We start from the raw sequence: 72,089 nt of genomic DNA on the forward strand, positions 1-72,089 counted from the left end.
GAATCCTAAGGAGATTAGGGTTAGTTAAGAACCTCATTAGGTCAGAAGAGTGGTCCTAAGGAGACCCTAGAGAGAGAGGTAGGGTGGGAGCAAGACTAGTGTTACACCAAATTGGTATTAGAGTACAGTTAAGGATTTGGGAATCTAGTATATAACTATAGCTATTGATCAATTAGTAGGTGAGTCAACCATGGTGACAAATGTAGAGTTAGGAAAAGAGGTTGATGAGAAAAAGGGGAAGAATAGACTCCTTGGAGAAGCCTTAGAAGAGATGAAAATAAGGTTAGAGGTAGTTGTTGATGTAGCTAAGGGAAAGGAAGGTGAGATTAATGATAGGGGTAATGAGATAGCTAAGGAAGATGTTGTCCTTGAACGAGATCCTATCTTAAATGAAGAACCCTTCTTGAAGGCCACAAAAGCCATAGGAGGGAAAGCACTAAAAGGTATTCCATTGTTTAGTGGAAAAATGGATATTGATGCAGTAATCAATTGGATTGATTGAATGGAGAACCACTTTGAATGTGAAAGAGTGACAAAAGCACAAAAGCTCAAGGTAGCTAAATCAAGATTTAGAGGGATAGCATTAACATGGTGAAATTACATTCAAGATGAGAGGGTTAGGATGGGTAAGCAACCCATATCTAATTGGTATGCAATTGTGACTAAACTAAAGGAGAATTTCCTACTAGAAGATTACGAGATTCAACTCCATAGGATCCATAGGAGGAGACAAGGACTAAAGCAAAAAGACATGTATGTAGCCTCTTATATAAGGGAATTTAAAGATTATGTCTTAGGTCAAAGAAGCAAGAAGAGGAGTCAATAAAATAGGCTAGATACTTGGGTGGTCTAAAATGGAACATTCAAGAAGAGATAAGTTTGTGGACACCTACTATTATTCAAAGATGCCATCAATTAGTCCTAAAGGTGGAAGACAAGAATAGAAAGAAAGGGGACTCTAACTTCAAAGACAGAGGTAGAGAAAGAAATCAAAGGGGAGGATATCAAGGTAGAGGTAGTGAGCAGAGGAACCAAGGTGAGACAAAACTCACTAAACAAAATACTAAAAGCACTCCAATAGGGGGTTAAAATAGAGGAAGGGGTAATCAAGGAGCTCTAATAGAGGCAGAGGGTCAGAAAGAAGTATTTTTTTACTTTGCTAGCATGAAATGCTATAATTGAGCCCAAATAGACCATCCAGCATATAGGTTCTCTAATAAACCTACACCTTCAAACCATGACAAGAGGATTGCCTATGCACAAGAGGATAATTCTGTTGTTAAAGAACCTAAAGTGGATCACATAGAATCATAGATAGGAAACAATCTCATTTTTAGAAGGTTATGGATCAAACAACTAGCCCAAGACAAACCTAATCATAGGAGAGCTTTGTTTAGGATCATATGCAAGATTCTTGGAAAGGTCTACAAAGTGGTAGTGGACTTTGGTTCTATAGATAATATAATATCAAAGGAGGTAGTCAACAAGCTCAAATTAACCAAGATACCCCATGTGAATCTATACAAGGTAACCTGGCTCAATAAGGGTCAAAGTATTTTGGTGAATGAACAAACTTTTGTGGAGTTCTCCATAGTAGGATATAAAGATAGGTTATTGTGTGAAATCTTACCAATAGATGCTTTCCATTGACTATTAGGAAGTGTACACTCAAAAAGTGCACTTCTCTAAACCCTTCTATCAAAGATATTTCATAGATTGGAAAGATTGAATGGTGGTTTAGAGATCCCTAGTCATGGAGTGCAAGAGGCATACAAATAAGCATAAAGAAAGCTCTTAGCTAAGCCTTAGAAACATAGCTCTTGCTAGTAAACCATAAGATGGGAGATTTTTTGAGCAAGAGAAAGAATGCTAGTGTCAAAGAACTCTTGAGTATGCAATGCAAGAATGAAAGTAAGCTAGGATGAAATGCACAATGCAACTAAGTTAAACAAATGAAAGTGTTACATCCATGCTAATTAAACTATATGAGCTAAGCTATTTTAAAGGAACTACATTAACATGCAACTAGAATTGAATGCCATATGCTAAAAATTTCATAGATGAGAGAATGTAGAAAAGAAATAGAAGTTCTCCACAAAAAGCTCTCAAGAATTCAAATGGTAAACCTATAGCATAACAATACTCAAGAATGTGGATCCTTTTAGGGGTACAACTCTCTCCCTTTTAAATTCATACAGATGGTAGAGATCAAGATGAAGATGGTGCATGATCAATCGTGGAGTTTGAAAAGAGGAGTGATCCATGTGCACACACAAGTCAACCAATAGAATATTAAGTTGACTTGTCATATAAGACAAAAGTCACAAATCCCTTTTCTTTTAATTTGAAAATTATAAAAGGATATTATGTGTGAACTTTAAGTGGGTTAGATGAATGGAGTCTTTTATTTAATTAAAAGGGGACATGTTCTTTTAATCAAATAATGAATTTAAGATAGCATAGTCAAAACTATAGGTTATAATCAAATTATTGGTTATTAGCAATTTGGTCTAGGTAATTCATTAATTAAATTTAGCCAAAATGCTGAGAAGGGGGCTAATAGTCTAAATAACCATTTTCAAGTGATTACATTTGATCCTCTTTGACTAATGCATGATCAATTTGGAAACACATTATATCAAAGAAAATAGAAGCCAAGTAGGCAACAGTAAATGTAGATATATGAAATGTAGAAGGAGATAGCACATCCTAAATGTATAGCCTAATAGTGATAGTAATGAACATGAGGAAAATATGATTTTACAATTCAAAAAGAATACTAACACCTAGCAAAGTAGATAGATCGAGAGCAAGTGAAAAGATCAAACAAATGCTTCTGAGAAAATAGATAGCTATATCAAGTGATGATGGAGTATTTTTGCCCCCTCGGGATTGAAATTGAAATGAGGAAAGGGGGTACTAAAACAAGCTAGATATGAGTTAATCAAGATATAAAAATGTCCAAGATGAAAAATAGATGATTAGAACCAAAGATTGATTATTAAGAAGTGACAAAATGCCCCAATTTGACTAGAATTGACCATGAAGAATACATCATAAAAATTAGGTCAAATCAAGTAAAAAGGTGATTTGAGGCATGAAAGGGTGAATTTGAGTAGATATGGATCATGGAAATGATGAAGACGTAAAGAAATGAGGATGCCCCAGTGATGATTCAAAGATTAGACCTCAGGAAGTTAGCTAGCTGCTCAAAAGAAGGCAAAAATATAAAATGCAATTTTGACCATCAAGATAAAATTGAATTTTGATTTCAATCTTGAAAATGGATCCAAGACATCAAAATTAGCTTGGGGTGCAATTTTCACAAAATTCTGAGGAGTTTGAAAATTAGGTCAAAATGAGGTCGGAAGCTATAATGGGGCCCAAGTGTTATTTTCAAAATCATTGTCTTTGTGATTTTGTGAGAGCTTGTGAGTGGTTGAGAGAGCATCATGAATTTGGAAAACATTCTGACTCACTGACACCATTTTGAGCACAACTGGTTGCACAACTGGCCAGAGCACTATGGGGTGCCAATAAGTGACTACTCTTTTTGTCATTTTTCAATATTTTTTGGTCTTTTTCACATGTTTTAAGGTTTTAAATGAAAAATATCATGCAATATTTTAAAAGTATTGCACAACTACTTTATAAACTATCGTGTGATATTTTGCAGCAGAAAAAGTGTTGCACAAGTAGTTTTAGGTTTATCATATGAGCCATACCCATTTGTCACCTACATTGATGTGAAATACTATATAAAATAATTGTATCACACTACTTTCCAAAAAGTATCACATGATATCTTTCCAACATTTTGTATCACTTGTATGTAGGAAAAATATCACACAGATTATTTTGAGCTTTTTTCGTTGATCTTTGTGCATTGTGATCATGTTTTTGATTGGGTACTAATATTTACATGTTTTATGATTGCAAGAGGTATTTCTAGTGCTCCTTATCAGAGCCCCCAAAGTGATGGGGTTGTGAGTTGTGCAGCATTTAATAGATGTTGAGCATGCTATGATAGCAGCCATGGGTTTGATAGGCCTCGATTACAGATGTATATCAGATTCTTTGAGTGTTATGCTACGGTGATCCTATAAGTTGTATTCTTGATTTCTCTCGATATGTTTTGTGAGTTCTGATATAGTGTGAGGGATACTGATGCTAAGTCTGGTTGAATGTCACAGGTGTATTATGATCAAACCCCGACAGAGGAGTGAGTAATGATGTAGTAGTTGTTCCAGGATGTTATCATCCTAGACCATCATCTAAGCTAGGAGCAACTTATTCATGAGTATGGAGTGGATTATCCTCTTCCTAGCTTGCTATGTTCTCTAGTAGCCTAGGTCTTGGTAACAGATAAGGGCTAGAAGGGCTTCCCACAAGGATGGGATCAATCGGTGGTAGATTTGGTCACATGACCATGTAGGATGGCATGGGGGCCAACTATTCTAGATGAAATGTATCATGAGCTCCATAAGGTAGTACACCATAGTGGTCATTTCTAGGCATGCATTGAAATATTGGTAAAGATCTAGGCTTGGGAGCACATTATTGTGATTTGGCCATGGGTCTAGCCATGGGAGTGGAGCCAGCCATACATTTTTGGTTACAGAGGATTTATTCCATAGACTCGTAGTGGGGATTTTACATTTTACCAATTTATTTTTGATGAGCTAATTACTTTTACATGGTGACCCTACCAAGAGTGTTAGAGATGGTCTGATGCCTAGGAGTTAGATTACATGAGGTATTGTAGGCCACTAGTAGAAAGGCATTCAGAGATCATGGAGCAATTTGTGATCAGTTGGGTTTGGTGAATATTTGTAGAGCATTAGGTGATATCTATAGAGACTACCACCTATGCTCATTTTCAATCTGATGAGGCATAGGGCTGGTTCTCAATGTTAGATCATCAAACAACAATGTGACAAATAGTGGCTCTAGTGCAAGCTCCTTAGGATTATTTCTCAAATGTGGCAGATGTAGGGCTGGACATAGCATATTTGTATGGGATGCAAAGACACCCATTTCCTTAGTTTATAGAGCCCAATGCATTTCCAATAGCAGGGGGACATAGAGGGGGTGGAGGTGGGGGAGTAGATGGTGGCAGTGGAGGTAAGCAGATCAAGATTGGGGAGGGTTCTCGTTCTGGGAAGAGGAGGATGTGAGCATAGGCTACTAGGGAGGAGGAGGAGGAGGAGGAGGAGGTGCCATTGAGGCAGCAGTGAGTGGAGTGAGTAGAGCGAGCGAAGGCATAGGTAGAGTAGCCAACCTAAGGGGATGATGACCAAGACATGAGGATCTATACCTTAGAGGTAGAGCTATAGGTGGCTTGGGTCACTATTGTAGTACAAGATTAGTAGCTTATGGATAAGAGAGCTCAAGGAGATGAGCTCTATAGGGAGAGAGATGTGGTGAGGCAAGAGGCATCTCATTATGGTGCATGTGCTGCCTATTATTATGCTACCTATAGGCTTGTGGTGTCACTAGGATAGGGACTTCCTAATTACTTAGAGTGGACAAGAAAATCAGAGGGTGTGGTGCAATTGCCAGATAGGAGATAGGCTCCACCAGTAGGTCCACCACCAACTGGATAGGGTACGAGTTAGTCATAGGTTGATTATGATAGTTTTAATAGTTTTGATTGTACATCATGCATTTTTGAGATGGATATCTTGATTTTGGATCTTACATTTGTATATGTATTGTGACACATTGATGTGTGTCTGTGTGATACTAGATTTGATCAGCAATTTTTTTGTGTACTTGTCTCAAATGGATGTTTCAACATTTTCAGTTTTCATGTAATGTTTCAATTTTTGTTGCTTGTTCATGTATGTGTTGTTTGGATACTTATGTGTATATGCCCATGTATCTCTCTTATATATGATGTTGTGATGCAGGAGCATCCTTGGTTTCCTTGCAATCCTGCACTTTGATCTTTCTGTCAGTGTCTAACAAGTTCTTACTTGCTGTCGAGTTCCTTTGGTTGCCAAGTGAACTCCATGGATATCAAGTCATTCTTAGTTGTTGTAGAGTTCCTTTGGTTACTGAGTGAATTCTTTGGATGCCAAGTGAATCCTTTGGTTTCTAAGTGCCTTTGGTTGTTGAGTGATTTTCTTTGGTTGTTGGGTGTTAGAGGATGCCAAGTTCATAGTTGTTACTGAGTGATTCCTTTGGATGTCGAGCTAGTGTGGATGTTGAGTGCCAGTTTTCATTTGCCAAGTTGTTTGTGTCTAGTTCCCATTTGGGCCAACTCTACTTACATTTAATTTCTATTGGTTAGCTAATATTCATAAAGAGTTAACTTGTGGTCTGTTGGCACTAAAAATTGCAAGGTCAATTTTGAGTACCATTGAGATTTTGAGCCCTATGAATGCCTTTTGATGAGTGTGTACTTGGCTATTAGTCTGAGCCCTAAGAGGTGTTTAATGCTTCTAGCACCTTTCTTTCAATGTGTCTAAGTGTTCCATGAAGTTCAATTGTCATTTCGAGTCATTTGGCTAAGTCTTGTCTTGAACAAATTTCAAATTTGCAGTTTTATTTGAAGTGTCAAACAATGATAGGAAGCTATGTTTGCATCTGAATATCTTGCACCTGGAAATGTTTCAAGACTCATTACTTTGGGAATGTCTAGTGTCCATACCTAAGAACCTAGGTTTCAGATTTTGAGTCATTTTGAATTTTTTTGACTAGGTTTTGAATCCCTCAAAGTTGGTCATTTAAATTTGTCATGCTGATGCACATTGCACATAATTCTGGGAAACCCTATTTAATGTGCTATAACTTTGACCCAGTTGACCCAAATGCTAAAATCACTTTTGTGTTGTATTGAAGAGGTCAGATACTTGTTATGTTTCAAGTTTCAGCTTATGATGAATCCGTTTGCATAGTTTTCAAGTGTGATTCCAAATGGAATTTCTATCTTTTTACTGGTATCAATATTTGCAGATTGGTTAGAAGCCCTATTCAAGATGTTATAACTTGAGATTCATGATTGGTTAGGTCAAGTGGATAGTACCCCTATGTAGTACTCTAAAAATACTCCAAGTGTGTCAGTTTGCAAGTCATGATGAATCCGTATGCACACTTTTCCAGGTCAATTCCATTTGCAAAAATCATTATCTGACATTGTTTTCAATCTACAAAATCCAAGTAGCCTACTTTAAATGTCTGCCATTTTTTCCTGATTATTTGTCATGACCCCAAATCGCATATTCATACTGTCCTCATGACAAAGAATGAGTGTCCCAGTTTTCATCTCCCTAGGTGTCAGTTTGCCTAGTTTTTCAAGAAAAATCTAAACCCAATTTATGGTTTTCTGACGTGTTTGTTTGCAGGTGATTCTGAGAGGTCAACTTTGACAGTGAATATTTTTTGGCCCCGAATTCGTCATGAGACGAGATTTGGTGAGATGCAAGTATGTAGAACAAAGATTCAATGTGCCAGTTTTTGGAGCTCGATCAGGTATTTATGTTAGTTTTTAAAGCCAGGCAACAGGCCTCCTAACACAAAATTGAGAGTTTGCAAAAATTAACAAAATGAGTCTTAATTAGCAGTTCAGTGATTAAATTTGATTTCAATTAGTAAAGTGGGTTCAATAGATCAGTTTTATAGTTCAGTCGTTCAGAAATGAAATTTTTTTTTAGCCAAAACCTCTTTGGGGCCTGACTATTTTCACCAGATTGAAAAAGAAGTGGTTTCAAAAGATAAGTTACAATAATTTGAAATCATCAAATTTCATTTCTATGTATATCATGGGAGATCAAAAGTTTCTTGCAATGTAACACATCCAGATATGAAGATTAAAGAAGATGATGTTGCTTTTGATTCATCAGATATGGGTGTACAAAGTAATGTCACTCAAAATTCTTGTAGAATATATAGAAATGTGGGCTTGGGGATTGTTCAGCTTGAAAATTTAAGTTCTTGTGGGATGCTTATTAATGGAAATTTTCCAGGAAAGGATGAACAAATTTCCTTTGAAAATGGAAACAAAATCATTTTTGACTCTGATAGAAATGGCCATCCCATTTACCATTTTAATTTAAGTTTTGGAGATCAGCAGGGAAAAAGTGAAAAGGTATCATCACTTGTTGACAACATGAAGTGTGGTATTTGCTTAAATGTATGGTATGATGTTGTATCTATCACACCATGCATGCATAATTTCTGTAATACATGCCCTTCTGCATGGTATAAAAGGATCCCATGGATTCAAATGAGGGATAGCAGTAGGGGAGTATGGGAAGTAGGCATTTTTAAAGGCAAGAACCAAGTAAAACAATAGTCTCCCATGCAGTCAAGGCAATACCCGTGGCAATGAGAAATGAATCCACGCATTCAAAAGGTAAAGCTACCCATATAAAAGGATCACATTGAAGGATAAGCCAAAAAAAATTAATAAAGTCCCCACATTAGAGATGTTAGCATTCAGAAATGCAAGCCATTGGTCAAAGTAAAAATCAACAGCATGTCGAAAATGTCCATGTCTATAGCACACCAAACAAAGAAAAGCTCCCACAGCATAACAATATAAAATAGAGAAGCCTTCCATGCTGAGCTAAAACAAGAAGCTCATGGCTCAATAAAGAGGAGTATCCATGCCAAATGGAATATATGAAGACTCTGTGCATCAAGCAACCCGTACACAATAGAGAACATAGACCTTGTGCAAATTTTGAGGAGGCTCCACATTGAGCCAAAGGCACAGATAATGAGAAGGAGATTCACATTTTCAGATCATGCCAGCAAAGGAACCTCACACTGGGGAAGTAAAGGTAGGCAACGTGAACAGTCAATACCAAAGAAGAGAATCCAAACTGCCAACAAAGCAGAATGAATGACCAATGCCAAAAATGTTGAATAGAGATGGTGTTAAAGAGAAGATCTATGTTCTTTAAAAGAAAACTTTTAACTTTTAATCCCATATTCATGTCATTGTGATCTTTTTCAGATCTTTAAATACTTTTCAACTCAACAATTAGAATGACTGAAGAGACATCCCTCCTTGGGAAGGGCAGCGCTTGTGCGTTGTGGGCCCCTATAATCGACCTACTTGATAATGATAGCTAGAGGGTCATGTGGAAATAAATTTTAAATAAAAAGGTAAATGTGTTGATGTGGCAGGGAGTCCTAAGATCCCGATATGTGGCAAGATGGATGGATGGTGCAATTCTACAAGAAGAAGTTGCTCGCGAGTTAATCAATGCAAGAATGTGGATTGTCACCACATGGCAGTGGGTCCTAGATAGTAGTGAGGTGGTGTCAAAGGAATAGTTCAAAATAGATTCACCAAATGCCGCCAGGTGTCCAAATCTGATGAATGGTGCATTTTTGCAAAACAAATATGCGCACCGATTAAATAATGCGGGATTGCAGAATGGCGACACATGGCCTAGGTACCATAGATCATGACATGGCATCCGATGAGTAGTGGTTGGCCAATTAGAGGCTACCATGTGGTAGAAATGCTCAATCAAAGCCTATTGACTCGAATTTGAAGGTAGAGGGAAAATAAAATGTATTTTTTAAAATGCAAAATTTAATATTTTTTCTCAAAAATGAGTGCACGTTCAAATTTGATTTTAAATTCAAAGGGGTCATTTTTTATAAAGTTTGAACCTTATCTTTTTAAAAAAAATTTTAAATTTTAAAATTCAAAGATGTAGACTTGGTTTCTACCAAAGGAGTCATTTTCAAAATAAGATTCAGGGGGTTTCCTGAAGGCCAGATAGGTGATATTATATATCGCCAAAATCAAGAGAAAATGAACTTTTTGATTCTGGAGCCAATTTTTACATAGGACATAGTTTGTTCCTACTATGGGGGGTTTGCTATCAGAGGTTGGTTGGCATGTTTTATCAAGTGTTTTAAATCACCAGTTGCAGGATTCAGTGAAAAGATGCCTAAAATGCATTCTGTAACTTTTGTATCTGATTATTTTGTTTTCTCATGGTGTGTTGGCAAAAATTTGATCAATTAGCATGTGTTCGGATTTAGTTATCATATTTCATCATTTAACTAAGATATTTAGAAGTCAGTTACAGTGTAATGATGAAACAAAAATTAGATCAAATGGGTAGAGAGAGGAAAGAGGTTTTGCAACTAAACAAGATGAAATTCCAAGTGGACATGTGTCATTCTGAGATTCAATCTGGGAACTCATCTTCATCCTATATTATTCTTTCTTTCTTCCATTGTAAGAGTTTGAGTTTTGGAGAAAAAACCACTCACTACTATGATACCAGGTCTTGGTTCTAGTTTTTTATGTGTTCCCACGACTGTGACACCATATTTTTCAGCAGAATTCTCATGTATGAATAGCAGTAGGAAAGAATATACAGATAGTTTAGATCTGCTAGGTTTTTTCATGATTTTATTTCATGTATATGGTTGTATTGTTTCAAGGAAATTAATACAAAGAACAACAGAGTTTCACTAGTTTCATCTTGAATCTTGTCTCCTTTCCTTGTAAGCTTCAATGTTTTATGATCTTTGAACAAAGAGTCTAGGTTGTAGTTGCAGTCCCTTAAGGCTGTATGATGTTTTATTATTGCTTATAACTCAAGGGATTATGTAAATACTTCAGTAAATCAATAGGGTTGCAAGTTTATTAAGGGGGATATCAGGTAAGAATGAGGTTCAGATTAAGCACAGATGTCTATTTACAAGTTAAATAGATAGATTATATATCTGAACATATGTATAAGTATTAGATATCCATATGTATGCATTTGAATCATGGATTTTCCCAATGGATTAGGCACTGATCAGCTACAGGATCATTAAGTCTTACTATTGCATATTTGAGGGTTTTGTTGAAATTCAACATCTTTAATCAAACATTATTTCCATTTAATGTTGAAGGACTTAATTTTTTTTCCCTCACTCAACTTATGAATATTCTAGATTTGCATTTAGCTACTACAGATCTGTGTCATTTCATGAGTTATTAGGAGATATAAGGGTTTCTTATCTTCTTAATAGATTCAGGGATATGTTTTTGCACTGGTACGGTATCAATTGAATCTCAGGTCCACCCACCTAGGTTTAGTAGAGCCTAAAGTAGAAGAAGGGTCATGCCTTATAGTTGGCCCATTGTTTGAAATGGTATGTTGAGAATGGGAGTTAGCTGCCCCTAGATGTGTCACTTTCTCAGTGGGATAATTGAAGACCTTCTAGCATTTTCAAACACCAACATGGCCTTTCTATGTTCTAGAATCTTCTATAAACCATTTTGGCAAGTATTTAAGGAAGTCTAAGGTTAAGTTTTTGAGGCAAGTTTTGGAAGAGGATTGTAGAGCATAATTGGAAAGTATGAATCTATTGTTGGATCTTTGAATGTGAATGTATTTGTATTTGGCCATAACCCAAAAGGCCTTATAGCTAGGCATGTATAAAGATATTTAAATGAATCAATAAAAGTATTTCACTCTTCTTACTCCTTTGGTTGTTATTCTTTCTATTTGCTTCCATTGTGTTAACTCTTGCAAGGTGGTTTAGAGAGTTGGGTATTCTCTTGGCCCTAGTTTTTCCTGTACTTCCTTGTGTAAGGTGGTATTAGAGCTTGAGGCTCATCCTTATGGAGATTGGATCATGTAGAACCCTAATTTGGATTTTGTTGTAGGATGGAAAATCTATGAATTTGACCTATAACTTGCAGAGGGTTATGATCTTGTAGGAGCCTAATTTGTAAAAATGGTTCGTGCTAGAAGAAATTTTGATGATGCTATATTAGAATAGTTGAGACAAATTGCAGCCAAATTAGATGTTGTGGAGATAGCCTAGAGGAAAGGAGCACATCTTGATGATGTAAGTGATGATGAAGCAGTAGCACCAAACTATAATCTAGAACTTGAAGAAGATCAAGATGAGGAAAGATTGTTACGAGTGTTGTCTAGAAAAAATTTAAAGTCTGCTATAGAATTTTTTCCTTATGATAGAAAATTGGATGCCAATGCTATGTTAGATTAGATCTCATATATGGAGAAGTTCTTTGAGTATGAAAACACTCCTGATAATAGAAAGGTGAAGATTGTAGTCACTAGGTTGAAAGGTCATGCATCACTATGGTGGGAGCACTTGTAAACTGGTAGACAAAGGAGAGGAAAGGAGAAGATTAGAACCTGGTCAAAGATGGTGAACAAGGTAAAGAAAAAATTTCTTCCTATTGATTATCAAGTTAGCTTGTTAAGAAAGATGCAAAATTTGAAACAAAAGGACATGACTGTGAAAGAGTATATTGAGGAATTTTATAGATTGGACATCAGATCTAGACATGTGGATGATGATGTTGAGAAAATTGCAAGGTAATTTAATATATTAAGATCTAGAATACAAGATGAAATAAGTTTTGTAAAGTTGGAAAGTGTAGAAGAAGCATAACAATATGCCTTGAAAGTTGAGGAGATCTTAGCAAAGAAGCATGAACAAAGACAAAGAGGTAGAGGTGGTAGATTCCAAAGAGGTAGAGGTAGATCTTTTGGTGAAGGTGGTAGATCTAAAAAATTTGTACAAGATAAAGGAAAATCTAAATGGAAGAATGATGAAAAAGCCAAGACTGAATGGAAAAGTTGTAATTCTTACCGAGGTACTAATTCTTACTGAGGAAGAGGTAATTCTTATTCTAGAGGTTGTTTTTATGGTAATTATTTCAAATGTGGTAAAGAGGGACATAGATCTTTTCAATGTAGATCCTCTGAAAGTGGGCAAGGTAACAAAAAAAATTTGATTCAAGGAGATGATGAGGGTTCACCAAGTGGACCTAAGGCTAGAGAAAATTTGATGGTGAGAAGAACCTTATGTAACAAGGGAAGTGATGAGGAACCTGTCCTTAGAAGAAATCTTTTCAAGACCAGATGTAAGATGGCTGGAAAATGTTGCAAGGTGATCATTGACAGTGGAAGTTCTACAAATTTAGCATCAAAAGAGTTGGTTACAAAGTTGTAGTTGTAGAGGCTGAAACATCTTAAACCCTATCATGTTTCATGGATCAAAGATGAGCATAAGAAATTGGTAAGTGAAAAATGTGTTGTGAAGTTCAAGATTGGACATTACTTTGATGAAGTTTTGTGTGATATTATGCCTATGGATTGTTGTCATATTTAGTTTTTTAGACCTTGGCAATATGATAGATATATTGTGCATGATGGAAGATTGAATCAATATACTCTTTGGGTAAATCCGAAGAAACAAACATTGTTTCCTTTGATTGAAAGTCTAGATGAGGTCAATTGTACTACAATAAAAGTTTGCATGGTTAATGGAAAGAAATTTGAAAAGGAAGTAAGGAAGAATAAATTTTTCTTTGCTATAGTTCCTAGAGGACCAAGTATTGGTAGTAATGACCAAGTAGTAGAAGTTAGTAATGTTAGAATGTCATCAGAAATTATAGAATTGTTGAATGAGTATAAGGATATTATTTCTGATGATATTCTTGATGGCTTACCTCTAGTAAGAAGTATAAGTCATTGTATAAATCTAATTCTTTGAGCTAGTTTGCCAAACAAAGCACCATATAGATTGATACTTATGGAGAATGAAGAACTTAACAAGCAAGTGCATGAGTTGCTACAGAAGGGTTTAATCAGAGAAAGTTTGAGTCCATGTGTTGTACCTATTGTATTAGCACCTAAAAAGAATGGAGAATGGAGAATGTGTACTGATTCCAGAGCTATTAACAAAATCATAGTGAAATATAAGTTTCCTATTTCGAGGATGGATGACATAATGGATTTTTTGAGTGGAGCAAAGTATTTTACTAAGATTAATTTGAAGAGTGGCTATCATCATATTAGAATTAGAGAAGGTGATAAATGGAAGACTGGTTTCAAGGCAAAAGATGGTTTGTATGAATGGTTGGTTATGCCTTTTGGTTTGACTAATGCACCTAGTACTTTCATGAGGTTGATGAATGAAGTTCTAAAAAGATTCTTGGGTAAGTTTGTGATTTTTTATTTGGATGATATTCTAATATTTAGTAAGACTAAGGAAGAACATCTTGAGCATACTAGACAAGTATTGCAAAGGTTGAAAGAAGAAAAGTTGTTGATTAATCTAAAAAAGTGTTCTTTTATGCAAGAGGAGATTGTGTATTTGGGATTTTTGATTTTAGCTGATGGATTGAAGATGGATCTAGAGAAGGTTGAAGCAATTTTGCAATGGCCTAAACCTAAGAATGTGGGTGAGGTAAGATCATTTCATTGTTTGGCTAGTTTTTATAGAAAAATTATAAAGAATTTTAGTTCTATTTGTAATGCTATGACTAAGACAATGAGGGGAGATAAAAAGTAATTCAAGTGGACACATGGAGCCGATAAGATTTTTTAGACCTTGAAACAAAAGGTTACTGAATTACCTATATTGGCTTTGCCTAATTTCAACAAAGTATTTCGAGTTGAATGTGATGCAAGTGGTAATGCAATAGGAGTTGTATTAAGTCAAGAAGGTAAACCTATTACTTTCTTTAGTGAGAAGTTGAATGATGCTAAAAGGAAGTATTTTGTGTATGATCAAGAGTTTTATGCTATTTTTCAAGCATTGAAAAAGTGGAGACATTATTTGATTCCTAAGGAGTTTGTGTTGTATACTGATCATAAAGCTTTACAATAATTAGGAAGTCAACATAAATTGAATCAGAGACATATGGAGTGGGTTGAGTACTTGCAGAATTTTACATTTGTCATTAAGCATTAGAGCGGAGTTACTAATAGAGTTGCTGATGCATTGAGTAGAAGATGTTCTTTGTTGATTGAAATGAAGGTTGAAGTTCTTGGTTTTGATGAAATGAAAGAATTGTATGATGTTGATCCTAATTTTTCTAAGGTGTGGAGAGAGTGTAGAGCACCAAATCTAAAAAATCATGTAAGTAAGTATAATGAGTATTTCATTCAAGAAGGTATGTTGTTCAAAGGTATTTAGTTGTGTATTCCTAGAAGTTCTATGAGGTTGAATCTAATTAAGGAAAAGCATAGTAGTGGATTAGCTAGACATTTTGGAATTGATAAGACATTGAGTTTGCTAAAAGAGAAGTATTATTGGCTGCAAATGTATAAGGATGTTTAGAAATTTTTAAAGAGTTGTGGAGTTTGTCAAGTTGCAAAAGAAGTGAGTCAAAATATTGGTTTGTGTACACCTATTACTCTTCCTAAGAAACCTTGGAGTGATATCAGTATGTATTTTGTTATTGGATTGCCTAAGATAGTGAAGGGGTATGATTCCATATTTGTTGTTGTGGATAGATTTTCTAAGATGGCTCATTTCATACCATGTAAGAAGACATCAAATGCTAAGCATGTTTTTGATAAGAAAAACAAGTTTTATAGGGATCATGAAACCCAAATGTTAAAACAAAAACCAAAGCTAATAATAAGCATAAAGCGCCCAGCCAAACATAAATAAGTCATATGATTGATAATAAGCATGAAAGTCTAGCCAAACATAAAGGCTAAAGAAAAGGCCAATTCAACTTACATCAAAAAAGCCAAAACAAGCAAAAGCCAACCAAACACAAAACATCAGTAAACTAATAGCTAAATATAGGAATAAATAAAACATGATTACTCTTCTATCTTTCACTCAATCTCCTACATCATCTAAGCTACTTCATAGGCTTTATGAGTCTCCTCAGCAATCTTCTCTTCACTCTTCTAGGCTTCTCGGTCCAAGCTGCTGAAAGAAATTTTAGTCACCACATCCTCTTCCCCGCTAGCCCTTTACCTGTCCTTGTCCTCACTCTCATCTAGCAAGCCTCTAGCTTTTAACATTCCAGTAAGGGATAGAATTTTTTCATTGATAAAATTGAGCATGGAGATCATCTAGTTCACTAGATTTTGATTATAGTTTTCTAGGTTTAGGATTATCTTCTAGCCTAGACTGATTCTATTCTTCATGTTCTTTTGCTTCCCCGAACTTGGCTCCATCCTATTGTCTTCCTTTTGGCCAAATTTTCCCCTGACCTCTTCTAGTTTTTGGTAAAGAAATTTGATTGACCTAAAGTTTTAAATCATGCTATTGCAAGCATTATTCAATAGATTCATGCTTATTTCTCTAGCATTATTCATCATTGCCACTATAGCTAGATTGATGAGCTCTTTAAACTGGAGTTGGCCCTATTTTTCTTCTAGAATTTAGGGATTCATAGTCTCCTTGACTATCCCCTTCTTGGATGTTCTGACATTAAAATTTCTCCATGCATTTCACCTATCCTTAATAACCACTTTTCCACCCTCTCCTCCAATATTATCCTTCTCCTACTCCTAGAGATGAATAGGGGAAAGAGGAATAGCAGAGATATTCGAACCTGACCCTAAAACACCCTCTGCATCCATCTATTTTTCCTTTTCCTTTTCTTTTCAACTGGTTCCTCCCTCTTAATTTCTATCTCCTCCTCATCATCATTAGATTTTAAATCCTCCCCTTCATCATTGTTTTCTTCATCACCCTGGCTTGTAATTTTAGGCCCATATCCTCTAGGACTCTTCTTGCTTGGGATTATTGGTGAGGGTGAAATTTTCTCCAACTCTTAGCCTTCTTTCCAAAGGAAGCTTTTTCCTACCCCTCCAAACTAATACTTCCAATATCCTTAGAATCAAAGGAAAAACTAGAACTACCTAAGTCATTAGAGTCATCTACACTAGGTTGAGGGGATTTTCTTAAAGTCTAGGCTTTAAAATACTCAAAAATTAATAACAATAAACCCTCATGTAGGGTAGGATTCACAGAGGGTTTTTTCGTATATGTTGTGATGGCCTTACTCATAGAAGTAAATAAGTAATAGGGGAAAGAAATCTTGATGCCATGGCAAAAATGGTTGAGAAAAACAAAGTGATGGGTTCTCACCCGATCAAATATGGTATCCAATGAAATATACTCTATAACAACTGGTAAAACATACCTCCAAATTTTCTTGATGGAATCCATTTCATAGTATGTTTTGCATTTTACCATATCATTCCTCTCCTCCATTTTCTTTGCAAAATATTTAACCACATTCACTAACAGCTTCTTGTCTCTATAAAATTTGAAGCCCTCTGCCAAAATTTTGGACATGAGAGCAATGACTTCCTCTATTATTTGGAATAAAACTCCATTCACTTTAACTCTTCCATCCTTCCAAAAAATCACTATGCTATTGGTAACATCTAGGTCAAAGCCATGGAGTTTAACAATGTAATTTTCTATACCTCCCTTCTCCAATTTCTCCTAGACTTTAGCCCTTTTCTTTCCACTTTTTTATTTCCCCCATAGGCTCCTTCCTACTCTATTCCCCCACCATTTATGCACTCTCCACCCCTACAATTCTCATAAATTCCAACCTCTACAAACCCTTCTCAACCCTCTGAAATTTCTAGTTTTCACATCTCTAAGAAGTGCCAAAAAAAATTTAATGCCCCAAGAAAAAAGGCGGTCAAAAATATCAACCCACAAAATGTGTCAATATGACACTAATAACCTCACCTCCTGACTGCAATTTTTTTTAAATGCAATAATTACAATAACTCACACCCCAACTTCCATAAATTAACATTATTACAATAAGATCTCCATCATACTTCCCTGGATTTTTTCTAGTTCGATAAGACTCCTTACTTCTGCCAAAATATTCCCATCTGAGTTCCAGGTCACCATCTTATCTTACCTGACTACTTCATTGGCAAACTAGTTAGCCAAGAGATTAGCTTCCTTATAAACATGGGTGACATGGAAACATTTGAAATTTTGAAGGATATTTTGGGTCTCTTCAATTAAATTAGCAATAGACCACGAGGGTTGACTAATTCCTTTTATACATCTTATGATGTTATTAGAATCCCCCTCCAACCATAATTTTTTGATCCCCATTTCAAAAGCTAATTTAACTGTATAGCAAGCCACACTAGCTTCCACAAAGTGGTTGGTTTGGAAGCCCAAAGGATGAGAAAAAGCTACCACCCCTTCACCAAGATAATTTCTTATGATACCTTCACAACTCGAAGGTCTAGGGTTACCTTTTGAAGCACCATCAAAATTTTCTTTATGTCATCCCTTAGGAGGGAGCATCCATTTCACATCCTATCTTCTAGACCTCCTATCCTTATCTTTCTCTTTCTTATTATCACCATTTTCAATATGACCCCCCTTCCTTACCTTGTAGTTTTCCTTTATGCTTCTATAAATCTTCTCTTCTAGAACATAAACAGGTTCCTCTCTATCTCTAAAAATTCTATTATTTCTTTCCCTCTAGATTCCCCAACAAAAATGAGGGAAGGTCTAGGTACATAAGTCCAATAGGTCTAAACCCTTGAACATACTTATCTAATGGCAAAATAAATCTAGTAGATTATCTGGTTTACACTAGCTAACCCCAAAATTTTTAGTTATATTGTCCTAGACCTCCCTTAAAAAAGTGCAATGTATAAACATATGATTAACTGATTCTTAGATAGGATACATCTATTAGGCATAATATGACCTCTTTTTATCAGATTGTCCTATGTAAGAATTTTGTCTTGCAAAGCTAGCTAGTAAAAAATATTAATCTTTGGGGTAACCCTGGGTAACCAAGCTTTCACCCAAGGGGGTTTCTCCTTTAAGCTCCAAAGGGAATTGTAGCCTAAAGCTACCGAGTAACAACCACTAGGGTTGTCACCCCATACAACTCCATCTCTTTCGTTATTAATAAACATAGCATTTAGCATAGTCATGATTGGCTTGAGATCCTTAGAGATAACCAGAAAGTCTTTCCATCCCTAGTCAATTCTATAATCACTAACCTTCAAACCAAATTTCCTTATACGTCATTCATTAGCCCACATTAAAAATGTAGGGTTATTAATAAGAGGTCCTTGTAGAAACCAATGATCCATCTAGAAGTGAATATCCTCCCCATTCCCTACTTTCCAAACAACCTTAGACTTGGTCAACTCTCTTGCTTTGAGAATACCATTCTAGATAACAGACCCTCTCAAAATATCCTCATTATTTAGCAAAAATTGAATTGAAGGTCTTCTAAGATACTTATAAAAAAAGACATTTTTCCATTCCCTTATACTATTAAAGATGTGCCAAAATTGTTTGACTAGGAGAGTCATATTAAGATTCTTTATTTTCCTAATACCCAATCCACCATAGCACTTAGGAAGATAGAAATTATCCCAAGCCACTAGGGGATATCTATTCTACCCTTCAAGACCCAACCACAAAAAAATCCTCTGAATCTTTTCCATCTTCTTTACAAATTTGACTAGAATTCCAAAAAGGCTCAAGGCATAAATTGGGAGGTTCTGAAGAGTAGATTTAACCAAGAGGCATCTGCCAACTTGAGTAACAGTAGTCCCTTTCCATCCCACTAGCTTCTTACTGAACCTATCAAGAATCTCATTCCAAAAGGAATCAAGAGGCTTAGTACCCAAAGGGATACCAAGATAAGTAGAAGGAAACTTTCCCACTCCATAACCAAGGATCCTTGCAATCTTCCTCTACCTATCCTCTAAAGTGTTTATTAAGAACACTAAGCTTTTATCCCAATTAATGAGTTGTCCAGATCCTCTAGTATACAAATCAAGAATCTCCTTTACTACCTTAGCCTCCTTGACTGAAGCTTCCCCTCCCATAATTGTATCATCTACAAACTGTTGGTGAGAAAAAGGTTCACACCTAGAAGATGGTTTAAATCTTTTTAACCTTCCAACTTTTTTGTTCTTCTCAATTAACCTTCCAATACATTCAGCCAAAATGATGAACAAAATAGGTGAGTGGGGGTCACCCTGCCTAAGCCCTCTTGAAGGTTTGAAAAAAATTGAAGGAGTACCATTAACCAAAATTGCAAGATAAGAAGTTGAAATAAGCTAAGATATAAGCTTGCAAACTTTCTAATCAAAACCAAAATCTTGGAGCACCAAACCAAGGAAAGTCCAGTCAACCCTATCATAGTTTGAGAAGCATTCCATCTCTCTTCTTGGCTTCCATTGAATGGATAACTTCATGCACCATTATGATCGAATCCAAAATTTATCTTCTAGGGAAAAATCTCATTTATTGCTGAGATATTATTAGAGGAAGAATTCTAATCATTCTAGAGGTTAGCACCTTAGATATTATCTTATAGAAAGAGTTGCACAAGCTTATTGGCCTAAATTTATCCAAAGAGTGAGCCCCAGGAGTTTTGGGAATGAGGACCAAAAATTTCAAATTAATCTCTTTAAGAATACTTCTAGCTCTAAAGAATTCCTAAAAATCCTTCACAACATCTTCCATAACCACCTGCTAGTAAGTTTGGGAGAAGACGGTAGGAAAACCATCCAAACCTAGGGACTTATCTGCTGGCAGGGGAAAAAGAGCTTCTCTTACTTCCTAAGCATTAGGAATAGTTGTCAACATTTTTTTTTGATGGGGTTAAATAATTTGAGGAATAGAAGAGATAATCTTAGTCTAATCCAACTTCAATAATAAGGGATCCTAGGAAAAAAGAGAGGGGAAGTAGGAAAAAAGCCTTAGCAACAATTTCATCCTCTTTTGTCAACATATCCTACCCCTTTTTTAAAATAGAAATTATGTTATTATCTCTGTGCTTTATAATAGAAATGTGGGAAAACCTTGTATTCTGATCCTTCTCTTTCAGCCAATTGATTCTAGATTTGCTTCTAGAACTTCTCTTCCTTACTTATTATATTATGCAAGTCAGAAAAAATAGACAACTCAACATTTCTATTCAAATCATTATACCTTTCCTTTTGAATAGCATCTTGAATGGATATGAGTTTGATAGATAGATTATATTTATCATGAAAAATATGACCAAAATCCATCTTGTTCTAGACTTTTATCATTCTTTTCACATTGCTCAACTTCTTCGCTACTCTAAACATGGTAGTACCTTCCACTTCTATCCCCCACTAGTGATTTATCATATTCAATAAGTCAAGATGTGAAATCCACATTTTTTCAAACTGAAAAGGGAAGTTCTTTCTTGGTTCTAAAGAAGCAACTAAAAGAGATATAGGGGAGTGATCAGAGCCAATTCTAGGGAGTAGAGATAGCTTAAAGGAAAAGGACTGCAACCAATCTAGAGAGATAAGAGCTCTATCCAACCAAACTTGAATACACTCCCTTCCAATTCTTTTATTTGACCAAGTAAAAGCTTCTCCTGACAAATATAGGTCTAAATAATCCAAGTTATTTATGAAATTGGAGAGGTCCATTTTACTTTCCCAATCAGGTGACAAACCTCCCTACTTCTCCTCATCCACTAATGGAGTATTAAAATCCCCCATTATAATTCCTTTAATTATTTTATTGGTCTAAACCAAATCACAGACTTTAGACCAATAATTTTTTCTTTCCCTTTTGGTATTAGGAGCATAAACATTCAAAATGAACAAAAAATCATTGAAATGCTTATGGAAAACTTTATAAAACAAGATATTACCATCATTGTACAAGGTAGTGAATCTAAACTACTTATTACTAAAAAGGGTTAGCAATCTTCTAGATGCTCCTTCAGAATCTGAGGCTTCCCCACTCATGTTATTGCTAAAAGATATTTTACCCAAACTCTCTTTTTTCATCTTAGTTTCTTGAATCAACAAAATATCAGGTCTCTAATCTCTAATAATATTCCTAATGATTTCTTGCTTATGGGCACCATTAAGGCCCCTTATATTCCAAGAGATTATCTTCATTTAAAATTGGGGGAACACTCAAAAAGTGTTCTTTCACTCCCATCCACCAAACATCTTCTAGTATCATTTTATCTAACTTGGCTAGCATGTCTCCTTCTTCTCAATCTAGACCTTATACCCAAGTCTAGTTTACTATGACTCCTAGTCTCGGCTGGTGAAACTGAGGAGGGTTCTCAATTACTTTTCTTTTTAGGCTTTGAAGATAATGATTCTTCCTTCGCTATTCCCTTTTCTAGATTACATTTACCATTTTGATCCTTCTTAGGAGATGAGGGGAGAGCCAATACATCCTCTTGATTTTCCCTCACTATCTTCCCTTCAAAAGACATTTTTTCCCCCACTTCTTGCAACTAAATATTTTCCTCCTCATCCCTAGAGTCCTCCCTCATAATATGAGTAGAAAAAGAATTAGCTCCATTTACCTCCTTATCTTTTAAAAATCTTGGATTTGCATTCTCTGAAAATCTAGGAATCAAACATAGATCTTCCTCCATTAATAAATCTTCCTCCTCTCCATCAAACAAAATAATTGTCTCAACTACCCTTGATATTTCTTTGCTATCATCGATAGGGACTTCCACTATCTTTTGTGGATCTTCCACTCTCCTTTGATCTGCCTCTTCTCCAATAGACAAAATAACTATCTCATCTATCTTTGATGCTCCAAGAACCATCTCTTTTCTTCCATCAATAGGGACTTGCACTATCTTATCTAGATCTTCCACTATCCTAACCGGTTCCACAAATCCATTACTCTTTGATGCTAGATTAGCCAAAACATCAATCTTTGTTCCTGGCATAACGTCCTTGTCTACCCTACAGGTCAAGGTAGCTAGTTTATTTCCTCCTATGATAGGAGCATTAACCTCATCATTCTATTCCTCCTTTAAGCTCTTCCTTTTCCAGATCTTTTTCTTCTTTCCTTGGGAAAGGGAAGAAAACTTTTTCTTTTCAGCTTTAACCTTTGGGAATTTATTTGCATTGTGTCCAAATTTTAGACAGTGAAAACAAGAAAAAGGGATACTTTCATAGACATGTTTCTAAGTATGTGTTCCTAGCTTAGAGTGAAATCTCACAACTTCTGGCATATCATCTCCTTCTCTAACACCAATACATATCCTTGAATATGTTAGTCTTCTTCTTGAAGTTGTAATTGGGTCTATCATCAAAAGTTCCCCAAAGGAATTAGCAACTCCCACAAACACATCATCATTCTAGAATTCCAATGGCAGCTCTGGAAGTCTGACCCAAACTGGTGCTTGCATAAACAATGATTTATTCAAATCAAGTTTGAATGACCATTTATGAAGCACAAGGATAGACCAACCTATATTCCAAGGTCCTCTACACAGGATGTTAGAAAAGTCCTCTTCATAAGTAAAATCAAAAGACAGGAAGCCTTTTTCCATAGCCATAACATTGACTTGTCCTTTAAGTTGCTATTTTTTTGAGTGAAAGATCTCACTATGTCTATGTTCAACCTTTGCCCAATAAACTTTCCCACCAATGTAGAATCCATTGAGGCAATACTATGATCTACTAGCTCATTTGGAATAACAATCACACAAGACCCCTTATCCAAGCTAGAAAGAATCTTAACTAGAGGGAAAGAAGACTTACCAGAGGGTTTAACACCAAAAAGAGATGACCAGTGAGCCAGAAAACTAGGCCAGTCCACCTTGGGTAGCAAAAAAAAAAAAATTTGGACCTCTGCACTATTCACGTGGGTCCCTCTCCCCATTCTTCATTTCATCTCCAACCTCTACAGTCCCCTAACACTTTACAAAACCCTCCTTCCATCTAAGTTTTTGATTTCCTCCTCCCTATGGAATCCAACCCAATACAGGTTTCAAATTTTGAAAAGGTGTGCTATCCTATCCTTTCCCCTATCCGCTCTTGCTCCCACTCACCATTGTTTTCTTTTAAATTTTATTAACTCTTAAAATCATGTTGCTAAAATTTTCTTTAAAGATATTGTGAGACTGCATGGATTATGAGGAAGCATTATTTCTGACAAAGATAGTAAGTTTATTGGTTATTTTTGGAAGACTTTGTGGAAGAAGATGGGTACTAAGTTGAAGTTTAGTTCTACATTTCATCCACAGATAGATGGATAGACAAAGGTTTTGAATATAACCTTGGGTAATTTTCTAAGACGTTTAGTTGGGAACAAGCCAAGTAATTCAAAGATGGTATTGGCAAAAGCTAAATTTTCATATAATAATTCTATGAATAGCACTACAGGGAAGACACCTTTTGAGATTGTTACTGGAATGAATCCTAGAGGAGTATCAGATTTGAGAGATATTGCTAGTGAAGAAAGGAGAAGTGTTATAGGAGAAGAATTTGTTTATTTCATGGAGTCTTTACATAAGGAAGTTAAATTGAGGTTAGAACAGAGTAATTAGAAGTATAAAGAGAATGATGATCAGTCTAGGAGACATCATGATTTTCAAGTTGGTTATGAAGTAATGGTTCATCTGAAGAAAGGAAGACTTCCAGTGGGAACATACAATAAGCTAAAGATGAAGAAGTTTGGACCTTGTAAGATCTTGGAGAAATTTGACAGTGGTAATGCTTATGAAGTTGAGTTACTTGATGACATGGATATATCTCATATATTCAATATTGCTAATTTATACAAGTATCATGAGTGAGATGATGAAGTTGTTGTATCAAAAGATTATCCTAAGAAGTAGATTGAAGAAGTTGAATAGATATTGGATCAGAGAGTTGGTAAGAGCACAAGAGGAAAGGATTACTATGCATATTTGGTGAAGTGGAAGAACAAACCTATTGAAGATGCTTCATGGATTTCTCAATCTGAGTTGGATTCAGCTTAGGTTGTGACACTTGCATGATTTTGGAGAATCATTTTCTCCAACCTTGGTTTTCTAATGTAGGAGCATCCTAGGTTTCTTTGCAATCCTGCACTTTGATCTTTCTACTAGTGTCTACTAAGTTCTTAGTTGTTATCAAGTTCCTTTGGTTGTCGAGTGAACTCCTTGGATGCTGAGTCATTCTTAGTTGTTGTTGAGTTCCTTTGGTTGCCAAGTGAATTCTTTTGATGTTGAGTGAATCCTTTAGTTGTCGAGTGCCTTTAGTTTTTGAGTGATTTTCTTTGGTTTCCAAACATTGGAGGATTTTGAGTTCATATTTTATGTTGAGTGATTCCTTTGGATGCCAAGCTCGTGTGGATGTCAAGTGCTAGTTTTCATTTGTTGAGTTGTCTGTGTCTAGTTCTATTTTGGATCGACTCTGCTTGCATTTAATTTCTATTAGGTAGCTAATATTTGTAAAGAGTTCGCTTCTAGCCTTTCTATGTTCTAGAATATTCTATAAGCCATTTTGGCAAGTATTTAAGGAAGTCTAAGGTTAAGTTTTTGGGGCAAGTTTTGAAAGAGGATTGCAGACTAGAACTAGAAAGTATGACTCTGATGTTGGATCTTTGAATGTGAATGTATTTGTATTTGGTCATAACCTAGAAGGCCTTATAGTTGGGCATGTATAAAGATATTTTGATGAATCAATAAAATTATTTCACTCTTCTTCCTCATTTGGTTGTTGTTCTTTGTGTTTTCTGTCATCTTGTTAACTCTCGTAGGGTGGTTTGAAAAGATGGGTGTGCCCTTGGCCCTAGTTTTCCCTATACTTCCTTGTGTCATGTTATTAGCTCTCATGTGTATGATATAGACTTATGTTTTAGAAAATATGTGACACCCAGATAGATTGAATGTGTGGTTTAGATTAACCCCTTATGATGACAGGATAGCAAAGGATGAAGCAAAAGATCAAGAAGATGAAAAGACATGATAAAGAAGAAAGCAAAGAAATATGTGAAAGTAGTAAGCTGATATGTCCATAAAAGATGGAGAGAGCTCTCCCCATATTTAGGAATGCAAAAAATGAACCTATAATGAAAGCTAACATACAAAGTGGTTTACGAGCAAGGGACACATTACATTTAGACTCTTATTTCATCATTGAGCATTTATTAGGGATATCATGAGATCATACACCCATCACTAGTATAACTATGAGGATATGAATATGATCAAAATTAGATAGGTATGTGGAAATCCAATCTAGGCATCAGAGACATGTAAGTTAGGATGACTACATGATTAGACTCCCTAAGTTTGATGTAGCAAGATTACACCTATATCAAGGCATAAATGCCAAGATAACCCCGAGTGCAATCTTGCCAAACAATCAAGGATGATACATTTATAAGTCAAAGTGTCAAATAGGACAAGCATGAATGCTTATGCACTATAGAAAAATAAAGTATACCCATAAGCAAAAATCAATAAAACATACCCCATGCCCCCAGCCTTCTAGTCCATGACACCCTTGAAAGACTATTAGGGAGGGAACATGTAGAAAAGAAATCATCATAGATAGCACATAAAGTAGATAAAGATTAGCATAGCTTGGTCATTTAAGTGTTAAGTGCATGTGTGTAAGTCACTTGGCCATTTCTTCAAGACTTGATTCTAATAGTGAGAAATATCACAACACTGGAGACTATAGGTAAACTATCTAAAAATTGTTGAGAAACACTTGATGTCAAGTTGGGGGAGTAGTGTTGATAAACATCATTTTGTGAGTTGCCAACAAAACCCTAATGTACAAGGAAACCTCAAGTAGGCTAAGTAGTTGTGCTCCCAAGAGAAGGACAAGAAACAATCCCAAGCTAGGAAATGTGTAGCAAAATGAGTGATTGACACTAATAGACAGGGGTGCAAGGGTCTCAAGCAGTGCTTGTTTCCAGGTTTTTACCACTTGACAATTTTTTTCATAACTTTTTTCAATTTTTTTGGTGATAAATCAAAGTGCCTATTGCTAGGTTTTCACTAAGATGATCATTTTTTTAAGACATTTTCTAATTTTTAGGATTTTTTTATGATCATAGATATGTACAAGATAGCTAAGTAGTAAACCTTTAAGCATAGAACTTCTTTAAATGAAGGACATTGATAGGCTTTGCAAGTTCTTCACCTTCAAGAGTAGACAGTTCATAAGCATCAGACCCAAATACTGCTTTGATAATGTATGGGCCTAACCAATTAGGTTCAAACTTTCCCTTCTACTCTCTATGCTACTAATTTTTTAGATTTTCTCTAACCACAAGGTCACCAACTTGAAACTCATGTGGGTGAACTTTCTTGTTATATTGAGTAGACATGCACTTTTGATAAGCCCTCATGTGATCAAAAGCTACCTTACAGTGCTCATCAAGAGTCTCTAATTCCTGTATTCGCATAGCTCTATGGTCTTCATCAGTTATCAACCCATGTAAAGAGACTCACAAGGAGGGGATCTCTACTTCTAATGGGAGAAAAACCTTAGAGACATAGACTAAAGAAAAGGGAGTGGCCCCTATAAGAGTACAAATGGTGGTTCTATAGGCCCAAAGTGCCAAATTTATTTGTAGGTGCCAATCTCTTCTAGACTTATGAACTATGTGATGCAAGATTTTCAGCAATGTTTTGTTGGAAGCCTTTGCTTGGTCATTCCCTTGAGGTTAGTAAATAGAAGACTAGTGTTGTTTGATTCAAAATTTCTTGCATAGCTACTTGAGGTCCTTATTCTTTTATTGTCCGCCCTTATTAGTGATAATAGAGGAAGGAATACCATACTGAAAAATGATATGATTTAGTATAAATAGTGCAAAATGTTTGCCTATAGTAGTAGATAGTGGCATAGCTTCAACCCATTTGGTGAAATACTTAGTTGTTGTAATGATGAACTTATGACCACTAGATGAACTTGGGTGAATTTTTCCTACCAAGTTAAAGGCCCATTATTGAAATGGCCAATATGTCATAGAAGGAATTAGCTCACATCCAAGAGCATGAATTAAGTTACCATGAAGTTGAGATTTTTTATAGGACTTGGCATAACAAACAACATCAGCTTGCATAGTTGGCCAGTAATAAACCACCCTAATTATCTTTCGAGCAAGTGCAAGGCCATTAGAATGCACCCCACAAATACCATTATGGACTTCAACAAGTGCCTTTTCAAACTCTTCTAGTTCTAAACACCTAAGAAATGTTCCTTCTAGACCCTTCCTATACAATTCACCAAAGACCAAAGTGTAATGTGAGGCATTATAGAGGAATTGGCATTTTTAGTTGTGCATGAGGTTCTCAGGAACAATTTGATCATGTGGGTAAGAGAAGATGGCTGCATAGTGGGAAGAGTTGTGACCTACAATGATGTAGATCACTTGGTTATTGGAGGAATCATAGGTCGGATGATGTAGTTCTTCCACCAAGAACTCAAATTGGGATTCATGTTCTTGTAATTGGAGGATAGATGCTAGAGTGGCGATAGCATCAGTAGCCTTGTTTTCTGCTCTAGGAATTTGCTAAAATATCACAAAAGTGAAATAATTCCTTAGAGCGTCTATCAACCTTTTATAAGTTATCAACTTTCCATCTTTTTTTTTATAGTCATTGTTCACTTGGTTAATAACAAGTTGAGAATCTCCATAGATATACAATTCAGTTATTCTCCATTCAAGAGCCATCTTGATCCCATTTGTTAAAGCCTCATATTCTGCCATGTTGTTTGTACAGGGGAATAAGGGCCCATTTAGTTGCTAGAATTAAAATGGAATTAGCATACTAAATTCTAAAAAAATTATAATCCATTGTTTGGGTCTATAAAATCGAAATGGGAATTGTGAAAAAATAGAATTTGATGTGCCCATTTTCTCCCAAAAACTTGAATTCAGTATTGCATCTAAATAGGTGGAATTGGTGTAATGCTCATTTTAATTCCAATTTGGCCAAAATGAGGATTACATAATAATTAAAATCAAATTTTTTTGATGTCCGCTTGACCCAATTTGTTTCCCGCTCACTTGCTTCACCCTAGTAATCTTGCTTGCATGTTGGTCTCATCAGATTTTTTTTGCCTCTTCTTTGTTGCCTCTCAAGTTGTTTCTTTGCACATAGGTATGCATTTTGGGCTTTTTGGTGCCTTGGTGTAGGTATGTAGGTACTTGTAGTTGTTAGAGTGTTGTCATATTAACTAGCACAAAATTTATGTATGGGTTTCCAAATGATTAACCTGATTAATGGACTGTTCAACCCAAATAATAGTGCCTAATAAATTGCTCCTCCTTTTGTTTATTGTTGTGTATCACTATAATAGTTTCTTTCAAATGGAAGTTGTGAGATCTATCCTAGAAGATATGCCTTCATCAGAACTTATAATGACTTGAAGTTTTAGTTCTGCCATATATATACAGTCAGTCTCATGATGATTGAGATTTGTGTAGTAAAACATGCATCCCATAATGTTACATGCACACATCTATGGGTATATGTAAAGACTTTCTGCTATATTCTATCAATATCAAAAAATCTTAGGCTTGAACCATGCAATTGATTTCATACATTTTGATGATGGATAAGGATGTGATCTATAACATGCAAAAATGTGCAAAAAAATGTTTATTCACATCAGTATTCCAATTCCAAATGTGTGCAACCAAATGGAGTAAATGTATATTCTCATAATGAATTCTACTTAACCAAATGGTTCCAAATTATATTCTAATATAGTAATCTAGATTTCAAGTTCTAGAGTCCCAAATTAAGGATTTTGAATGCTTATTGTAAAATCATATTCTAGCAACCAAACGGGCCCAAAGAGTTTATAAGATTTGGGGATCGTATATCCATGAGGGGAAACAAACAAGATACCTGCTCCAGCCCTATTTTACATATGAGAACCATCAAAAAAAAATTTCCAAGTTCTCTTAGTGATGTACATAATTGAGGCATCTAGAAATTCAACTTGTATGGGTGTTGTATCCTCTAGTGGAAAATCAGCCAATTGGGATCAATTTTAGTGACTAGGTGAATTGTATGTGCCCACATGTAATGTCAAATTTTTTGAGAAGTAAAGACCATTGTGAGATAGGATTTCTTGATGCTGGTGTAGTTCATCTCATAAGAAACAAAAGTTTTACTAATATAATATATAGCTTGTTCTTCACTAGTCTCATCACTTTGGGCTAATAGCACTTCTAGAGAAGAAGTTGTAGTTAAGATATACAAGATCAAAGGTTTTTTTGGAATAGGTGGAATCAAAACTAGAGGTTTTCCAAGTATCCTTTGATTTGGTCTAGAATTTGTTGATGCTTGTCATTCTAGATATGAGTAAAGCCTTTATGAAAATTCTTATTAAAAGGTTGAGCTTTATTAGCCAATTGAGAAATAAACCTTCTTATGGATTGTAGACATCCTTGTAGACTTCTAAGTTGGCTGATATTTCTTGGAGGAGGCATATCCATGATATCTTGGACCTTTTTAGGATCAATCTCAATACCTTTTGCTAAGATAATGTAGCCTAGCAATTTTTTACAAGTGGCACCAAAGGCACACTTTTTTGGGTTTAGCCTAAGATTAAATTGTTCCATACTATCTAATATTATACTAAGGTCTTCAACATGTGTATCTCATCTTCTATATTTGTCTAGTGTGTCATCAACATAGTCTTCCATATTTTTATGCATCATATCATAGAATATGGTGGTCATTACTCTTTAATAGATAGCACTAGCATTCTCGAGCCTAAAAGGCATGAAATTCCAATAGAAAGTACCCCATGCACATGTAAAGGCTATCTTCTCTTGATCAGCTAGAGCTATCTTAATTTGATTATACCCTGAAAACCCGTCCATAAGGGAGTACATTTCATAACCCACAGACATGTCCACTATCATATCAATGTTTGGTAGTAGAAAGTCATCCTCAAGGTATGCTTTGTTAAGGTCTCTAAAATTAGTACAAACTCAGATAGTTTTATCATGTTTGGATATAGGTACAATGTTGGAAATCCATTTTGCATAGTCAATAGCTCTGATAAAATTTGTACTCAAGAGTTTTTCCAATTCTACTTTCACCAACAAGGCTATATGTGGATGCATCTTTCTCAACTTTTGCTTAATAGGCTTGATATTAGGAGAAATAGACAAATGATGCATGATAAGATCTGTGTCAAGCCCAAGCATGTCTGAGTATGTCCATGTAAAATTGATCTTTTTTTCATGAAAAAATTGGGCAAATTGTTCCTTTTCTTCAACTACCAGTGATTAAGCTACATGAATGATTTTAGGAGATTCTTTTGTCCCCAAGTTGATAGGCTATGTAGGCTCAATAAGAACTGATGACCTATCCTTAAAATAGCTTCAAAGACTACCAAGTACCTCATCCACAGTTGCCTCAAAGAGGTTTTCACCATTAGATACATCTTTATTTTTACTATTTTTAGGCTCAAATACCACCACAATGTGGTTTCTGCCATTTGACTATTTATTTTTTCTTTTCATTTTATGACTAAGGTACTAGATGTTTGATTTAGTCATATGAATCACAAGTTCACTAGTGGAAGAAGTGATAGGTTCAATTTCATTTAGGTAACAAGCGATCTCATAATCATTTCAAAAAGACTATATTTCTAGTTTCTAATGTTGAATGGACCAATCTATGAGATCGGGATGAATCAATGAAAGTGAGGTAGAAGCTTCAATGTTATTGATGCAAAAAGAGTCATCTCTAGTGACATGTAAAGTTGAGCCTATAGTGAATGTCACAAAGGTATCCAGATTAGGAATAGTCCTAGAGGAACTAGCATGACCCACTAGGCATTTTGTGAGCCAAACTCATCTGACCCTATACTAGATTCATCTACCCCACTTGGTTGGATTGTGTAAGTGTGAATGACTTCAATCCTGAGTTCACAGGAGGCATCAGATAAACTTTCCCATTTGTACTCTTGAGAGTTTGTACTTTGATCTCTAGCAATTAGACGAGCAATATTTTGTCTAATCTATCCTCTATTTAAATCTTCAAGGTCAAATTCATCTTGTTCTATCTATCTAGAGGTGGAAGCCTCGACATCATCATTGGTGGTGAATGTTTCTTCTCCCCAAAGGAGAGAAGTTATGGGCATAAAATCTTCATCTTGTGAAGTGGTAGCAACAAAGGGAGGATCATCATCCTATGATTCACTAGATATGGATGCACTTTGAGAAAATTTTGGTATATTATCCTCTAACCCAAATCCTAGGCCAGCAATATCTCAAGCAGCATGACCTTGAGTATGACTTAAAGGCTCAACTAGAGCTTTTTATTACTAGCTAAGGACCCATGGCCCTAATAGCCCATGTTTGCATGCATCTTATATCCTTTTCCATATCATTTAGGAGAAATGGGAGTGGTGACTATAATGTCCTCCTCATCTTCCTCTCTCCTATATATCCAATCTTTAATAGCTTGTTCTTCTTTTTCTACTTCTAGGGGAACTGAGGATTGCACAAATGTGCCAAAAAGGGTTGTAGCAGAAGAAAATGGCTTCTTTTTAGCAAATGGTTTCCCATAAGACTAAGGGGAAATAGGTAGAGAAGCAATGGATTCTAGAGTATATTTTCCTATACCAAGGCTCATCATTTTTAATTTATGTTCACATTCTATAAAGGACAATGTCTGCTCATGAGAAGAGTGATTATGTGGGACCAGTGTTTCAGCAATAGATAGCACATTGATAGACATTGAGTTGTCATTGGGGACAACTACTTTAGTACCATTAAAAGGGAACTTGATGCACTAATGTTACATAGAGAGTACTTCTTGCATGTTGTGAATCCATGGTCATCCTAACAACAAATTGTATGCAAGAGGTATGTCTTGGACTTGAAAAATGGCATTCTTCTTAACTGGACCAACTCTAATTGGAAGCACAATTAGATCTTTGGAAGGTCTTTCAACCTCATCATAGGCTTTTATAGTGATCTTTAGTTTAGGGTCAATAGAAAATTTAGACATGCCCAACTATTGTATTACATTGAATGAAATGATGTTTAACCCTGCACCATTGTCTATCAAGACTCAAAAAATGTGAGTGAGGAAGATTTGGATTTCAACATGGAGAGAAAGGTTGTGGGGATGATTGAGAGCTCAGTCATCTTCTTTAGAAAAGGTGAGATAGTGAGGTGAAGAGATATGGTTCACCATAGCTTGGAATCATTCTACATCAATATCTGTGGGAACATTGGCAAAATGCAAAGCTTTTTTGAGGATATCCTTGTGCAAAGGGGACAATTCTAACAACTTGAAAATGGAAATTTGAGCTAGGGTATGTTGTAATTGACTAACAAGGCCATAGTTGGAGATCCTAGAAGTGGTTGGTTAGAAGATGAAGCATTCTTAGGATCATGGGAAACTTTTAGGACAACTTTAGATTGCCCCTAGTGATGGTATTAAGTGCTTCACTTTGTGATGAAAAAGAGTCGGTCACTTGGAGTACCACGTGGGGTCTAGAGTCATCATGGTGTTGAGGAAAATTGCATGCTTTTAAGACAACTTTGGGTTGCCCATCAATATGTTGGTTTTCATCACTAAAACTTGCCATGCATAAATATTCAATGGGCTCAAGCATGCCAATAGCATTTTTTGTGTCAGCATAAGCATAGCTAATCTTTGCATCATGATTCTTTTTAACAGCTTTAGAGGTTTCACCTTTCTCATATTCTGGTAAGGGTTGTTTAAAAGCTTTCTGACCAGCATTTTTGACAAGACCATCTGTGACAACTTTTCCATCCTCAATAAGATCTTGAATTATATCTTTGACCTTGAAATAGTTTTCAGTGTTGTGACCCTTACTTTGGTGATAACTGCAAATATGATCCTCTCTCCACCATGAGGGTTTGATGGATAGATCATAGGGTTGAGAATTATTTGGCAAAGTAATTAGCTTATTTACAATTAAGGTTTTTAAGACCACTATGTAGGGCTCAACCACTGGTGTATAAACACATCATTTATTGGTAAGGTTAGATCTCTTGTCAAATGTTTGTGGTTTCACATTGTCTTGTTGCTTTGTGGCATAGATGGTAGTGGAAATATTAAATGTAGGTTCCTTGGTCTTAGGAGTGTCCACTACTCCATCATCTAAAACATACTTGTTTTTGTTCCAAGGTTTACCTTTGTCTTTACCATTTCTATTGTTGTTCTTATCTTTGCTTATAACAATGTCACCCTTTTTTATAGCAACATCTTCAATGCAATATGCACTCTCAACCATGGCACTAAAGGATGTGAATAACTATTTCCTTAGATCAAATTATAACTCTAGTATGAGCATGTTGACAAAAATATTGATTTTCTTTAGCCTCAGGAACTTGCTGGGGATAGTGAGGGTATAAGGATCTCCATCGTTGAAGATATGCTGCAAAGGGTTCTCCCGATTTCTGTTTCATGTTGCATAAGTCTAGCATAGTTACAAGATGTTGAATGTTGTAGCAATATTTCTAGATAAAATGTTGCACAAGTTTGTCAAATTTTTTAATAGGAGGACTCAATAATGTGAACCATTCCATAGCTTGCCCTCTTAGACTCCTAGGAAATAATTGCATAAGAAAGGTGTCTTCATGCATAAAATCTATGCTAAGAGCATAAAAATGCCTCACATGATCATGAGGATCACCATTTCCATCATATTTTTCATACTTAGGAACCTCCATATCCTATGGTAGCATGTAGAGACTCCTTTCAAATGGGAGAGGGCATATTGATTCAACAAATGAAGTTTTGGGCAGTTCTTTTGAAGTTTACACTTGTGCAAATTGTTTCCTCAATTCTTGTATTTTTTCCCTTAAGATTTCAGCCTCAGTGGGTTCTTTTTTTGGAATTATGCACTCTACATCAAAATATTGAGGGAGTTTCCACCCTCTTGCTACCATGTATTGGAAGTATTGGTCTCCATTTTCCTCTAAAGCTCTAAGCATCAATTTTTTATCAAAGTTGTCTTGTTGGAATTTTATAACATCCTCACTAGCTGCCTCTTCATCACTTTTGTGATTAGAAGAGCATGCACCCATGGTGACTCTAGAAGTCCTTGGAGGTGTGTTGTTGCCATCATTGGCATCAAAAGGATTTTGAGAGAAAGTCCCCTTGTTCCCTTCACGGTGGGTATGGTTATTATATTTAGCTTGTTGATGTTTTTTCTCCCTAACATATATGACTTCTAAGGTCCTTTGGTTTTCATTTGCTTGTTCTTCTAAGTGGCATTGGAATTCATCAAGGTGTAGCATGGTGACCAAACCATTCTCACCCTTAGGTGTCTCAAGGGTGTGTCAAATATGTTTTCAAAACTATAAAGTGGATTATGCCTAATCTTAATTGTTTGTGTTTCAATAGGTTCAGGGTCTTCTACACAAGGTTGTCCATGAGGATGTCTAGGTGGGGTTTCTAATTGTTTGAAGACAAAATGGGGATGACTACCGCTCCCAACTTGAAATCTAGTTGTAATTGGCATGCAAAGAACTATCTTTGTTTAATAGGACAAGAAAAGTAAGTTATATTTGAAGCACTTGCAATCAAGATTAGTCACTTGTCAAAGTATAATAGATGGCTTGTCAAACAATGCTCAAGAATTTACAGCACTGGTGACTCGAGCCAAGCAAGCAAGCAAGAAGCTCAATAGAAAATAGCTAAAATAGAATGGTAATCAGATCTTGACAAGTGATTTATCAGTGATGTTTCAAGACCTACATCTAATGGACTAAACCCATCTTTTCAACTTAGGACAGTTTCCTAACACACAAATGTGCAACCAAGACTAGGGAGGATGGAAGTGACAAGACCTTAGATCAAAAATATCAAAAAATAGACCTTGTTTTGATAGCAGACAATTCTCAGGTGATACTTTTTTAGAGACCAAGTGATATTAGGATAGCATAATACATCATACGACATAGTTTAAAACACTCATGTAATACTTTTCTTATAGTTAATAGTTTTCCCAAGACAAGATGATAAACTTTTAAATACTAGGATGCTAGAATTTAGTAAAGATGTAAAACATAATTTGTGAAAAATAATGTCACATAATATTTCTTTAGTGAACATACAATAAAGTGCTAGTTTTTGTGCAAAAAGGACAAGTTTGACTCTAGAATTTTATGTTTCAGTTGGTCAATCAAGTAATTTTTGGATCAAAAAATAGGAAATTTTAGTTCGTGTCAATTATTAGGAAGGTTTGCAAATAGTAGAGGTGTTAACATGTCTCAAATAGTTGAACAAGGTAAAAACAACCTTGCCAACACACACTTATGATATCAGAATAGCCTTTCTACCAATATTACCAAGATTTTTGATGTGTATGAATGTTAACATTGGTCAACACATTCAAAAATAGTAGCCAAGTAATCTACAATAAGTTCATGGTTCATTACTCAACAATTTGGCCCACACTTGATGCTCCTTTGCCTTACACCAAGTGGTTTCCTACAAGACATATTGGCTTTGTCATGAAAGTGCCATAAGCACAACCAAGGGAACACATATGGTGAGTGTAAATCTTGGGGTGATCTAGGTAGTTCACTAGGATCGATCCTTGCACCAAGAAGTTGAGTGGTAAAATAGGGTAGATACTAACCTAGGGTTTTTAGAAAGGGCTTTTTTTCATAATGTTCCTCTTTCTCCTAATTAAGGAACACCCCACATTGCAATGGGTAATAGACCTCACAACCACAAGAGAAACTTAAGTGTTCTTTCCTAGTGATCTCCCTATGGTCAAAGTCCCATAAGTGATAAAACTAAGCAAAGAAAAACACTACATCTACCAAGGTTTTGTGTCCTTGATAGCCTTGAGTTTATAGTGGGTTGGAAGAGCTGGGTAATTTTCTTGTCACCACTTGGGTCATTCCTCTCAAGTTGTTCAAGAGTAAGCCCTCTAAAGGATACTAACTACCACAAAATGGATCCACTCTCAAGGGTCAAGATTTCTAATTCACCCCAAGGGTGAAGAGCATACTCTCATACCTTGATTGTTTCCCCCAAACATGCCTAGAAGATTCAATTGCCCACTTGCTTTCAAAATCCAAAGGTGGGTCAAGATTTTTGATTCACCGCAAGGGTAGAGAGCATACTCTCCTATCATAAAAGAACCTCAATCATAATTTTAATGTGACTAAAAAAAGAAAAACTAGTAGATGTTGTACATGAAATTAAAAAACAAGCAAGTTAGGTTTTTATGCATTAGGCAGCCCTGCAAACAATCGTTAGTAGTCCTTGTACATTTGAAGCTTTGACATGTGTTCTTTTAGGCAATCTTAGGCAACATCTAATTCTTCAAAAAAAACACCTTGCAACCACAACCATTAGCACCATGATCTAGCCTTAAAATGAAAACAAATCTATAAGTGAACTTCTATAAGAAAAAGTTAAGAATCTATAAAAAAATAGCAAGCAATAAGCAACAACTAAGAAACTTCCCAAAATACTCCAAATAGGAATTAAATTCAAACCAAGTGATAGTTTATGTTGGAAGAATGCCATACAATACTTCACAATATATGGGGGCAATAGAATCTTCCTATGTGATTATTATCTCTAATCCAAGTGACATAATTTACAATATTGGTGCGACAGTTCTTAGTATGATTGTAAGATACTATTTCCAAAAAAGTATCACTTGATAGTTATAAGAACTATTGTACAATATTGGAAAAATATCACCTGATAACTATGATTAAAACAAAAAAGAAAGTGCAGACAGAAAGCGAAAAAATGCAATAAAGATGGTGAAGCAGGGGACAAAATCTAATGTTGTGCCTTACTGTGGGTGCCAAAAATGTACACTTGGAAAGTGCACTTCTCTAAACCCTTCTATCAAAGATACTCCATAGATTGGAAAGCTTGAATGGTGGCTTAGAGCTCCCTAGTCATGGAGTGCAAGAGGTATACAAATAAGCATAAAGAAAGCTCTCAGCTGAGCCTTAGAAACACAACTCTTGCTAGTAAACCATGAGATGGGAGATTCTTTGAGCAAGAGCAAGAATGCTAGTGTCAAAGAACTCTTGAGTATGCAATTTAGGAATGAAAGTAAGCTAGGATGAAATGCACAATGCAACTAAGCTAAAAAAATGAAAGTGTTACATCCATGCTAATTAAACTATATGAGCTAATCTATTGTAAAGGAACTACATTAACATGCAACTAGACTTGAATGCCATATGCTAAAAATGCCATGGATGAGAGAATGTAGACAAGAAATAGAAGTTCTCCACAAAAATCTCTCAAGAATTCAAATGGTAAACCTATAGCATAACAATACTCAAGAGTGTGGATCCTTTGAGGTGGAAAGTTCTCTCTCTTTTAAAGTCGTATGGATGCTAGAGATCAAGATGAAGATGGTCGATGATTAATAGTGGAGTTTGAAAAGAGGAGTGATCCATGTGCACACACAAATCAACCAATAGAATATTAAGTTGATTTGTCATATAAGAAAAAAGTCACAAAGCCCTTTTATTTTAATTTAAAAATTAGAAAAGGACTTTATGTGTGCACTTTAAGTGGGTTAGATGAATGGGGTCTTTTATTTAATTAAAAGGGGACATGTTCTTTTAATCAAACAACGAATTCAGGATAGCATAGTCAAAACTATAGATTATAATCAAATTATTGATTATTAGCAATTTGGTCTAGGTAATTGATTAATTAAATTTAGCCAAAATTCTTAGAAAGGGGCTAATTGTCTAAATGACCATTTTTAGGTGATTACAAGAAGCCCCTAGTAATTTGACAAACAGGTAAACTTGGAATTGCATTTTCAAAGTATATGCTTTAAACCTTCTCAACCTTAAGACTAACCCATGGAATTCAAATGCTTGAGCTTTAGGAAAACTAAACTAGAACCAATAAATTAAATTACTCTAAAAAAGTAGGTAATCACAAACAAAATCTACTCTAACCACCTATGCTATAAAAATAGTTCACTGATTATGTTATCAATGGCTACAAGAGAAACAAAATTCTACTTTACTTAGAAATAAACAAGGAAATAAAATCTATTAAAATGGAACAATTTACTCACCAAGTAGGCCCCCTTGGATGAGTAAATAGGAACTACAATCAAGATAAGAGATATAAACTTGAACTGTGCATCCTACTCATTCATGGAGAGAGATTATACTTGATTGAAAAATAGTATCACAGTAGTGCTTCTACAAAAATCAACTCATTCTATTTCTTTGACTACTCTCAAAGTTAAAATAGTTATTACTTTAAAGGAAAATACAACTACTTCCTAAATCTAAGATCACTCCATTAATGAGGATCAATTATAGACTCATAAAGTTTAAAATAGAAACAAAATTAACCATGAACAAATCCTCTAGGAATATAGAAAGTTGTGGAAGCTACATCCATGCACTACAACAATAGAAAGCAATAAATGATTTTCCCCACTTGGAAAGGTCTAGAAATCCACAGTTGGCTTTGACTACTTCAGTGCTGAAATGTTGATCCTTGAATACCCATAGCAAACACCTACAAAATAGACGATGCACACACAACTGTCCACACACACACACACACACACACACACACACACACATATATATATATAATGTTAGAGAAAAGGTGTAAAGTTCCAATTACCACTCTTGCAAATCTTATGGCTACAGGAAGAAAACTACCCAAAATTTATCATAGATGGGGAAACATTTATCAGCATGTATAACTACTTTGTTATACGATTTTTGTCCATGAATTCAAGAGAATATAACATCTTTAAACTATATATATGTATATGTATATGTATATGTATATGTATATATATACATATATATGTATATGTATATATATACATATATATGTATATGTATATATGTATGTATGTATGTATGTATGTATGTATGTATGTATATATATGTATATGTATATATGTATATATATGTATATATATGTATATATATATATGTATATATGTATAGATATGTATATATTTATATATATATATATATATATATATATATGTATATATGTATACATGTATATATGTATACATGTATATATTATATATGTATATATATATATATATATATATATATATATATATATATATATATGTATGTATACATATATGTATGTATGTATATATTATATATGTATATATGTATATACATACATACATACATACATATATATATAAAGTTCATATGATTGAAACCATAAATTTATGATTGTTTGCAAGATAAGAAAAACTCAGAACGATGGCTTTTTGGAGGCCCGTCAACAACATTCAAGACAATAGATGGGTTGTATGAAGGGATTTTGATGTCATTTGGCCTCACAAATGCTCCTAGCACATTCACAAGGCTCATGAATAAGTGCTTAAGGACTTCATTGGAAATTTTGTGGTTGTATATCTTGATGATACACAAATATTTAGTAAAACAAGAGAGGAGCACATGAAACATGTTAAGGCTATATTACAGAGATCATATGAGGAGAAGCTTGTTATTAACCTTGGGAAATGTGATTTTTTTAAGAAAGAGCTTGTGTATTTGGGTTTTTTAGTGTCCAAGGGATCCTTGAAGATGGATCAAGAGAAATTTGCAGTTATCCTTAATTGGCCACCACCTACCACATCTACTAAGCTAAGAAGTTTTCATAGTTTAGCCTAGTTTTATAGAAAGTTCATTAGGAATTTAAGTGGTATATGTGCACCTTTGTTAGATACCATCAAGAGTGGGGTCAGGTCTAAGTTCAAGTGGAATTTGGAAGCAGAGAAATTTTGAGTTGTTGACAAAACAAATAGAAACCCAACTTGTCTTACAGTTACCTAGTTTTGAGAAACTATTCACCATAGAATGTGATGTAAGTAGATTGGTAGTAGGGGTGCATTGAGTCAAGAAGGTAAGCTAGTAGCCTTGTTGAGTGAAAACTTAATGAAGCAAAGAAGAAATATACTTCTTATGACTAGAATTGTATGCCTTAGTTTAGTCTCTTAGGAAATGGAGACATTATTTGTTGCCCAAAGAATTTGTTGTATTTACTAATAACCAAGCCCTAAGCTATATAAACATCCGAGATAAATTAAGTGATAAGAATTTGAAATGGATGGAGTACTTTCAAGAATTTACCTTTATAATCAAGCACAAGAAAGGGTGCATGAATAAGGTAGAAGATGCATTGAGCATGATGTTATTAATTGTCCAAGAAGTTCAATTACATATTATTGGGATAGAGAGTTTAAAGAGTCTCTATAAGGAAGATGAAGACTTTGTTGACATTAAGGTCAAAGTTTGTTTATTAGTGACTCACACTTAGTCAATTGGTTAAGTTGTTATCAACCTTATCTTATAGTTTATAGTATTAGCTAAGTAATCCAATTATGATCGAGTTCTATAGTTGCTATCAAGTTCTAGAATCATTATGTAGTTCATGAAAAGCAATATATATCAAGTTGATTAGTGACAGTGCTAACCAAGCTTCATAATATTAACTGAGTTGCATAGTGTCAACCATGGCCTCCAGTATCTACCAAGCTTGTAGTATTAGTGATGTGAATCTAGTGTTGACCAATCCAAGGAATATCAACCAAGTGATTCAGTTTACACTAAGCTCACAGTGTTAGTGTTGACTAAGCTATGGAGTGTTAACCAAGTGATTCAATTTATATGCCAAGTTTCACAATGCTCACTAAGTCACACAAGTGTCAACCGAGTTCAAGCTACTTGAAAGTGATTAGTATGAACTGAGCTTCTATGTATATCAGGTATATGATAATAAAACCTCATCGAGATTGTCTTCAAAACCTAAGTGCTAGCAATTGGGTTAACTTTTTGATCTTGATGGAAACCTATGTTGTAGCTGACTTTGGTAAATTTTAATTTGGATTAGTATATATGTAATGTATTATATCATATACATATATAGAAGAAAGTATTAGGAAAATATAGAGAGTAGAAGTGTGAATTGTGAAGGCTACAAGTAGTATAAGGGATAGCAAAGATTTATCTATCACAGCAAGGTGATCTTTACACTTCAAAGGAATCTCAACCAATAGATCAGAGTTGTAGATCGAAGATTAGCCATTGGTTCATCGTAACAGCTGCATCAATTGAATCCTTTAACTAGGTAGACTTAACAGTCTTTGAAAAATCTCTTTACTAAGTGCATACTTAATTGTATGTTTTGTAAATCCTCTCACAAGGTGGACCTAGTAGTTCTTATTGTTCCTAACAGGGAAGATCATCAGAAGTGATCAATTGTAAGCCTTAACCAACCAACTTTATACTGCAGTACTAAAGCTTGTGGGTATCATCCCCACCCCAATTCTACATTCTATTTGGAAGGTTTCTAGTTCACTGTATCTTGTGTCAAAGTGTTATGAATGTTTTACTACTTTCATTCTCTCATGTATGCAATTAGATTAGAACATTATATGAAGGAATAATTGGTGAATTAAATTAAAATTTTATTGGTTCCCAATTCAGCCCTCTCCTCTTAGTAACCTTCATCATTTAGTAAGTTGTATGATACATCTATCTTCACCCAAGGAATCAAAGAAAAATTATCTAAGATAGATGAATACTTGAAGGAAAGTACACACTAGTTGTCACTTGACCCAGGCTATAGTTCTTCTCACTATTCAAAGATCATATATCTAACAAAATTGCAAGTATAATTATTAAGGGAAGAAGCCAAGATCAAGGCCACACATGTAGACATCCAATGCATGATTCTTCTAAACATAGATACATTGCAAAAACACATTGCACATGCCAAGGCTCTCATCCACGACAATAACTTCTCCATAGCTGATCACATGATGGATTTATCAATAGAAGTATAGATTGCATGTCATGCAAGAAAGGTGTTATAGGAAAATTGGGACAAGACAATGGCATTGATTTTGAAGGTGCATTCTAACTTCTTGTCACATTTTGGCATTTATGTCAAAAAGGGGGAGAAGTATAATATATAAATGAATGTATATATGAAGAGTGTTGGGAAAAGTGTAGTATGAGATATATGTATGGGAGAGAAGCATAGTCAGATAGCCAAAAAATATCGTTTACAAAAGCAATTTTGAAAAATCTCAAAAATAGAGTATGTTACTAACTTATAGATACAGAAAGGAGTACTGAGCATTTAGTTTTGGATTGATAAGTGCTTTTTCCACTAAAGCCAAAGGGGGATATTATTGACATTAAGGTTAAATTTTTTTTATTAGTGACTCACACTTATTCAATTGGTTAAGTTGTTACAGAGATTATCTCACAATTTTTAGTATTAACCAAGTATTCTAGTTACTATTGAGTTCTATAGTTGCTACCGAGTTCTAGAATCATTATGTAGTTCATGATGAGTAGCATCTACCAAGTTGATCAATGATAGCGCTAACCGAGCTTCACAATATTAGTTGACTTGAATAATGTCAACCATGGTCTCTAGAACCTATCGAGATTGCAGTATCAGTGATGTGAATCTAGTGTTAACCAATCCAATGAGTGTCAACCAAGTGATTTAGTTTACATTGAGCTTGTAGTGTTAGTGTTGACTGAGCCATGGAGTGTCAACCAAGTGATTTAGTTTATATGCCAAGTTTCGTAGTGCTCACCAAGTTATGTAAGTGTTAATCAAGTTCAAGCTACTTTGAAGTGATTAGCGTGAATTGAGCTTCTACATCTACTGAGTGCATGATGATGTTAAGTGTTGACAATGGTTGTCAAGTATCAAAACCTCACTAAGTTTATCTTCAAAACCCAAGTGCCAAAAATTTGGCTGACATTGTGATCTTAATGGAAACCAATGTTGTAGCTTACTTTGATGAACTGTGATTTGGATTGGTATATATGTAATGTATTATACCATATCCATATATAAAAGAAACTATAAAGTGAATATAGAGAGAAAAAGTGTGAATTGTGAAGGATACAAGTAGTATAAGGGACAACAAATATTTATCTATCACAACAAGGTGATATTTACACTTCAAAGGAATCTCAACCAGAAAATTAGAGTTGCAAATCATAGATCAGCCTCTAGTTCATTCTAATAGGTGCATCAATTGAATCCTTTAATTGGGTAGACTTAATAGTTTTTGACAAATCTCTTTACTGAGTTCATAATTCATTGTATGTTTTGTAAATCCTTTCACAAGGTGGACCTAGTAGTCCTTATTGCTCCTAATAGGGTAGATCATCAAAAGTAATCAATTGTAAGCCTTAATAGGCAAACTTTATACTATAGTACTAAAGCTTGTGGGTATCATCCCCACCCTAGTTTTACTTTCTATTTGGAAGGCTTTTGGGTCACCATATCTTGTGTTGAAGTGTTATGAATGTTTTACTACTTTCATTCTCTCATGTATGCAATTAGATCATAACATTATATGAAGGATTAATTGGTGAATTAAGTTAAATTTTTATTGTTTCTTGATTCACCATCCCCTCTCAGTAACCTTGCCTATCTAATATTTCCAATAGACTTTGCAAAAGAATACAAGGTATGTTCTAATTTTGAGAACCATTTCCATAGCAAGTTCTCTGAATTTACTTTGTAGAATGGATTGTTATTTAAGGGAAATCAATTAAGTGTTCCAAGAAGATTAATGAGAGAGAATATCATTCAAGAAAATCATAATGGGAGTTTAAGTGGTCACTTTAGTGTAAATAAAACTCTAGATTTAGTACAAAAATTTTACTATTAGCCAAAACTAGTCAGGGATATTACTAGATATGTTGAGCAGTGCATGGTGTGTATAAAATCCAAGGGTGGAGTAAGTACTGAAGGTTTATACCAGCCCTTACTAGTCCTAAATAGGCTATGGGAGTGTGTGACCATGGACTTCATAGTAGGCCTACCCAAGACAAAGCAAGGATATGACAGTATTTATGTAGTGGTTGATAGATTTAGTAAAATGGGACATTTCATACCATGTAAGACTACCAATGATGATAGAAATATTGCACACTTTTTCTTTAAGGATTTTGTGAGGATTCATGGTCTCCCATTGAGTATTGTTTCATATAGGGATGTGAAATTCATGAGCTATTTTTGGAGGACCTTGTAGAGCAGACTAGGGACAAATCTTTCATTTGGTTTAGCCTACCATCCTCAGAGAGATGGCCAAAATAAGGTGCTTAATAGAGTGTTGGGTAATCTATTGAGGTTCCTAACTAAGGAGTATGGGAAAACATGGGATGTTTTTATTCCTCAAGTAGTGTATCCTTATAATGATAGTAAGAGAAGAACCACAATAAGAAGCCCATTTGAGATTGTGTATAGGATGCATCCAAGAGGTGTATGTGAACTAAGATATCTTGGAGGCATGGAATATAGGAGTGGTCATGTTGAGGACTTCCCTCAAGCTATGAAAGAGATCCAAGAATAGGTTAAAAAGACTATCCAAGATAGTACACAAAAGCTTAAAGCCATGGTAGATGATAAGAGAAGAGACCTTCAGTTTTTAATGGTTGATTATGTCATGGTACACTTAAACAAATTAACGTTGTAGAAAGGTGTACTGACAAAACTTTAGATGAAAAGAGTAGGACATTTCCAAATCATAGAAAAATAAGGAGCCAATGTATATAAGGTTGATTTTCCATTAGATTTGGGCATTTCTCATGTCTTAAATGTACAAGACTTGGTAAAATTCAAAGGTGCATTGGTTGAAGTTGCTCAAAATAGTTAGGGAGTTAGTACTAGTCTGGAACCTACTGTGGTGCCTTCCCCAACCAAGCTAGAAGCTAAGAAGATATTGGATTTAAGAGTCAAGAAAACTAATAGGCATAAGGTATACATGGAACACCTCATCAAGTGGAGGCACAAACTAGATTTAGAGGGAAACTAGATTGCAGAGGTAGCCTTCAACAAGGTGGGAATCTCAAAAGATCTCTTGTCCATAGGAGTAACATGACTTTCCTTTATTGGGGAGTATGGTGTAGGAGCACCTAGGTAGGGCTCATAGTACAGCTAGTGTTCCAAAGTTTTTTTTTCTTTTAGTGGTCCTATCCACACCACTAGTATAATAAGGGGACTAGCCTAGCCCTAATATGAGGTGTGTTAAAGTAGGAAGTCTTAATAGGTCCTTAGTGGCCTTAATTGCTAGTATGCCCACATCAGGTCAAATAGGGTATTTTTGTGACTTTGGTGGTAAATTGGCCAAGAAAGGGACTTAAGGTCCTTTTTCAAGGTTTTAATACCTTAGATGGGCATTTGGTGAAGTTTGGTGAAATTATGACCAATTTTTGATAGCAAATCCAAAAAATATGTAAAAGTTGTCAATGTTGTCATTGACAACATTGACAACATTTGTTGCACAAGAGAAAATTCAAGAAATGGGTTTCATAACTATATGAAACCATTGGTTTTGTGGTGCAGGAGCATCCAGAGGTAAAAGGGCAATCTTGCGTCACCCAAAAAAATGTACTTAGACTTAGTTTCTATTTCATGTGTTTTCATTTTTGGATACCCATTTGGGTCAAATAAAGGTTCCAACTCTCATAGTTCCACTATAAGGGTACTAGGTTAGAGTATTTGAGCACCTTGGGATATGTGTAAATGCTAAAAAAATAGGACTATGTAATTGAGCCATAATTATGGTGAATTAGAAGGTGTAAATTAGAGGGAGGATTAAAATTGTAATTTAGAATATTCCAAAAAAAGAATCAGGTCAAAAGGCTACACGGTTTAAAAGTTATCATTTTTTTTTAGTTTCTGGAGACCTCCTAAGAATGCTTCAAAATCAGGTTTAGGGCATTAAATGCCCTCTTAAAGGGCCAAAAAATGGGGGATGATAAAAGCTGGTCCATAGGGCTATAGAACACTTTGAGAGCTTTTCAAAAATGTAAACGGTTTGTCAATGGGAGCTACAGTTCAAAAGTTATGCCTCCCAAAAGTTTGGTTACCATTTCTGAATTCTTCTAATTTTGTGCCAACTTCTAACATGACTTCTGGAGCCTTCTATTTGGTTGGTGGATGCCAACTAGCACTTTCTAGAATTTATTCCTAATCCTTAACCTTTGGGGTCTATTTAAGGACATTTCTGGTATTTTAAAAGGCAATTTAGAGTGGAGTATGAGAGAAGGTACTGGGAGAAGAAATTATCTCCATATTTATGCTATTATAAGCCCACAGGGCATGTTTTGGGAGTCTATTTCTCTACACTAAGTGTACTAGCATATTTTCATAGTTAATAAAATTTTTCCTTTCCTGTTGTGTCCATTTTGTGCTTGGGTTGTGTCTCTGTCAATTTGAGCCTTGGTCAACTATATAAGGCTATTCTTAACCTGATCAAGGGGTTGGCTTAATTTTGGAAGAGTGTATGGATTGGATCACAGTAAGAATAGTGACAATTTATGTTTTTCTAAGAATTTGGCATTTTAATGAATTTAATTAAGTATTGTGACCCATGGAAGTGTTAAATTAGTTTATTTAAATAATTTTTGTGGTGTTATCTTTAGTTTTTGAAAACTTTTATTTAGGTCTATAAATTATTTTGTTTTATGTCAGTTCGTTGGTCTAAGCCAAGCAACTAGTGAAGATGGAGTCATAAGTCCTCTTCCCATCATGGCACCTACATGGAATTTTTGGATTAGGGAGGTGACTCTATTTATATATTTTAGATTGAAGGAGGGTCCATGGAAAGAAAGCTAAACATTTTTAAGGTGATACCCTAGGTGAGCCACAGTTGCATGATTAAGGATCATAGTGAGTTGCAAAGGTGATAAGGAGGATTGAAGGAATTGATAGCTTCAATAAAATCTTGGATCTTGGTAGATACATGATTTTTTAATTCCTAACTTCAATGGGAAGTTTTGATTAAATTTTCTTGGAAGGAGAAATGAATATTTTGTCTAAAAGGCTTTGAAAGCCTTGAAACCCCAATTTATAGGCATGTTTGTTGGCAACATTGTACACATAGTTTGGGAGCCAAAGACCTTGAGAATCATTTAGATCTTTGAAAAGGGTGTCTAGATCAAAGTTTATTTTCCCTCCTTGTTAATGGCTTTTTCAAGTTATTGTAGTTTGTTACTAGAAGGAGGGCTAATTGCTTGTAGCCCTATTTGGGAGGCAATTGTTGAGTTTCTTGGAACTCGATTAGGGTTCAAATGAAAATTTTGTTTGCATTCTTGGTAAAGGACCTTAATAAATTCCTATAAGCCTACATCCCTTGGTGAAGTGATTTTTGATCATGTTGGGGTAGATTGTGGAATTTGTAGAGGAGCTAGAAAAGCTAATGAAAGCCTAGGGAGTGGTATGTGGAGCTATTGTTCTATTTAATTGGTGTTCACTAGATAAAGAAAGTAGGATCTTGTGTATAGAATCCTAAGGAGAGTAGGGTTAGTTAATAACCCTATTAGGTCAAAAGATTGGGCCTAAGGAGACCCTAGAGAGAGATAAGGTGGGAGCAAGATTAGTGTTACACCAATAATAGAAATGAATTGTACTTGTACTTCCTCTTTCTCTGTCTTTTCAATAAAACTTTTGATCTTGATATCAAATCACCAAATTTGCATCCAATAATCCCTTAGATCACTTACTTTCATTTTCCAAATGCTCTGCTCTTGTTTGTACACTTGACACTTCATTCAAACACATTCACTCTTTACCAAAAGGAGAACAATCTTCCTTTTTACCATGTCCTCAAAATAATTCCTTGAGTCAGCCTTGAGGCTTTACCAATTAATTATAATAGGACCTCATTAAGATAATTAATTATTTTACAATTACAAAATACTGTCAACTCACATTTTTTAAAACTTCTCACACGTGTGACCTTAGACATTGTGCACTCGCTTACATCATTGTTTGACTGTATTCTATTACTATCTAACCTCTCATATCATGATTCTATCTTTGTAAAGATATATAAATTAATCATCAAAAACTACTTCTTAGATACTCTATCTATATACTACTCTCTATAAATCAAGCATATATTTTTCAAGTCTTCGACTTACTTTATGCGCACTTAATCTCATCATTAGGACACAGTTTCGAATATATCCTTAACTGTACTTGACTTGATCATCAAAACTCTGTTTGTATGACCTCATTCTTTGTTTGATACTCTATGAATCTTCATAGAAATACCACTATGTTGACATCAATGATAAACATAGTCATGAATGCAACATGTCAATCATGCTAACAATCTCCCACATGCTCTGGCAATGCTTAGGATAATCCCCCAAAGGAATACCATTAGCATTCATGTTGATAGAAACACTATAGAAATATCGGTGAGAAAATGAGTGGGTGTTGTAAGGATTGGAGCGATGGGATGCTAATAGATAATAAGTGCATTTGAGTACACATTATGCCTTTTTCTAGGTTTTCACCAAGGTACCTATCTAAGGTGCCTAAATTGCCAAGTTTTCACCATTGGATGATTATTTCTCTTTGCTATTTTTATTTTATTTTTTGATAGTTTGATATTTTTTTGTTATCACTAGGTTCCTAAATTTCTAGGTTTTCATAGTGATGATATTTTCAGGATAATATAGGATATTTTTGAGATTTTTTCAAGACTAATTATAGTGTATCCTGAGTGGATCAAGCATAGAATTTCTTGAGGTGAATAATATTTGCAAGATCTTTAATGTTGGAAATACAATAGGGAAAGTAAAATCTAAGAGGGGGGTGAATCAGTTCTTCAAAACCTTAACCATTAAAACATTCACTACACATATATCTCACAATTTGCATATAAACTGAAATACCAAACCAAAACATATTCATCCATAGCATGAAAAAAATAAACATTCAACACATATGATGCAAGATTTTTTGTTACCCAGAAACCCCCCAATGAGAAGATAAAACTAGGGTGGGGATGACACCCAAAAATCTTCACTACAATAGTTGTAAAGTATATCCAATGAACGCTACAATATTTGATCATAAACTATGATCTACCCTATGAAAGGTTTGTCCTGTTAAAGGCTTACAAAGATCTTATATCTTACCCTGTTATTGGATTTCAACACCTTGTTAGAAGTGTAGCTAGTTAAAGGAATTCAACTTGCAATGAAGTAAACACCCTATTAAAGGATTTTCAAAAGCCTAATAGGACTACTTTCTTAAGAGATTTTATTGATTCACCTATTAGAATGTCTCAGACTTGATCCTTCACTTAGCACCTCTCTACTAGATATCATATTACCTCTTTCCTCGTGTACACTTCATCCTCTCTGATCAAACGTATCACTTCTATCATTTCTTTTCTTTCCTTTGTTCTCTCTAACCAATTTTTCAATTCATATCTCAATCACAACTCCTTAGTCACCATGAATGCTCTATCTATGGATGCAAACTTCTCTCTTCACTCCTTAAACTCTTTAGGGTTGTCCTCCTTAAGAAGTCCTAGGTGACCTAAGGTTAGGTAAGAATCAATGATTTTGATTCACCCATTTTTTCACTTAATTTATCTCTCAATATAAATGGTTACATGTACTGCATAGGGATCCTCAATATAGATTTGTTCTTATCATCTAGAATGGCAAAAAAATCCTTAAGTTAGCCCAAAAATAGTTTACATAGGAGTTTTTGCCATTAAAAACAACTATGTCCAAAACTATTTACTCAACACTTGAGGCCTCTTATGCGTGGCATCCACTATATCTTCAATGTTATAACATGGCCTCTAAATGACTCGGCATTCACTATTCACTTAGCATCTAAATCACTCAGCATGTACTAACTTTCTCGTCACTATAGTGACTCCACACTAACTGTCTACTCAACACATACTATATATCTTGCTCAACATGCATTATATAAAAACTTATGCTTGGCATACACTACTTACTTAGCATGCACTAAGTACTATTAAGTAATGACTTAAGTGTATTGTCACTCACATGTCAAAACCCAAATCAGATCAAAATCCTCTCCCTTTGACATGAGTGGAAAAAATACTTTGTCATAAATATATAACCTTAACTTGAGCATAACTCATATAATCTATAATCTTTACTTAACTCGCATACAAAATTTCAAAATATTAAAATTTTGCAAAATTGATGACTTATTAGTCATACCTCAAAACTTCATAACTCCCCCTATGTTGATTTTTCTATGCTATATCTAAATTTAATACTCCTGTTTGAGTAAATTTTCTTAAACTATTGGCTTACTTTGTTTTTGCATGTACTCCCCCTTTGTGTAATCTCTCATTTTCTTCAATATCCTCCCTTTTTACTCAATATCCCCCTTTTTTTACACTTATGTCATGGGTGGTACATGAATAGTGTATTTTCCAAAAATGTTTGATGGACCTCCATTATAATTTTAAGTGTTGCATTCCAATTGGTGCACGCTATCTCTAGAGATTAAGTTTGAACATCTAGCTTGGTAGCAAGCTCTACTAGGCTCTCATGAGTAGAAAGTGGGAATCTTTCTTCATCAATGTTTCTGCAAAGGCTAGTTCCTTGTGCAACACCTCCATGTGTGGGGTCAACATGGCTTGAATATTTATCAAGGTAGCCCTAGTATTTGCATCTTGTGCTTGTAATGCAACTAGCTTAGCTTGAGTAGATAAGAGTCTTTGAAAATGAGTCTGACTATCAGTAGGAGACAACTTAAGAATATTACCTATTGTTTATAAATCTCCCTACATTCATTCAATAGCCCACTATGCTTCTTGTGTGTACAAATTCATATCACCAAGATATGTGTATAGAGAAAAAAATATTCTCTAACACCTTTTTCACACCTTTCATCTTTGTTGTTAAGTCAACCTATCTTAGTGCAATGGCACTAGAAATATTTTCATCAACCTTTGTTTGAAATCTCTTCCCAAACCATTCTAAAAGTTTAGTGTTTGTATCCAGGTCTGCATCACTAATCTTGTCAACTAAATTCACTAGTTTCTTAATAATAGGTTTATCCTCATTAGGTGCTAGGAGGCTAAATGCATCAAGAAATATGTCTTTTATGTCATATAGCACTTGTCTTTTCTTGTTCTTCCCTCTAAGTAACTCTTGGTTCTTCTTCCTTGCCAGAGTTTCCTATAATATGCTCATTTCCTCTATGGTTTTTGTTGCTAGATCAAACTTTGGAAGTTAAATCACCTCATCTAAGTTGACATCTCCATAAGATGTGCCTTCTCCAACCTTAGATGTATCAAGGCTAGGCCTTAATGATTGCAATGGTGTAGCATCTACACTCAACCTATGAAGAGTTTGAATAGGAATAGGAGATGAAAAAATTGGTAGGGTAACCAATGTTTGAATAGCAATCTATTCCTCTAGTTTTATAGTCAAAATTGACTCTTTAGTCCTATCCTTCTCCTTCTCTATTTATTCTTCTTCACCTTGTATCTATGAGTTAGGTGCAGGACTACCTTCTTGACCTATTTGGACTTGTGTCCCATCCTACTTAACTATCAATACTACTTACATTGAAGCATTTGGCACTAATGTGCTGACATTTAATGTCACTATGTCCTTTCTTTGATATACCACAATGGGCATTGAAACATGAGTGTCAGTGGTGACAACTATTAGTTCTTTTGGACCTCTTATTTTTGTAGATGTGAGGGGTACACTAGATGTGTCAGTATTCTATTTCTCCTCTGTTGATGCTTTTTTCAATCTCATATGATTTGATTAATATAGGATTAGTGCAAAGTTTAGCAACTAAATTAGAATCCTGTAGTATCCTCTTCAAATCATCCTTTGTCAAAGGATTGATGTTTTGTGTTGTGTTATCATAAATATCCTTTATCTTGATAGTTTCTTTTTTACTTTATTTTTCCACATGAGGGGGACTAGCACTTGGCATATGTACCTTAGGTACATTCTAATCTTGTTTTTTCTCTTCTTCAACTATAGTCTCTGCATCTACTTCCTTCTCTATGTCACCCTCATATCCAACTATGATAGATCCATCCTTGGTAATCTCTACTACCTCCAGTTCATCTTTGTCCTCACCTACCTCCTTAGGTGCTTGGTCAATTTCCTTTTCCTATTTGCAACCCATAGATAACTTTCCATATTTGGGTACTCTGTTTGACAAATTCCTCAATATTATTCTGTAAAATATTAAAATATCTATATTTGGGAGAAAATATCCCCTTGTATTTGTTAATGGCCTTAGTCATAGATGACTTTTCCAATTCTAGCATTACTCTAGCTAGAGTAGTCTCCCTTATATTTCTTTCAATAGTTAAAATGTATTGCCACTTTTTCTTAACTCTATCATGTAGAATTTTGGGTAAAGATTTGGAAATCTCAATAGGAGTATTCTTAAATGTGGCCATAATCTTGTATATAGATTCCTAAACCTTATTCATTTCTACCTTTCCAAGTTTTTCAAACTGAACATGTGTGAACCCTAACAAATCTACATTGTTCTTGATATTATCACACAATTTGTCTAAACCTAAAGAGGGACTATGGCTTACCACTTGGAATTAATTGTTGTCATCTAATTCAATCCTCTCCTCATCTAATTCATCTAGAGCTATATACTTCCTCCTCTTTGGTTGATCTTGTTGACTCTACTCTGTAGTAGAAATAGTTCTTTTGCCTTTGGGTTTGTTAGCTTCCTATTTATTCTTTGGAGTAGCCGTTGTGCTAGCCTAGTAAAAAGTACTATTGTCTTTTGTTGTGTTGACTTCACAGCCTTCTTTGGTTTCCTCATTGTAGCCTCCTTATCTTTCCTCTTCTTCTTTTATGCAGTTTAGGTGCTCCATTGGCTTCTTCTTCCTTGGTATCTTCATCATGTTCCACTTCTTCTTCTTCTTGGTCCTTTCCTTGACATTGTGTTAGTGTAAGAGGGACTTAGGAAGGTTGTTCTTCTTCATCATCCTCATCTTCTTCTTCTTCTTCTTCCTCTTCTCCCCCTTCACCAAATCTTTATTTTAGCTTCTTCACAATTTTTTTTTCTTTCTAACCAAAGAAGTTGTCTTTAAATCTATTGTAATTCTTGATTTGGCTTCCTCATAGTTTCCAAATGAGGTTGCACTCTTGTCAACTTCCTCTACTAATAGTGTTTTGATGATTGTTGATTCCCAATCCACATTGATTTCATAGGGCAATGGCCTGAGCCATCTAACCCTAGGAACATCTACTTGTACATAAGTACAATCAACATAAACTAGAAAACAAACATCATCATAATATTTCTCTATTAGTGACACTAGTATCCTTAGTCTCTGCTTCATAGACTTCTTAAAGTCTTCAAAATAACTTGTCATGACTAACTCAAATTTATCACCAAGTTTCTCTATGAACTCTCCAATCTAAATTGCAATAGATCTGTTGGTCTTCCAAGAAACTTTTACAAATTAAGGAAATATATTTTGCACATAAAAGAATATGCAAACCAATAATGAACTAAATTTGCACTATGCACTCTTTGTATTTCTTATGGCTCCCAAGTTTTTTAATAACTATTGGAGTTATAACTCATCAAGGTCATAAGAGTGATCCTTATTCTATATCTTGTAGCCTAAATCCATAGCCATAGAAGACATAAGGTTCAATATACTAGATTGAAAGAACTTGTGAGAAATTATCCTGACTACAAAAGCAATTAGGGGATCTGAAATTGTGTCTATTGTCATCCCTCTTTTGTTTCATATAGCCCATGTATTCTTCTCAATTACCTCCTTAGCATCACTTTTCATGGTCTTAGGTCTATCTAGGGTAGGATACCCTATTACTCACTGAGTGATCCTTTTTGTGATCTTGGTAGGTCCATTTTCCAACCATACAAATTGATCATGTATTCTTCTTAGTACTATCTTAATCCATTCCATTTTGAATACAGTTGAAAAATCTACGGCACGAGTTAACCCTTTTCTCTCGAAAAAGTTATTTTCTTTCTTTAGCACTCCATCAACACATAATTTTCCATACAAATTTCTAATTTCCATGTCTCCAATACTTCCAACCTTACAAGTGTAGCAATATATTTCATCTTATATCATCAAAACCTATGGTGGTATCATCAATAACGCACCAGTTGGATCTTCCTTGTATGTTATCTTAGGAATAACTCAGAAGGGTGGTTGTTTAATCTCATGTCTTATCATTTAAACATTCAAAACCTCTTTTCCTTCCTTCCATATAGTATTAGAAGTGTAGACACCTAAAATTGTCCAAATACCCTTATCCTGACCAATTAAATAGATATTTATTATGTATTTAATTATTCTACCTTTTATTAAATAAATTTACATTTATTTAATTGTACTCATCTTTCCTTGATTTAAATAAACTTAGGTTTATTTAAATCCTAGCATATCTCCCACCCCACTTGCATCTTAACTAATTCACTTTAATTAAGTAAAGTACTTCATTTACTTAATTAATCTCTTTTAAGCTCACTTGGAATTAAATATTACATTTAATCCTATTTGAGCACATGGCTCCTAACTTTAACCCTCACCCAACCTCAATTTCCTAACCTAACCCATCCTTCTAAGCCTACCCACCACTTAATCCCACTTAACTATCCTAATCACCTTGCTAAATTCCCTTTTAATCTTAAGTGTGTCCTCACACATGTGTGAGGAACACTCACACTTCCCACACCCCTCATGCTTTCCACACCTCTTATGCATTTGTCCCCCTTCACATGAGAGTCAAGGTGTCTCACACATGTCATTGACCTATCACATCAAAGGTTGCTCACACATGTGTGAGCATCTTTCCCCCCTTTGAATGGTCAAAAACCCTATTCCACATGGAGTCCACTTGGCCTCCACCTCATGGACACCTCATCAATCTTGAGAGATCCTAGCCCTTCATCTTTCATTGAATCTCAACTATCCAATTCATCTCATTTAAAAAAAGGAGATTCCTCTCCTCATCTTTACAAGAAGCACTATCTAGCCCATTGTTATGTTGTAAGATTTGTGAGCAACCACATCCCATAACAATGAAATCATCAACAACTTAGTGATTTTGTGAGGTTTGCATTAGTGCTATTTGAGTAGTTTAAGCTCTTATGATTTCATGTCATCATTATTTACATGTTGTCTTTCATATTTGAGGTTTGCATGAACATGTAGGAATAGATATTAGTTGCTTAGTGTTTATTCATTTGTTAGATTTTTATGCAATACATTTTGGCATGCCCAATGGGACCCACTTTACAAGTTCAAACTAATCATCTAACGTGTTTTTGAGTTTATGTGTGAGTTTGCAAGCTTGTAGGTTGAAGGATTGTACTTGTAGATCAAGTTTCATGAGGAGCCTCTAATCAAGCCAAAAAGCCCACCATTGTGCTTAAAGCACACAAGAGAAGTCTTTTGACATATAACACTCTATATTTCTTATTTCTCTATTTTCAAGTTGTAGAAGTGCATATACATTGAATATACATCTTCATTAATAGGAAAATAGAAAAAAATATTTTAAAAAAATGTATCTTTGTTGACGAATAAATAGATTTTTTTTTTAAAAGTGTTTGTTTTGTTTTATTTCATCTTGTTGTGCTTTTTTTCAATCATTCTTTTTATATAGAAATTGTATAAAATAATAATAATAATATATTGGCATAAGATCAAATGGGAAAAAAAAAAATTTTAATCAAATAATAATAATAATAATAATAATAAAGTTGTTTTGTGGTGCAGGTTGTGCACCTACAGGTGCCACCACCGATGACGTTGCCCCCACGTCGCCCGGCCGCTTACACCCCTTCACCCCACTTCCCTTGTGACTCATCCCACTGCCACCTCCTCCGTAGACCCTAGCACCTCCTCCTCCCACATGCCACCACTGCTATCTTCTCCCCCCTGCACTCCCACAGCCATGGCAACTTGCAACCCTAACTCGCCTACCACCACCGACCACCTACAGCCTGCATCTCCTCTGCCCTTCCTCTACTGCAACCCACCTTCCTACCCACTATACCAAACTCTACCAAACACCACTCCCCCATTTTCGCTGCCTCTACACCCCTACTACCCCATGTCCTCCGCCTGTACCCCTCGTAGTCACTACTTCTACCACTTCTACAGCAGCCCTGCATCCCACCACCTCTACACTGCCTACAACCCCTAGTCATCCATGCATCCCACCACCTCTACACTTCTTGTGACCTCCACCACAACCCTATTGCTTTTGCACTACTACCTCGATCGTCAAGCACCCTCCTCTCTGTCGCTCCTCCCTCTGCTCTATCATGGCTCCCCTACCATCTCCACAGTCGAGATCCCCATGACCCGTACCACTCAAATCCTCTACCACCTGCTTGACACCCTTCCCCCTCCTTTGCTCCACTCAAACCCTCCTCCTCCACTCCACCTCACCTCTCCACCCATAGCCCTTCCATCGCCTACGCCCCACTCAAAACCCACCATTGTTGAAACCCTCCACCTGCAACCTCCGCTCGCTACTCCCTCTACCTATCTTTTTTTAAATTTTGGTATTTAGATTAACATTATAGGTATTTTTTTTCTTTTCAACTTTATTTTTAAAAATAACATTTATCTTTTTTTAATAAACCATCTAATATTTCACTTTTTTTTTTTAAATGCAAAAAAAAAAAAAAAAAATTCCCTGACGTGCATCTAACCGCCAAATTTAAGCCCACAGGTCACTAACATCATCATTGTACTAGCAATCCACATGCCCTTCTAGACTATAAGGAGCATCCTTTGGTTTTTTGCTCATAACTTGAGCATACGGACTCTATTTTTTAAAAACAAAATATCACCAAAAAGCTGTTTCTAAGCCTATTGTGATGGTGTTGGTTTCATTTGATTTTGATGCTATTTAAATAGCTAATTTTTATGTCAAACACTGAAATTTGGGTTAAAATTTTTATTGCAAGGTTATTTCATGTTTTTCATACATTTTTGATGCCCTAACTTATGGTTTTGTAGGAGTATGTTCTCACTCATGTATTGAAGGTTAAAAAATTCTAGAATTCAGTGATCTTGGGTGCACAAGAAATAAGTGGTCCTATTTTTTATTTTTTTTAGGAGGCCTACTGGGATTTCATCACCCCTTGGGATGACCTCAACTCCAATGTTCTAGAGGAGTATAAAAATTCGGAGGTGAATCAAAAGACACCTCTCTTGGCTAAGCCCCAAAGAACTTTATACCTTTGGGAAGTGAAAGTGGAGATTTGGGTTACCATCTCCTCCTAGCTGTGTGGCATTATTTTCTTTCATCTACAAATTTGGGCCTCACCTACCTTATGTATATTGAGGATTCCCTCTAGTTGATCCTTGTACATCCTAGTTGAAACCTTACAAGATTGTTGGTGTGCTTGATGTTCTTGAGTGTTTGAAACCCTCCCCAGTTGAAGGGGACACACCATTTACACTTGTCTTGTATACATTTCATTGTTTGATTTTGCATCTCAAATTTGAAAAAACCAAAACATCATAAAACATAAAAATCCAAAAACATCATAAAAGTTCAAAAATTAAAAAAAATCAAAAAATCTCAAAAACAAAAAAAAACAAGTCTTAGTTTAAGTCCTCTTAGTCAAGTTGTCCACATCATTTCTTCTTTCCATCAAATTCATCACCCTCACATATCCCTTGTCTTCATCATTCAAACCATTCCTTGAAGTCTTAGTCATCTCTATTCATCCAAATCATTTCCTTGTCTTCCTAATCATCAATCTAAATCCATAATCTTCATCCTAGTCATGATTCACAATCCAAATCAAGATTCAATTTCCTCAAGCCAATCTCTTAGCTCATCCTTAATTCAATGCTCCGAATCATCATCCTTATAATCCAATTTCTTGTCAAATTTAGTCATTTCTAATCAATTCTTAATTCAATCCATTTACATCTTCATCCATAATCAATCTTTCTCATTTCATTCATGTCTTCTTCTCATTCAACTTTGCATCACATCTTCTACTTTGGACAAAGGAGCATTGTCATGAACATTGGACTTTAATTCCAATCCCATATTCATGTGTTTGCAATATCATAAGGTTTTTATCAACACTATATCAAACCTTCATCCAATATCAAATCAAATCAAATAAAATCATATCCAATCAATATTCAATCAAATCAAATAAAATCCAATATCAAATCAAATCAATATCAAATTAAATCCAATTCAAATCAAATCAAACACAAAGTCCAAAATTGCTTCTAGTCCCAAGGTCATATTTCATCCATTATCAAATCTTTCATCACCCCTCATCTAAGTTCCATGGATAAGAATTAGCTTAACCTAATGGTTAAAGATCTTCAAAGGAAATCTAGAGTTATAGCTCCCATTCAACCTACATATCAACTCAATCCTCAAAACTTCATATCTAATTCATATCCATCTCATGTTCATTATTCTTCTACCTTTGACAAGGGAAATCCACCTCATTATCCTTCATCCACATATGATTCCATTCATAGTCCACACAATTCCTCAAACATAAATGTCATGGCCAAAGAAATTGAGGAACTGTAGAATTCTATCTTGAACCTAGCCAATCAAAAGAAAAATTCCACCTTCAATGCCATGTGTACCCCTCCCCCATGTTTTGAAAACCATAGTCCTCATGTCCAATCCAACTCCAACCCTCCATGAAATTCCCCCTACTTTGAGCTTAATGTCAAAAACCATCATCACAATCCCCTTCCCATAGTTCTACCTTCACACAATCCTAATCCTCCCAAAACATCATCCCCACCTCGTAATGGGTTTTTCTCATGCAATTTCTTGGCTAAGTGTAAAATTCAAAATAAAGTGATCCAATCACCCAAAGTCATACCGCCAGTTCCATCTCAAGACCTTCCTCCAAAGCATGACATTATAGATTCCTCTTCTCCTCTAGATCTAAGCATTTCTCCATCTCCTCGTTCCCTTATCACTCAAGATCCATTTATCCCACTTAGTCCACCTCATGATTCCCTTCCTAATCAAGATCAAGACATTCCATGTACTACACACCTTACCAATTCCACTCCATCTCTAGAGTTAGCATCTGTCAATCCTCCACTTCATGAAGAGGTTCCTTCCACTCCATCCACTAATACTCCTCCATGTCAAGATCAAATCAATCCATTCTATGACCCAATTCCATCTCATGATCCACTCGTTCCACTACATGATCCTCTTTTAATTCAAGATCAAAGCACCCATTCCTTTTCCTTTCATGATCCCACTCCATCTCAAGATCCTATTACCCCTCATGATCCCCCTTATGATCCTAATCCTCCACATGATCCTATCACACCTATCCAATCCACTCATGAGCCCCATATACATGGACTCACATCTTGTGTTGAAAATAATAAGTATCCCATTGAATAAATAATGTCTCAAGATGTTGGTACACATTTCACTCCTTCCAAACCTAAAGATTCTCATCAATTATCTTCCAAGTTCATTTTGGGCCCTTATATCCATATTCCCATTCCTTCCTAATTTCCATCCATTTTGGGTCCTTATGTTCCACATCCAAACCTTTCATCCCTTCCATCCATTTTGGGTCCTTATGTTCCACATCCAAACCCTTCATCCCTTCCATCCATTTTGGGTCCTTATGTTACATAGCCAAGCCCTTCATCCCTTCCTTCCATTTTGGGTCCTTATGTACATCCATCCACTATATCCATGTTTTCCACTTCATCCCCTCATGGTCCTAGTAAATATCAACAAAGGCACACATCCTTGAATTCCTTACAACGTTTTCCATCCATAAGCTCTCCACCCAATTTATCTTCATGCACTCATACCATGGCCAACGGAAGCAAATTGGATGCCAAAGAAAAAGTGAATAAAGCCAAAAATCCCCAAAAGCCCAAGGATCAACATGTCCCCTCTAAAAGACATGTCCAAGAAAAGAAAAATACAATCCAAAAGAGAATTAAAAGGCCACAAAGGCTAAAAATCAAAAATGCAAAAATTTTGTGGATCCCAAAGCTACTTAATGTAGCAATGAATCTCAAACATAGATTCAAAATGGCATCCAATTTTGCTAATCTAAAGTCTTCCCTCATTCATAAATCATCCAAACTTCCATTTTCCAAATCCATTTTGGGTCCTTATATACCCAAATCCACTATCCTAAATCCATCATCTCCTTCATCCATTTTGGGTCCCTATATCCCAAAATCCAAACATTCTCCTACATATCCTCCACAATTTCCTCCTTTCCATCATTGTTCAAGATGTGTGTTAATGAAGATCTTTTTGCCTCCTTCATCCACTCACTCACAAGTCTTCCAACCTAGCATCCATCAACCATATCTTCTTTCCACTCACTCCACCCCCTTAATCCAAAAAATTTCATAGGTCATTGTCCCCCATTCCCCAATCCACTTCATCCTTCTTTTCACTATTCTCCCAACATCTATGAGAAAATAGTCAAAATCCTTTGAAAATAACAAAGAAAAAAAATATATATATATATCAAGGGATCCCATCCATGTATCTAGAAGCTTGAGTCCTCCCTTCATTTTCCTATCATGTATCCAATGTCTTCCAATTCCACTTATCCATCCATTCGCTTATCCTATTCCACTTGCACTCTACACTAGGGGAAAGCTCCATCCATACCACTCTTCCATACATATCTTCCATACTTCCATCTACCATTCATCATCCACTTCCATCTTTGATCTTGACTTTCACTTTCCTTTCATCCATCCATATGCACTTTCCATGTCCATTTCTCATTATCCATACATTATCCATATACTTCCATAATCCTTTCATATATTTGATCCTAATATCCTATCCATATCTTGCATCCCATAGTCCTTGTCATGTTCATTTATTCCATCCTCCATCCATACTCCTACATACTTCCATCCCCCTTTCATATGTCCTTGGTCTTGGTTATCCCATCCATTTCATATCTCACATGTCATCCGTACCCTCCCTCCCATGTTCCTTATTCATTCCACTTTCATACCCATGCTCGTGATCACTATTAGAGGCACAATAATGAAGTGTTCATTCATGCTTTGGACATCCACCTACTTTCTCTTCCTCCATATACTAGCCTTCATACCATCTTTCCATTTTCATGCATCTTTTTCCACCATATTTTCTTCCATTTTCCTATCCTTGGTATGGGGCATTTGGACTCCTTTGAAATATGGTCCTTGCCTTTGCATTGTCTGATACCATATAATTTAGCCCCTCATATCCTTTCACCATTCCTTTCATCCACTGACTCATGTGGGTTTTTCTCCATTTACCATGCCTTGGCTCTCCCTTGTCATTGGTCCCAATCTATTCTATCCCACATTCATTCATATCACATTCCATCTTATTCTTCCACTCACTTCAATAAAATTTATTTATCCTCTGATTCAATCAATTTTCCCTTCTAATTCTTTCACATCAAATCAATTCTACTCTCATAATTCTTCATCCTATCAAGACCATTCTTCCAATCTCATCCATGTTCATTCTTCTACTTGCATTTCAGTTTCATCTATCCATCCAACTCTCCATAAAATCAAAACATCAAAAAAATCTCAATGTGCAATCAATGCTAATCCAATCAATCTAATCTTGCAATCTTGTACATCAATCCTTAATCAATTCATCAATTTGACGCCATCAGATGATCATCCATTGACCATATTTGAACATCATCATGGGATGTTTCCTTCCCAATCCTTGGATGTGCATTGTGCTTATTGCTCACTCTGTCATCCTCAATCAATCATTATCAATCAATCCATTAATTGGTTTTCAACATGACTAGGATAAAATTTTGATTTTCTTTTGGTTTATTGTGCATGATTGCTTGTTACTTGTATGCATTAGTATTTTTTGCATTTATCATGGTCTTTGCATCCTATTGACCCCAAGAATCATGGTCTTACATATCATGGTTTCATAAGGCATATGGTTGTATTAGACCCTTTTTATCAAGTACTTGACACATTTTCATCTTGGTTCCTCATACATTGGTGCATAGTGTTGAATACAATATGAAACTTAGGTTGTTCACACCATTGCAACATAACTTTATCAATCTTATCATTTTCCCCTCCCTTTCATACTCCCATCCATTTCGAGAGAACATCTGTGTTCTCCTAACCCACATGTCCTCTCGAGGGGGCATACCCTTCCACCCTCATCATCCTTCCTCATCCTTCCATGACTGGGGAATCATGCTACTAGTCTTATCCGTCCATCCACTATATTTTATTTTTCTTTGATATAACATTACTAATGCTATATCAAAGAGGGGAAAATGTAGACACCTAAAATTTTCCAAATACCCTTATCCTGACCAATTAAATAGATATTTATTATTTATTTAATTACCCTACCTTTAATTAAATAAATTTACATTTATTTAATTATACTCATCTTTCCTTAATTTAAATAAACTTAGGTTTATTTAAATCCTAGCCTATCTGCAACCCCACTTGCATCTTAACCCATTCACTTTAATTAAGTAAAGTACTTCATTTACTTCATTAATCCCTTTTAAGCCCACTTGGAATTAAATATTAAATTTAATCCTATTTGAGCACATGGCTTCCAGCTTTAACCCTCACCCAACCTCACTTTCCTAACCTGACCCATCCTTCTAAGCCTACCAACCACTTCATCCTACTTAACTATCCTAATCACCTTTCTAAATCCCCTTTTAATCTTAAGTGTTTCCACACACGTGTGAGGAACACTCACACTTCCCACACCCCTCATGCCTTCCACACCTCTTATTCATTTGTCCCCCTTCACATGAGAGTCAAGGTGTCTCATACATGTGTGAGAAATCATGCTTCTCACACCTCTTACACCTGCCATTGACCTATCACATCAAAGGTTGCTCACACATGTGTGAGAATTTTTCCCCCATTTGAATGGTCAAAAACCCTAATCCACATGGAGTCCACTTGGCCTCCACCTCATGGACACCTCATTGATCCTGAGAGATCCTAGACCTTCATCTTGCATTGAATCTCAACCATCCAATTCATCTCATTTCTTATAAAAGGAGAGTCCTCTCCTCATCTTTAAAAGAAACACTATCTAGCCCATTGTTATGCTATAGGATTTGTGAGCAACCACATCCCACAACAATGAAATCATCAACAACTTGGTGATTTTGTGAGGTTTGCATTAGTGCTATTTTCAATTCTTTAGCCCACAACTAAATATTGTTAATTACTTTATCATGTGCATATGAAAATAAACCAATAATGTTGATTAGTATAAACAACCATACACAAAGAGAGATCATAACACCATATTTTGTTAACTAGGGAAACCCAAGCCAAGGGAAAACCCTGGTGGGGATGGAACTCACTAGATGATTCACTATATAAAGAATCTGGTTAAGGATATTGACCCTATTAGGAGTCTATGAAGCATGTATATTGTCTAAAGTCCTTGTTAGGAGACTAGGCCTTGTTAGAAGCCTCAATCTTGTTAGGAGTTTCTTCAACCCTGTTAAGAATTGGTGGATCATATACAAATGTGTGCAAGAAGAGCCCACTACCCTAACATGCAATATTACAATAAGTTCTTCAAGAAATAAGTATACATACAATACTGAGATATTTGTTCTACTTCACAAATCTTCTGACTGATGATTCTTCACACAAAAGTAACAGCACACATATTAATCTACATCATATCTTTGCATCATATAGAAAAGTATCACATTCACTTGTTACTCGCATTTCACAAGACGATAATAACTTTGTAATTATTGATTACTGAATCATCATCCACTTTTTCACTTCCATACTTAACTTTGCAAATAAAGTTCTTTACTTATACAAAAAAATTTGTCAAATTCTTCCTTAGTCAGCTCATATAACATTATTAGAGTCAACTCAACAAGAAATTATAACTCAAAATAATAAATCAAATTGTTAAACACATTCTGCTAATATGCTCTATTATGTGTTGTGTCATCACTGCATCACTAATTCCTTCATAACTCAAACTCAGTTGATTGTACGAACATGTGCATTGGTATACATCATCATTATGATGTCATGCATCTCTAGTCAACTACATAAGAGAATATTCCAAGGGAATATTATGTTATCATCAAAACTATCCTACTATTGTAACACTATTTGATACTTAGACAATTTTCTTCTACAACTGAATGAGGCTAACCTACAAAACAAAAAATGTTGCCATAAATGAAAACCATAACTTACCTTATCTGATTGATTAGACATATTTCCAAAAATCTCCCCCTTTGGCATTGATGGCAACATTTTGGGAAAATTGGCTAAGTCCCAAACATGTTGGCATGCCAATCAAACCAAATAGTTGTAACATAAGAACATTTTTTAAAAAAACATTTGTATTTAAGTTATGAAAGACTATATCCCTTATCACTTCCTATTACAACTTATTGCTCCCCCTTACATATTATACATATTACAATTTCTTACAATACAATTTTTGGTATATCTCCCCCTTTGACATCAATGACAAAGGTATCAAAAGACTGTCAAAATCTAGTAGCTACATATCAAAACTTGGAAAAAAAATCACTAAAATTGGTCTTTAACTGCTCAAGGTGTTTCTTCCAATTGTCCTTTAGTGCATCAGATACACTGATAAGCACACATAAAGCATATGCTACCAATTCTACTGCATTCAAGTCTATAGCCACAAACTTTTCATATGAAGATTTTGTAGACAAGCATTCTCCCAATTGATTTTCTAGTAATGTTATCTAAGGGAATAAGTGTACTCTCAAAAGAGTGAATCTCTTCATAATTTTCTCCTTGTCTACTTGTATTTCCCTTATATTATCATGAAGTAGTTGTATTTTATGCTCAATTGTGTCTACTTTCTTATTCTACTTTAAAAATTTGTCAATGACTATTTGAAGCTCAGTCACTTTCTCTTTGATTTGATCATCATATTATTTCAGATGAATGTATGCTAAGTTTCACTTAGCATATGCTTGTTTTCCTTCCTCTATGCACTGCCTTAGTGTTTTAATACATATGTTCAAATTTTCCATATCATTTCTCATGTTAGTGCACATAGTGTTTAGAAGTTTACCATGGTGCTCAGTTTGTGCTTCAATGGTGGCCACATTCATGAGTGTAGTGAACTCGTCATCAAAAGCCTTACACAAAATTGTTGTGTGCTATTGAATATCTACTAGGGTGTCAATAGGACTTACTACCTTTTCCATCTTATCCAAAACTATGGTCAAAGTCTTCTTGATTGACTTGGCTAATTTCTTCTTCTCAAGAAAGATATAAGATTCTTCACTTCATCTTCTTCATTAGATTGAGCTGGAATTGTTGTTGCTATTGTTTGGGTAGGAGGAGTGGAATTCCTACTACTGTTGCTACTATCAAAGGAACACTTGAGATACCTACTTTAGTGCTGGTCTCCATCTTCTATGTAGTCCCCTGATCCTGTTCTTCATTAGAGCTATTGTAATCCACAATATTGCCAACAATGTTGGCACCAAAATCCTTGAATGGGTCCTCTATTTTGTCAACTATCACTTTGGTGTTGTCTACTTGCATAGAGTCACTACCAATAGTGATGTGTGGAGAAGAGCATGGTGCAATTGTTGTTTCATAACTGTGAGGAGGACTGCAAGTTGTAGGACTTTCTTCCTTTGTCTATGCACTCTCCTCAGGTGTCTAGCTAGCTTCTTCAAGCTATGCACTTGCTTTAGGCATCTACCTTGTCTATTCACTATCTCTAGGCATTTGTGCACTATCTTTAGGCATCTGGCTTACCTCCTTTTTTTGCACACTTACCTTAAGCATAGTGGACATGAATGAAACTATAGCCTCTTGAGTTTCTTTATTCACTTCCTCATAATTTCCTCTCATGAGGAGAATAGATCTTTTCTTATGTCTCAGTAATGGTCCTATACCTTGAAAAATTTCTTGTATATCTTCTTCACTATTTATGGAACATAACTTTCTCACCATGTTGATTATTATTTTTTTATCCTCTTCTATAACTCTGGTCTTCCTATTTAGTAGTCTATTATACAAATCTTTGGGTATCTACCCTTTTATACTATCAAATCTTTTATCTTTTAAAATCATGTTCCTAACTACAAAATTTTCTAGTTTTCTCCTATCTATGTTATTTTATGAGTTATAGTATTTATTTAACTATACAAAATTGTTATCATTAATGATTTGCATGTTTAGGTTTTCTACCTTTGGCTTCCATGCTTTGCGCCCTGCTGATGTCTTGGCTTCTTGATCAACTGCTTCAACTTGTTTGTCACCAGTCTCTTCCTCAAATTTAGATGAGCTAATCTATAGAGTTTTTCTCCTTTTTCTTGGGCCACTGATATTCTACTTCACTCTCCTTTTTGGATGGGTTATGATACTTTTAGACCTTCTTGAAGCAGATGTTTCTTCTATCTTTACTGGTTTTCTAAGAGGTTGCTGCTATGCAACTACTGCATAAGGCACAAAACGAGTCTACACACTTATTTGGGCAATGATGACCTCTTTAGTAGGTCCTACCACTATAATAGGTGTAGGGGTTTAATATCTCAGCTTGGCCACTAGCCTTAATTTCTATAGCTATAACTTCATAATTACTAATTACTGAATCATCATCCACTTTTTCACTTCCACACTTAACTTTGCAAATAAATTTATTTACTTATACAAAAAAATTTAGTAGATTCTTCCTTAGTCAGTTCATATAACATTATTAGATTCATCTCAATAAGAAATTATAACTCAAAACAATAAATCAAATTGATAAACATATTCTGGTGATATGCTATGTTTTGCGCTGTCATCACTGCATCATTAATTCCTTCATAACTCAAACTCAGTTGACTATATAGACATGTGCACTAGTATACATCATTATTATGATGTCATGCATCTTTAGTCAACTATACAAGAGAATATTACAATGGAATATTATTTTATCATCAAAACTATCCAGCTACTATAACGCTACCTGATACTTAGACAATTTTCTTCTGCAACTGAATTTGGCGAATTTGCAAAACAAAAAATGTTGCCATAAATGACAACCATAACTTAACTTATCTAATTAATTGGACATATTAATTGGACAAGAGAATATTACAAGGGAATATTATGTTATCATCAAAACTATCTAGCTACTATAACACTATCTAATACTTAGACAATTTTCTTCTGCAACTGAATGAGGCGAATTTGCAAAACAAAAAATGTTGCCATAAATGACAACCATAACTTACCTTATCTAATTAATTGGAAATATTTCCAAAAACACTTTATTAGTTTTCAACTATATGATCTCTTGACCAAAAATTGTTTCTTTACCATATGTGGTTTCAATTAGATCACTATAGTCTAACTCTTGACCATGATACTTGTCTTCACTTAGCATGAAATTCAAAATATCCTTATCATCCTCAAAAACTTGCCAATGTTCAATATTATCTAGTATTGAAGTTCTATTCATAACCTCAATATGTAAAATTCCTATAAATGGCATATCCTTAATCTTGATTGCTACATTTTCCAATAGGTTAGCCATTTTGTTTTGACTTTGATCCCTCTAAGAGATACCAAATGCATCAGAAAATTCAATCTGATCCCAGACAACATTTCTATATTATTTCAACCTTTTGTTTTTTGAGGCATAGGTTTCCTTTATTTGTGAAATAACCAATTTAGAATCACCTATAACATGCAACTTTTTGATTCCATGATGGCTTGCAACTTTCAATCCTAATAAAAGAGCTTCATATTTCGCTATATTGTTGGTGCAAAAAAAATTCAAGGTGAATGAATATCTAAAAGTATTTTTTTTAGGAGAAATAAAAAATACTCTTACCCCTAAAAATTCTTTTGAAATGGCCCTGTATCACCTAATCTAGTAAATGAAAAAGGAATACTAATATAATAAGAGTATTCACACAACTGAACAAGCTAACACATAAGATAGGACCAAAGAAGACAATATGGAGGAAAGTAGACCAAGGATGGTAAACTCCTCAAGTGTTTCTCATGATGATGAAGCTATTTCATTGATGAGAGGGGATGTATTCTCACATTGTGCTCAAGCTTCCAATAGGTGGGGGATTTTCACAAATATGTGCATGGATGAGAGTTTCAACAATGGAGGTATGGAGGGATTTCAACATCATGATTGTATTTTGGTAGTTTTTAGGCACTCAAAATAGCATGATAACTTTTCATAAAAGGTGGATGATGTTTGTGAAGGGAGAGGGTTTCATTTATAGCCCAAGGGGTAGTGAAATAGATGGTCAGGATGCAAGGATGGGAGGATGGTGAGGGAGGGCTAAGATGCACTCAAAGGGGAGCACAAGGATTGTGCTTGTTTATATCCAATAGGGAAGTGACACTTGTCACAAGGAAGATGAGTGTGAGAATATAGGATAAAGTTTGGTCAAGGGAGTAATGAGGGAGGTTGAGTATGTAAGAGTGATGTAAGAGTCATTTATGGCATGTAAGAGACATAAATGCTCTTGGATGGGGATGGAAGAGGATAAAGGAGATACTTTGACTTTGGCTTGGGTTAGCAAGTTCTAACCCTTGCTTAAAGTTGTACACATGTTTGGGAGGGGGATTAGGATTAGCTTAGAAATGGGGTTAGGGAGGCAAGTGGCTTGCCTTTGATGGGATGGGTTAGTTAGGTGGCTAAGTGAGGTTAGTATGGGTGAATGGATTGGATTAGGGGTAAAGGTTGGGTTTAGAGATGTTTTAGGGGTTTTTATTAAATGATTTATTTAATAAAATGGGGATATGGGATTAAATAAAATAGATTTGAGAATTTATTTAATTTAATAGAGGAATAGGGATTTAATTGATAAATTAATTTTGGGTTATCATTTGATTTTATCAATTGGACTATAGTTAATTTAATTAATTAATCAACTAGGGGATGACAATTTATAAATTAATTAAATAAAAAATTTATCAATAATGTCCTAGGAGATAACTAAATATGATTACCTAGTGATGTAATCAGATTTAGGTGTCTACATTTTTCCCCTCTTTGACATAGTGTTGGAACAACACTATTTCAAAGAAGTTTGAATATAAACAACATGAAGAAGACTTTGAAAGCAATATGGTTGCCCCAGTTTTGAGTAGAAGAGGAGAGAATGGATTGCATGATTCCCCCACAAGAAGGTGGTGGGGAAAGAAGGTGAGGCTTTATAGCTTCTTGAAAAGTACAAGAATCAAGGGTGAGCAGTAGGACTGAGAGTGGCTAAGAGAAGGGTTTTAAGGAAGCTCAAAATCTCACTATGGGAGAATGATACAAAGGAAAACCTTGTGCACAAGGATAAACAATGGGTAATAACACTAGTTATAGGGGGAGGGGGGAGGGTGATTGGTTGTTCTAAAATTGAAACTAGGAAAGTGATTGGGAAGATGGTAGGTTTGGGGAGATTATGATTCTAGGATTAGGATTGGTGATGACTAAGATTATGATTAATGCAGAAACTATGATTATGATTGATGCAGGAGCTATGATTATGATTGATGCATGAGCTATGATTATGATTTAATGCAGGATTGGATACTATGGGATTGATAGTTTGGCTGAATCATGATGGTAGGATTGATTGGATGGGATGCTTTGATAAGATGGGATGTTTTGATAGGATGGGATTCTTAGATAGGATCGGATGTTTTGAGAGAATGGAATTCTTGGATAAGATGGGATGTTTGGGATTCTTGGATAGGATGAGATGTTTGAGATTCTTGGATAGGATGGGATATTTGGGATGGTTGGATTGGATGGGATGCTTGGATAGGATGGGATGCTTTGATAGGATGGGATGCTTGAGATGCTTGGATAGGATGGGATGCTTGGATAGGAGGGGATGTTTGGGATGCTTGGATAGGATGGGATGCTTGGATAGGATATGATGTGTTGATAGGATGGGATGCTTTGATAGGATGGGATGTTTGGGATGCTAGGATAGGATGCAATGTGTGAATAGGATGGAAGTGTGAAGTAATCCATTAAAGCTTGAGCATGGGGGTGTTCCAAAGGGGAGCACCACCATGTAGGTGAGCACTTATTTTGATATACGAATATTGGGGATATGTCAAGGTTACTAAGAAAATCAAGGCCTTTGTACCAATATTAAATGGGACTAACATGAAACAAACACACAAGGATTGCCCTAGTATCACACATGAATCTCAAAAGAATTAGAGTGGAAATGACACTGGGTAACCCACAAGCAAATGATATTTCTTAAGCACATCATGTCACCACAAGTGATCACATGTTTGGACTATGCAAGGGTCATATTTGATTGATTCACAAGCAGAAAAAATAAGATGAAAGTGAGATCAAAAACTTTCTCTTGAATTGCCCCATTCACAGTACACCATGATATAAAATATCATGGTAACCTTGAGGAGGGAACAAAACAAATTTCATGGAAGAGATGCATGAAGAAACAAACTTGAAATCTTGAAAAGAAAATAAATCGAAAGAAAATGTGAATCCATGAAAAAATAACCTCTTGCCAAAGAGATCGGTAGGACTAAATACGGACAGACTAAGATTAGATGAGAGGAAGGATGCATCCTACAAGGGTCTATCAATAATATCGAGGACTAGGATGAGTCAAAAAATTAGAATGTTTTAGGACAAAATTTTAATGACAAGAGATCTCATATGAGGATATACAATGGGTCCAAGCTAAGGACTAATGCACAAGGAATATATAGCTAACAGATCAAAGGATTTCCAAGGGATTGTCGTACAAAATCTCAACATGATAGGATAGTGATAGGAAAAATAAAGATGAGAAGATAGTGGATGAAATATTTGGAATGAGGAAATTAGCGAGGAAGAAAAGCTTGGGATGAGGAAATTAGTAGGGATGAAAAGCTTGGGATGAGGAGATAGAGGGAAAGTGTAGGATGAGAAGATAAAGGGGATGAAAAGCTCTGGATGGAAAGATAGTGGATAAAAAGATTAGAATGAGAGGATAGCAAGGATGAAAAAGCTCATGATGAGGAGATAGTGGATGAAAGCTCAGGAGGAGGAGAGATACCTAAAGATAGGGAGTGGGAAGGAAGGATCCAATGATGATGAGTGGGGTGTGACCAAGGCTTGCAACAAGGTTGGGTAGAAGATTAAGAATGTGATTAGATGTGCAATGGAAGGGTGCAGTTGATGGTAGATTTCTAGGAGCATGAGGATATAAATGGATGAATTTGGGTAGATGGGGCTAGCCTAGAGCTAGATATCAATGACAAGGGACAGACTAGGGGATGAAAAGAAGGAGAGATGGTGGGAAGTACAAGGTTAGAAGAAAAGGGTATTACTGGGTTGGGGATAACAAGATGAAAATAGGGCTCGAATGGGGGGATGGAAAGATGGACACAACATGGTCTCCAAGGAATATAGTGCCCCCAATTATATTTTATTCAAGAGGAGGTTTTATAAGGGGTGGGATAGGATGGAAGATTTGGTCAACAAGAGGACGAGGGAGATAGATGGAAGCTAGGAGGATTTTTTATGAGGAGTGTGATAGGATAGAGGGTTGGAGGATAAGAGGATAATGAGGTAGAGGGAAGCTAGGATAGGAAAGGTGAATGAGTAGGGAAGATAGGGGATAATAATATTTGTCAGATGAGGATGATGGAGGGCTTATATGGATGAAAGGGTGGGTGGATAAAGGATAGGTGGATACAAACTTTGAGGGGAAATAGATGTCA

This window comes from Cupressus sempervirens, chromosome 1 (assembly GCF_028749045.1).
Source record: "Cupressus sempervirens isolate cs-2001-9-10 chromosome 1, ASM2874904v1, whole genome shotgun sequence".
In the NCBI taxonomy this organism is placed as follows: Eukaryota; Viridiplantae; Streptophyta; class Pinopsida; order Cupressales; family Cupressaceae; genus Cupressus; species Cupressus sempervirens.